We start from the raw sequence: 72,089 nt of genomic DNA, 5'->3' as shown, positions 1-72,089 counted from the left end.
AAAAGAAAATAGAATTTTATTCAATTACATTCCACCACTTCCACCTGTAATATTAAAAGAAAGTGTGCTTACATGAATAAACTTCTGCATTCAAACCTACGCATTGACTCGGGCAGCAATTCTCTCCCACGCCAATTATCACGCCTTTGCCGATGCAGGTGGGCATTGAACCAAACACCTTTTTGTTGCGAGGCGACAGCGCTACCCGCTGCGTCACCGCTACCTGCTGCGTCATCGTGCCGCCCCAAATTGTGCTCATACTCGCCATAAACACGTATCAGAATTTCTAATTGCAGCGGGGTGAAGTAAAGCGACTTTTGTTTTCGCCGGTTGCCATGGTGAATCGTAGTATCGGAGCTCCATTGATGATGGCTTTTTATAATTGTCATGCACGCGCTTAACTCGGAGTTAACATACTCAGAGTTGATCGAACCAACTCAGATCAGCTTTTCTGGAACCGAAAACTCAGAGTTTCCCATCTCAGGGTTCTTCAACTCAGAGTTCAGAATTAAACTCAGAGTTTGTTAAACCCGCTTCCTGAAATACCCCCCAGGTATCAGCAGATAAAGACAATGAGATCATTTAACAATTTGCTTAACAAATGTAGCAGTACGTGTTTAAATTATTCCACATTTATCCCCAAACCAAAACAAATAGTTATGTTAACATTGTATTAAAAAGCTGTTGATTGTGCCTCAGTGAAGCATAAACAATGTGGATCATTTCAGTGGTCTAACTAGTCTATAAACACTTGGTTTTACATACATACAAAACTGTAAGCGTAGGCCAATAAATTACCATATATTACATCCAGCTGGAAACACCAAATCAACCGACCTTGTGTCCCTAGCAGCCAGATGTCTAACCAACAGAAATGAAAGTTTTACTTATTTAATGAGACAGAATTTTCCATCCTCATTAGATATTTTCAATAATCAGTCAAGTGAAACAATAGACAGTAGACCCATTGCCCTGGCAGACCTTAATTACCCAGGTCAGTTTAAAGGGTAAATAATAAGGTAACTCTTACCATTTTGATGTAGGAGAAATACATCAGTGGCAGTATGCAAATACCAGACCCTAAGATGAATGAGTAATGGTTAAACACTAGTATAATTTTGTTTACCGTATACTGGCACAATTTTGTCTACCATGATAAGATTTGAGTAATTTCGCCCTCACTTTGTTGTTGTTGTTGTTGTTGTTGTTGTTGTTGTTGTTGTTGTTGTTGTTGTTGTTGCTGTTGTTGTTGTTGTTGGTGGTGGTGGTGGTAGTAGCAGTAGTAGTTAAATTTGAAATATATTTAGTTGAACACAAAGAGGAAGGACAGACAGCATGAAAAGAAATGTCAAGGGGAGCCACTGTAATTTAAAGGGCAGAAAAAAAAGCAGCAGTACAAATGGTGAATTTGGGAAATTTGCTCTCAGAGGAGTCTGTATATACAGAATTGCTCTAATCTTCCTGTAAATTTCATATGTTTCTTATTTCAGTGGTAAATAAGCTATTTAAAAGACATAATTAAAATGTGGTGCATTGCAAGATTCTCTTCACTCTTACTTTTTCTTGTTCTTGCATTCCATTTTGTAGGAATCACTGCTGTGAAAACTACACAAACACACGCACACAGTGACACACACACACACACACACACACTGATGTACCAAAGGCATCAGAGTTCTCTTGTGACGTAACAAAGAGAGCAGCAGTACATGACCTTTGACCTCAAGGTAAAATGCAGAAGGTGACGTGTGACCTTTCACTCAAGTGATGAAAGAACATGAGGCACAAAGCTGCGAAACAAAACATGAGACAACTGGTTCAATGTTTCAGTTATTACATGAACCTAAGATAGCAGGACCCTCATCTTATGGAAAAAGGAATGTTTAAGGTTTTCCAGATATCAACAAAATGCAAAGTGTGTAATTTGCAGTGCAAATCTGTTTTAATCATATTAATTACACAAGTAAATATTTTGGCCTTAAAACTAAATGATGATTCCTTTGCTGTTTATTCCTTGTTCTTTTGTCATTAAGTCATATTTATATTATGACCGAATATCAAATTTTCATCCCAAATTTAAATTTAATTTACTTTTAAAAAATAGTTAAAAATGTTAACCTGCTTAATGGGGAGTCAGCACGGTTACATGGTTAAATTGTATGTGAGGCTTTGTCCTTACTTCCCCAATTTACTGGTCTTTTAGTGTTCTGCTTGCCTTGGTTCAACCACTTAATCATTCAGTCAGTTTTTTTCACCTGTCTCTGTTCATTAAGCCTAGATTTCTGTTTGTTTAAATACCCCTGGTTTTTCATTAGTGCTTTGAGAATTCGTATGTTCACCAAGTGCAACTCTGTCTCTGGATCTTGTTGTACAGAGCTCTGTTCCTAGAAGCTCTGTACTTATTTGTTAGTCTGTGTAACGCAGTCAGTCTGTAGCCCTGTTTTCTTTTATCTGTTTTCTGAGCCTGTTTATTCTGTGCTCAGCCTTCCTGCCATTGTATTCCTGTGTATGTTCAACAGTGAAGAACTCTGATTAGCACAGACATTTCCCCTCCCCTCCCTCAGGATGCATGGCTGAAGTGTCCTTCAGCAAGGCACCTAAAGCCAGGTTCAGACTACACGATTTTAACTCTGATTTGGGACAAAAATTTGGGACAAAAAGACCCAGTCAGAGCCAAATAGCTGCTTGTGCCCACCAGCGAAGTCTGAGCAGTTCAGAGACATGTTCTGACCCAGTCTTTGAGCCATCACAGACGCCCTGATATTTTCAAACGTTTGAAATTATCGGCAGTAAATCAGAGCTGGTCTTGTGGTTTTAAGTGGTCTATGACAAGATCCTACAACAGTGATGAGCAACAGCCAATCAGAGCGTGAGAGGAATCCAGTATAGCTACCGGTATAGCTTGCTAGCTTAATGGCAGAATATCACAAACAGGCTACTTAATGGTTAAAGTTCCAGATGGCGGCCACTATCACATCCTATTCAAAATATTGTGTGTGCCTCAATTTTAGAATTTTTAAGTTATGTAGTCTGAACCTTACTTAATCCCCAAGTGTTCCCGGGGCACTGCGGCTATGCGGATGCCCACTGCTCCGGGTATGTGTGCTCAGTCTCTCCTAGGGTGTGTGTGTGTGTTTGCTAATTGCTCACAGTGTGTGTGTGTGAGTGTGTGTGTGTGTGTGTGTGTTCACTGGCCCAGATGGGTTAAAATCTAGAGACCTGATTTCCCTTCAGGAATTAATGAAGTATCTAAAATAAAAAATAGAAAAATAAAGCTGAATAAAATTTTTTAAATATGTACACATCACATGTAGACATGAGGGACTCTTGGCTGTGCTGTGCTGTGCTCTCTGAGTGTCTTTCTGTCCCATGGTCAGTGTATTGTATAGTCTGCCCACAGAGTGTTTGTAGAGTATATGTGACAATTCATGAGCATACCTACATCATATTCTCAGAATAATTTAGTTGAACATGAACTACACTTAGGGTTAGGGTTAGGGTTAGAGTCAACCTTTACTAGACAAATGTTCAATGAGTTTATACATATATTCATGAGTGTGTGTGTGTGTGTGTGTGTGTGTGTGTACAGATTCAACAAATAATTAGTACACCATTTCATTAATCTTGTTGAACATTCTAAAGTTCAACTAATGTTTTATATATATTTGTATATACAAATGGTTGAATCACATCTTATAAGCTGTTTAACTGTTACAAATACCCTGTAAACCCTGTGTGGGCAGACTGCTATTACAATAAAGTAAAGGTGAGACACAGCTGGTTACAAGGTGAAATTATGCTTTATAGGGAGACATATGTTTATCCATGAATAAGTATTTGGATGTCTCAGTGAGTGAACATGAAGAATACAAGTGTGCAGTAATGAAAAAATAAAAGCTTGTGTTTACTAATTTGTGGCTTATGTATTTGAATCTTGACATGTCTTTACAATCAGAATACTGATCACATGACAGCCTAATTTTAGTTTCACTGATCAGTTCTGAGGTGCTGGGAGAAAACTAATTTGAGAGGAGCTGTCAAACACAAACTGTCCATCACAGAGTCTGTGGCTGTGTTTTCTGTGTGTCTGTGAGTAGCCAGCTGTGAGTATCAGAATCAGCTGTTCAACATCGGGGAGAGCTGGGTGACAGAAGACTGTTTCCAGTGTGTGTGTCTAGAGCCCTTCGGAGTGGGCTGCTGTGAAAAGTAAGTTTCAATGGCAAGCAGCATGCAAGCATACCAGCTTGATTACACACACACACACACACACACACACACACACACACACACACACAACTACCTTACAGTCATCTCTCTTTCTGCTCTGTAGTGGTCCACAGCCTGTATGGTGTGACGCCATACGTAAACCGGACTCCTGTACCGTTGCCGTGGTGATGAAGGCCAATCATAAACTGCCATGCCCATTTGGAAAGCAGAACCAGCTGAGACTTGGGAAAGGGCCCATATGGAAATCTGAAAACAACCCTCTCTATTAAAGCTCCAGAATACAAGTGCAAATATATATATATTTTTTTAACACAAACAGTTAATGTCACATTCACACAGTTCTGTTACATGTCACAGTCAAACACTTGCTGCACTTCAAACACTGTCTGAAATACATGCCCACATTTTATGCACCGTATCCACTTAGTGTGGATGCATATAAGAAAACACACACACACACACACACAGAATTTATAAATAGGTTTGCTGGTGCTCACTCGCTTATTTTTATTAAACTGTTACTTTTCATAGGTACTGTATTCTTTCGTTCTTGTCGTCGTTTTGTGGTCATTCATGTTGTCGAACCTATGCCTCACATCATGTCAAAGGCATTTCTGATCTGTTTTCTTTGACTTTACCTGTCGTCTCTGAATAAATATTACAGTTTGAAGTTTATAGACAGTTGTCAGTGCTTTTCTTTATGTACTCACAATGTCTAATGAAATTTCAAAAGTTGTAGTCACTTTCATCAATGTTTGATTGCGCTGTAAATAACTGACCATAATTCAGTCTCAAAATGTCAGCATGTAACAGTCTGCATTCAGTCCTTTTTCAATTTGATACCTTATCATTGTAAGAGTGGCTAAGACATTGAAGTAAAATTTGAAAACAGAAGTGTAGGTGCATATTTCCCATGGTGAGTCTATAGAAGGTGACAATTACATGTTTACAATTTGAAAATTTAATTCTGATGGAGAAAATTGAAAACATCTGTATGTAAGGAATATAATATACCTGTGCCACTACCATCTTTGTCTGACAACAAAATGCTTTCTTGATACATCCTAACTATTCTGAAATCTGAAAGCTATCTCCTTGCCAGCATTGATCCCAGGATGACTAAGAAAATTACTCCCTAGCAGTAACTTCTGCTAAAAGTAAAAAGAAGAGAAAATTTGGGTCAAGCAGCTCTAGCAGACAGTGAAATTAAGGTTTTTGAGATTATTTATAAGGTAGCAGCACTGGGGAGAGCAGGGCATTTCCCAGCATGCATTGCGACTGTGTGTGTAGTAGTAAGTTCTTGTGTTACTGTCATTGCCTTTACCTGACACAGTAATATGTATCTCTCGGTGCTGTGTGATCTGCAAGCTGTGCTCTCAACAAAGTATTCTGTTGAATATTGCCCTTGTCGTGGTTAGGTTAGCAAGCTACCCTAGAAGAAGAAGCTTCTTCCATTTTTTCTGCACTTTGTGCTGGATTCTGGTGGCAGCTTACAAAACAATAATTCTGAACCTTTTGTTAAATTTTTACCCAAAAATCTGTTTCATCTTGTGTCAAATGGAAGTCACCTGAAGATAACCACAAGGGGGGAAAAAAAGCAAAAACAAAGTAAAACAAAACAAAACAAAAGAAAAGTGAGTGTGCAGTGCAATCTCCTGTGAGACACGGGTCACTATGGTATGGAACAGTTTAGCAAGAGCAGAATGATGACAAAACAACTGGGGAATGATGACAGGTAGTTTCTACAGTTAACTGAGTGTTATTGTGATAATGTTGTTCAGCTGCAAAAGTCTGGTAGGTAAATGCAGTGGAATGAGCTCACATCTATTTTCAAAACCTTTTTGTTCAGGGAGTAATAAGGTTTTACTTGATTACAGTATAATAAAATCAGTATATTATACTCACTATTATACTCAGAGTATAATCAGTCTTCACAACACAGGCTACATAGAACTGTACATGCAAAAAGGTTGGTTTTCAAAGTCAATATTTCACTTCCAGTCATAAATGTACACTCTTCTTACGTCATCTCAGATAAGATCACAAAGCGTGAAACAGAAGTGAGCCAACACATTTACCTGCAGGAAGACACCAGCTGCATCTGTTTGTTCACATTTGTATATAAGCAGTATGAAAAATAACATACATGTCAGCCATGAAACTTAAGGATATATCAGCAATAAAATGCAAGGAAAGGCTTGGAGGATAAGTGGAGGATAAATGAGGTAAAAAGTAATCTTATCCTTGCTAATAATTATTTTTACTATTAATCCATTTTTTTTAAATCTTTTTTTTTTGTCATGGATGTAATCCTGCTGTTAATGTTTAGTGTTTCACCCCCTCCTTATTCCTCTTCCACAAATAAATGCACAAATAAACATTTTTCTTTTCTTGTCTCATTGCACTGAATTGTACATAAATGGTATTATCAGTGTGAAAAAGGGTGTATAAGGAATTGTGATTGGATAATCATTTTATTATGTAATGATGGAACTGGTGTGTGATTAGTCTTAGGGAAAACAGCGATCCATTATCATTCTGCAGTAAGATGATACTAAACAAAGTCAACAGGGGGTCAACAAATTTTCAACATCAAAAATAATGATGCTGATTTATTGTGTGAGTCCCAGCTGATGGAATACACTACATGTGATTTTCTGGTACTGAAGACACACAAACCCATCATCATCAATGTCCACCAGTGACTGCCAGTATACTTGTCTGTCCTGTGGGGTCTCATCACACTGTGCCAAAAAGCCATGGAGGGTCTCTGGCTAACATTCACCAGTTTCTTTGTGGAACATCATCGTAGTGGCGTCTGGTGAGCCGGAAACAGGGGAAGCCCAAACCTCACCTTTAAATCTATCATTAGTTTTCACCTGTTCCCGCTAATTTGCCTTGATTAACAACAAAATTAACAATTCACAGAATAATCAACACCAGTTGCCTAAATAGGGTATATGATTATCAGTGTCATTTCGTTATAGTATTATTTCTCTTTACTGAACTGTACCATTTGTTATACCCACACGATGTTCTAATTTGTGGATAATTGAACTTTTCGCTCTCTGCCTTTCTGGGCTGCTGTGAGTCATCACTGAATGTATGCAGCTGTGGTCCGTCCAGCAGTTGATCATGACACGTGATGTGAATATCTTTGTAATCTGTCCTACTTACAATCACATAGTCAAAGAGGTGTCATTTGCATGAGCAGGACTGGCACCAGGATGATAGTGTGTTATGATGGGGTGTTAGTTGATTGACAGATTATGCATGGATGAGGTTGTGAGAAGCAAGTGATTGATGGAGTTTGACTTAGCAGCTCCTTCTGTCCAGAGGACACTGTGTTGTATGGCTCGTTGGTCTAGGGGTATGATTCTCGCTTAGGGTGCGAGAGGTCCCGGGTTCAAATCCCGGACGAGCCCGCTTGTTTTACGGTGTGTTAGTATAATTCAGCTGGGTGCATTTGTAATGCTAGAAATGCAAGCAGATACACCATCTGGAGAATCATGGCTGAATAGCTTCTGAATATTCAGAACTGAAATTAATAACCTCTTCCAACTTCTCCAGTTGATTAATGATGAAGAATTTATGGTTACTGTCATAATAAAACCATGGTGATTGTGTTTCTCTCCTCCCATTTCTGTCTAACTCTAGAGCAGGCTGTCTTTAACCAGATTAATCGTTTGCTGATACTGAATAATCTGCTGGATCTCATGCACTCTGGCTTCAAGAGAAGTCATTCCACTGAGACTGCTCCGCTGATGGTTATGCACAACCTGCAGGAGGCAAGGACAGCCTCCAAGTTGTCAGTACTAATTTTACTTGTCCTGTCCGCAGCCTTCGACACAATCACCAGAGTCTCCTGCCCACCCCCTCTGACCTCAGCATCAGGGGGACGGTATTTAGATGATTTGAGCCCTAGTTCTCAGGAAGATCCTACAGGATATCGTGGAGAGGTGCAGTATCCAAAGCACACCTGCCAAAAACTGGAGTTCCTCAAGGAAAGTGCTATCTCAGCAATCTGCATGTCTCACTGACATTGCAGCCTGGATGAAAGAATGACACCTCCAACTCAGCCTGTCCAAATGGAACTCTTTATCATCCCTGCCAGTCCTTCCATTCATCACAACATCTCCATTCAGCTGATCTTGACTATTACCATGGAAGTTCACCAGAAACCTAGGGGTGATGATACATGACCAGCTGACCCTAACTGACCACATTGCAGCAATCTCCCAATGCAGATTCCCTCTGTACAACTTCACACCCAACTGCTTAACTCAACTGGTAGAGCATTTGACTCTTATTCCCAAAATTATGAGTTTAAGCTCTGCAGAGGGTGAACAGCGAATGTTTTATATTATGTAATATCAAATTTGCAAACCTTCTATGTGTGTGTGTTTATGAGACACCACAAGTAACAACATACAAAGTTGTTAGAAGTGATAATCAATGAAAATACAACAAAAAGAAATAAAACAAAAAAAAAAAACCTTAAAAAATATCCATTATATAATAATGCACTAATAATGGCACATTTCTTACTTTAACATTTCACTGGGGTTTCTGCTTAGGTAACTTGGAAAAGACGGAACTCTCCATATGTCACATCCTATATATATATATATATATATATATATATATATATATATATATATATATATATATATATATATTTATTTTTTACATTATTATTGCATTACATGTAGTTGCCCACTTGACACCTATTGGACACCTGAGTGGCCAAGAAGGGGTCTCCTCTCTCTGTGGTCCTTCTCAAGATTTCTCCCATTTTTTTCCTGTTACACCTGGGTTTTTGGGGAGTTTTTTCTTGCCCGTTATGAGGATTAACTGAGGGGGTGGCATCCTGTTTTGTTTGTTGTGGGCAGGTAAAGCCCTTTGAGACTTTAAACAGTGATGCTGGGATCTAAATGAACTTAAAACTTGAAACTTGAAAGACAAACAAGCACATACTGCCCATGGTTCACCAAGAATTCAGTTGTTATAGTGAAAATCATTTCAGTTTTCCATGTATTAGACATTCACAGTAAAGCATTTAACAGCTGGAAAAGAGAGGCACAAATTCAGATATCTGCTGGAGATTACCCTGTGAGAAATGTATAATCCTAATTTAAATATTTTTGAACCATATGTAGGACATGAAAGAACTAAATCAATGACTCAGTGATCCCAGATATTTCCTTAAAGTGATTCTGGAAATTGCTTGCCTCTGAGCATTTTCTGAGCTATCAGTTTGATTAGTTCATTATTTGTATTTGAGGACTGTATTGGTTTATTATTCATGTCTTCTTTGTGATACCTTGTAACACTAATTCCATACTGTTATGTGCGGCGCACTGTGTGTTTTGTTTGTGTGCGTCTCTCTCTCTCTCTCTCTCTCTCTCTCTCTCTCTCTCTCTCTCTCTCTCTCTCTCTCTCTCTCTCTCTCTCTCTCTCTCTCCACAGGTGCCCAGCGGTGGCGGGCTGGCAATACCATCTGGCCTGATGTTGTGCCCCTCTCTCTCCCGTTCGACCAACCAGGGAGGGAGTGCCTCTCGTGTTGTAGCCAACCAGACGCGGAGCGCCAACATTTAAACGACACTGGATGCGCTGTGCTGTAGATTTCGATCTCGTCGTTGCATTTTGCCTTTCGTGTGTTTTTTTGCCATTATTGTTACAAACTTGCCATTCTGTGTTCGACCCTGTATTCTCTTTAAGTGACTTTGTTTGTGGATTGCGCTCTGGATATGGTGTTTTGGTTATCGCGGGGAGCAGGACAGGTAAGGAAGGGGATCCCCGCGGTAGTGTTCACGCTGTTTAAGGATAGGTTAGAGGCGGGTGCCACTTTTGTATTTCGGTTACTAGTTAGTGTAGTCAGGTTTCCTTTGGCTCTGCCAGCTTTTTGTTTTGTAGCTCAGTGTGTGTTTTCCGGTGTAGTTCAGGGTGGTTTTTGTTTTACTAGTTTCGTTTCTTTGGCACCGTCTACGTCCTCTCCCACCTTTGTTTGTGTTTGTAAATACTTTTGTAAATATCACTTCCTTAATATTCCAAATATATCGTGCACTTTCATTTGTACTATTCCCCATGTCCGTGTTTTTCCTCCCTCATCACACCGTCCCGAAACCAGCACAGGTGGTGGGTCCGTTATGCTACGTTCCCCTACATACCCCTAGACACCACACTCCACCGGGGACGTAACACATACTTACAGCTGTGATTTGATTATGTTTGTTGTTGTATCACCTTTAAATGTTTCAAGCTGGGCATCCAAGATGAGTACATGATTTTCTTTTTAATTTGTAACTTTCCTTTTAAATCAAAAAGCTGCAAATTCTTGTATTAATTCCCTTAGAAAAAAAAGACATAGTAGGTGCATACATTTAACTGAAATTTCTGCCTTGAATTTTAAGTAATTAACCAACAATGCACATAAGAAATGACAGCTGAAATTCTAAAATAAATCATTCCCAGGAACATCCGATGGCTTATTACTGGAACACTCTTTTAAAGAAACACCTGATGCTAGCACAGCATTGACTACCAGTGAGTAAAATATCAGTTCAGCATACAGATTCCATTCCCAAGTTTTGAAAACCACAAGTTGCCAAGATTATGTATTTATGATTAAATGAAAAGTAGGTGTACCATGTAAATCAGGTATATTGGTATTAAACAAGAAAATGGACATAATGTACCAACAAACTGATTATAATTAATATTCCCAAAAGTGGCAAAATAATTAAAAATCTAGGAACTAACTTTATGGAAGAAAATATGACGTGGCATCAATGATTTTCATGAATTACTGCAGTGTGCACACTATTTAAGCCTATAATAAACTATAAGAGAGCTTCACTCTAGTGCATTTTGGCTTCCTTTTGCTCAACAAGCTTCACAATCTGTTTCAGTATTTTTTCCTTGGTGTTTAGCACATTCTCGCCCGCTTTCTTAATCAGGTCGATGGTCATGTCATGGGTGTAGGGCCCTTGAAAAGTTTTAAATCTTTCTGCCCACTCCTTTATTTGACCTGAAAAAGAGGGATGCAAGAAATGTTTTTTGTAAGGAGAAAAGATAGTTGTGGATATTTATTTGTGTTCTTATTTGTATATTGAATCATGTTTTCGACATGATCAGCAGGTAAACAGGATGTTGGTAGTCACACTTTTAGAGGAGCATTATGGAAACTGTAGTGGAACATAATACATTCAACTGTGTACTGCGTTGTAAAGATAAAACACAAAAATCTTAGTACTTCAGAAAAGATACTAGCCAACCACTGCAGAATCCCGCATTTAATTTGAGATCTCTGTTGTGCTGTCAGCTTGGCTGAGTGTCCATATAAACACATTTGGTGGTGTTCACAACTAGGAAGCCAGTGGGGGATCAAATCCCTGTCACTTTAGTGGCTCCTGTTGATTAATTTGGGGACCTGATTGGCAGTGATCGCATACCAGATCTGGGAAGCATAACATGAACCTCAATACACACTACAGCCTCCTAGAGAAGCCCTTTGCAGTCTTGTGAAGAAGAAGTGGTCAGTGACTCCACATGTATCAGTGGAGACATGTGGTAGTCTGTGACCCACACAGCACATGACAGGGAGAGAGGTGTAAGTAATTATGTAAATTTAAAATGGATTCAGCTTATTACCATCACAGTTGACTTTGTTGAAAAGGGGGATGTGGATCACAGTTGGAGCTTTTGTGTGACCTTCAAAAACGTAAAAGTCGTCTGGCTCAGAAGTATCATCCGGCAGTTTCACCTCTGGAAAAGGGATCTTCAAGGCCTTGCTCATATCAGCAGTTCTTAGCACTGTCTATAGATAAACAGAACATGTGTTTACATTCATGACAAACGGAAGAGAGTTAAAGCAAAGTTCTATGCAAAAAATAAAGAAAATAAATAACATCCAGTTGTGGGAGTGAGCAGAGAAAAGATACTTGGTATTTGCAACACCTTTTTTTATACACTGTAACAAAATGCTGTAAGAAAACAGCCAAATTCTGACAGTAACATACTGTTTCCCATTGAAACGGTACCATACTGTAGAAAACAATGCATTCTGGGCAATATTTATGGGCAGCTTGCCTTTTCTCACAAAATACTGCATCATACTATGAATAGCATTGCAATCTGGGGGTAATGTCAAAACCAACAGCAGAGGCCCCACAAATACAGAATGCTACTGTATTTCTAGAGGAGTCACGCTGAACACAAAGTCGTGAAGCCAACTCTGGACTTTTTCTTTTTGCGAATTATCCATCTGAATCCTTCACTTTAAGAGCAAATCATACGAAGTTGAAATACATTTTATCTGTCTGGCGATGTTTGCTTCCTGTTGTCATCTTTAAACGAACTCTGACTGACCCGGGAACATAACTAAGCTAGCTTGCAGCGCTCTCATGCTGTCCTCTTGCCATGCTGTGACTGGAGAGTGCAGCAGTAACGTTAAACTTTTTTATTGTTATTTTGTAGGTAAGGCCGATTTTAGCGACATTCACAGTGGCAAGATGTATCATTGCCCCAGGTTAATTTAAAAATTGATTAGTGTTATCACGTTTGATGACAGAATGGATAACTGCCATGTTCTGCTATACATACCTGAAATTTCCAACTGTAATGGAAAAAACCTGTTTCTATCAACAATTTAAGTATTTTAGTTGGTGCTGCCTTTTTTAAATAAATGTTGGGTTACATAATTGATTTTATATTTTCTAAGTCTCTTGTTTTCCATAGAATGTTTTCCATGATTTAGTTAACTAAAATGCAGCAATAAAAAATGTTGTATAGAATATCACGTTAAAATTGCTAGTAAAGGTTACAGTAAAGGCAGTGCTTAATTCAGAGTACTTGGCTGTCATCAATATGTCACAGCCTGCACCTCATTTTGGACTTTTAGTTTGACATGTCTTTGTGCTCCTGTTCTGTGTCTGTCTCTGCCCCTCACCTGTTCCTGTTTGTCTCATTTATTAACCTTGTTAATTTGTACCAATCATGTTTTGCCCTGTTTAGTTCTCCCTCTGTATTTAAGCCTTAGTGTTTGCCTTGTCCTTTGTCTATCGTTGTTTGTGTTAGTTTGCACACTGTTAGGCTGCACCTTTGTGTTATTGGTTTTGTTCCAGTTTGCACCTTTATTTTGATCTTCATTTTGTAAAGTCCTCCTTTTGTCACCACAACCTTCGTGTCTTGCGCTTTGGTCCAGCACCACTCCACCAGCGTGACACAATACTGCCAGTAATATGCTTAATTTACAAAAATGACTACATGGTACAGTATTTGGGATTATAGTAAAATTCCATTGTTAATGTAAAACAAACAAACAAAACAATATTATACTGGCTACCCTGCTGCCAGTAGTATACTGTAAATTCAGTAAAACACAACACTATACTGTGTTTTAGTACAGGGTATTGTAACAGTAATAAACTGTAAATTAACTTTACAGTGTGGAAACTGAACAAAAAACGGTTATGTACTGGCAACCCTGCTGCCAGTAGTCTACTGTTAAACCAAGCACATCTGAAATCACAGCGATGCACTGTAATTCAGTACATAGTACATTCAGTACATAGTACAGTACATTATTACCTTGACATACTGTAAAGTAGATCCCAGTAGGAGAACTGCAAATTTAACAGTAAACTACTGGCAACCTTGCTGTTGGTATTTTACTGTTGATCTACGTGACATTTTTTTACAGTGTAGGCAAACTGAAGGTAAAAATAATGAGAATAAAAAGTCATCACAGTAAAACTATATATTTCTTTAAAGTCCATATTCCAACACGTGAGATATACAGTATTACTTTCTATGACTGCATCCATCACAACTCTCTCACTACCTCGCTGTCTCGTGGTCAATCAGAGCCCAGTATCACCTGATCAGACAATCACCTTGTGATCTAATTATTGTTTTAACGCCTGTGTTTTCATGAGCCTCTGCGGAAGTCTTTCACTGATTGATAGTACTAAACTAGGCCTTGTTTACCTTGCTAGCCTTGTTGGCCTTGTTAGACTTTTGCTCTGGTTTAGCCTCCCTACTTTCTGTTTGCCTTTCTGTGTATCAATCTTTGGTTATAAATGTTGAGTGATGCTGTTGCTTTCTAATCTTGGGCTCCTTTGTTTTGTTTTAGTGAAGTATAGGTGTCTGAAGGGCTTTCGATAACAACTGATTTGCTAAGATTACTTACATGGAGCCTAATCTGTTAAAGATACTAAGAAAATGCAGAAATCAACTGGAGATTGGCTCTGTGTGGTAACAGGGAGAGAGAGACTGAAAGCTTGATACACCCTGAGACCATGACAAGTTTGATAGTGTCGTTTAAACCTCTCTGCTCCATTACCCCAGGAGTTCAGTCAGATTAGTGTAAATCTTATTTATATACTTAGGCCTGACAGCACACCGACAGCAGAGCATATAGCTAATAGCTACAAGAGACCCATCACCAGGGGGCTATTCCAGAAAGTGAAAGTCTATTCCAGGTTTAGTGAAAAGTCTGAGTTAGTTAACTCAGAGAGAGTTAACTAATAGAGGAGTCCTATGGCTTCATTCTCCTAGCAAAACAAAGCCATGAGGCTCTTCTATTAGGAGGTTTACTACTTGTTCTGAGTTAACTAACTCAGAGTTTTCACTAAATGCGCTTTCTGGAACACCCCCCAGGACAGGGATCTAGTCTGTGTTCCTGCTTACAGACTTCATTAGGTGTCTTGTCACTGCATCCAAATTTTGAATGGTATGTTTCACCTCTCACCGCAGTAAACAGAACAGCAGACCTATGATTTGGAAATATACCTAGCATCTATGTCTAGATTGACAAGAGGTCTTAAAATCTCCAATGCTAAGGAGTTGTGCTGTGGAAGGAGAAATGTCTGACTCCTCCAGCCTCTCTCTGAAGCCCTCGTTCTAAAGGGGCAGGTGCAGCTCTCTGTCTTTTTCTCACCATGCTGATGCAGTTTATGAAAAGGAGGCACAGTGCAGCTGACAGGTTATTCATTCCCACCACAATAGCCATTAAAAAAAGTGCCCCATGTACATGTAAATAAAGTTTTCTGAAGACTGAGATAGACTTTAATAAGTTCTATCAGAACTAACAATGTTTGTATTACAAATTAAGACAAACTTATTGGGACAACTATTATAGTAAAAATATACTACTGTGTCATTAAACATAACTTTATTTTTTTTAAAGACCACTTTGTTCATGTTCACCAGGGGTGTCCCTGATATTTGACTTGACTGTATACTTGGCCACTTTTGTGAACCATAAAAATATGTGTTCATATGTATTCTCATATCCTCATCTCTATGTGTCTTACCTCCATGGGGTCTCCAGCACTGAAGTCAAGGGAGATGATTAGATCGATGTCTCTCTCCTTTCTCAGCATTGGGAAATAGGGAGAGTTGATCAGCAGTCCAGCGTCTATATAATATCTCTCCTTCTCATTCAGAACAGAGGGGTGCACCTCTTCCACTGACATTAATAATCACATGAAATAAAAAGTAAAATCTTCACATGGCCAAGGCACAACGGGCACATCTTCAACATACTACAGTTACCACAATTTATGGTCTTACTTACTTTGTCAAGGGGATCTGAAATGACAGGTTAATCATTTTCCTACCTGTCAAACCATGGAGGAAGTTGTATGTTGTTCCCCAGGTCCATTGCAGAACATCTTCAGTAGCCTGGACAACAGACATCCATATCTCTGTGCATGTAGACATATAAAGTTAACACTAAATGAACCATAACCTTTGCACTTGCACAGGCAATAACATGGGAACAAGGTCTGTGTGTAAAGCTTAAGGATATCTTACCCATGACTGCAAGCATACACCTTTCTAAATGTGATTTTCACTGCCTTAAATAGAGGCCATGCATAGTAGATGAGAATTTTGTCACTTTCCAGAGATGGAATCTTAGTGGTTACAGTGCTGAATCACAGGCTAGAGTGAAATGTTTAGTTATTTTTCCATTTATAACAGGGGCTTTGGAAGAAAAAATTGTGAATGAGAGTGATTAAACATAGGATTTCAGTTATGGGGCCTACAGACAAATTACTGCCCAGTTAAGCTACTGTAACTACATACAGGTTTAAGAATCAGGTTACCAATCAAAGACCGCTTAAAACGAAATTCAGGTTTTATTAACATTCTAACCTACACTGCAACAAGTTGTGTATCCCAAACAAACAGACTAAGGCTGCGTTTTCACTGCAGGTCTTGATGCCCAGTTCTGGTTTTTTGCCTATATCTGATTTTTTTGACTGCCTGTTTACATCTACTTTTAAAAATGCTTACACTTGCTTAACACGTGAAACGACCCACATGCGTACAAGAGGGTTCGGTTACCGAAATGGAAGTAAACAAGTAACGTTATACGTCATTAAAATCCGAAAAAGTCGCATTTTCAATGATGTGCAATTACAGGGAATATCCAGTTTGTCTGTTTAGATGACAGTCACACTGGCAGACATCAGATTGATATTGGATTTATTTCCACATATGAATGAAGCCTGAAACGGACCTGAGAATATCCAATCTCATGTGCTTTTTTCCTCTTTACATAAAATGTATCCGATCTGTGCCACATGGAAACAAAAAAATCGGAATTGCGTCACTTTTATCAGGCAGTGTAAATGCAGTCCAAAAGTTCTAGGTAGATTGAATATTAAACATTTTGTTGCGATTTTTAAAAATGCAGCGACATAAGAGGGACATCTGTATTGGAACAATTAAAAGATAACACAACAGATGGAGGAAGATGCAAGACAAATTGTAAACAGAATACACACTGTTGTTTGGATAGTTGTCTGAAAAACTCACTGTCACGCATTTCTCCAAACCAATTCCAGAACAAGTGGCATATGGTCAGGGTGTAATCCTTGACTTTCTCCCTGGACAGTTTCTCTTCTGCTGGCAGCATGATAAAGATCTCCTTCCCATGTTTATCCAGCCTCCCTGAGGAGGAGACAACAGCTTCAATGTTGGATTTGTTACTCTCAGAATGTGGCTTTTCACATGAATACATTATTTGAAGTATAAAAGATTTTGAAGAGTGAACTGTACCCTTCAGCAGTTCATTCAATGTTGCAATCAGACTTGTGGGGTCTTCATCTCTCAGAACACAAATGTTCAGCTCCAGTAGGGTTAAGAGAACTTGGCAGCCAGGGGAGGAGTACTGCTCATAGCTAATGAAGTCTGTGTGTGGAGTGGTGAGGGGGGGATGGGGGGGGGGGTGTTGTAAAAGAGAGGTAAGAGAGAGAGAGAGAGAGGGAGAGAGAGAGAGAGAGATGTCTCTAGAACAGCCAATTCATTTTTGAATATATACTGAGAGGAAATAATCCTGAGGACAGAACAGTATGAGTTATTTAGGAAGCTATGAAACCCAAAATTAGACTGAATTAATGAATGACAAAAATAAGACATTAATACGTTTGGTCCACTCCCGGATTTGCTTTAGTATCTCTTCCATGTCAGCTAGGGCACTTCCACAGAGTCCTATGGAAAATACCACAAAAACTCAAGTTAAATTTGCCATATTTTTAGTAACACATAGACTAGGTAAAAAAAAAACAACAAAAACAAACAAACAAACAAAAAAACGGACGAGAAAAACAAAGAGATAGCCATGCTACATGGCAGTCACGTTTGTCATGTAAGTAGTATGTACATAGTTTCAATGAAATTACAATAGAATAATAAGAAATTTTACTTGTCTCACAGTGACATATACCTTGCAGATACAGCATGTCAATCTCAGGCTGCTCTTTTATTATTTTTCCGTTTTCAAACTGATTTCCAAAGCAGACTGAGTCCACAAAAGCACCAGTTAGGGAGTATCCAGCTTCATGAGGTGTAATCTCAAACCAGGCATCTGCACAGAAAACACTGTCAGAATTTTACCCTTATACGTCAAACACAGACACACAAACACATAAGACATGTCAATGTAAAACACAGAGAGAGATATAAAGTACTGAGGTATATATGCACAGAAACAGGCCCATAAAATATAACATGCAAACAGACATCATACCTTTGGATAGTCTGTCATATTTGCACTGTTTGTCGATCACAGTGTAGACAGGATATGGGTCTTTGCCGTGATTGTCTCTGTGATCTGTTATGGTGTCTTCATTAATCTGTGGAGATAATTCATAAAGGTTTGGACACAGTTTCATCTATAACACCAGTTTCAGGAACATACATGAGAAACACTTGATCCTGTGATACTTCCAACATGCTATGAAAGAAATACTGGAAGATTTCAGTTATGTGTTATCAAATACACAGGAAAAACTACAGGTTGATATTTATTTTGTTGATATGTATAGAAGAAAAACATGTGAGCAGATGATAATACAGTGTTAGGTTTGTTTATGCAAACATCAGTTAACCTTGGTAACCAAATCATTAGTTGTCCCCGTTTGTGATTAATCTGACGTTGTTCTGTTTGTGTAAATTAAATTATAAATTATTACATTATAAATTATTAAAGTTTAAAATACATGCTTTTTGATTGTTTAGCTGTGTGGAATTGTGTTGTCAGTGTGGTCTTCATCAGAAGTGTGTGCCAGTAATCTTGAACCCTGTAAGTTCTAAGAAGTCTTTTGTTCATCATGTTTTGTTCAAATAAACTGAGCTAATCCCCACATGCGTCGGCACTGCATCACGTTTGTGACAGTATGCTTCGAAGTACCTTGCTTTTGGAAGGTTCATGGACATAATGACTGACAGGACCAGCGTGTGTAGTTAACACATTCTGAAAATTATTCTTTGTCCTCTGTATGGTTCTGTCATGTTTTTAATAGACCAGGATGTGTAGGATGTTCCATTCTGTTCATATGCACATTAGCAGTGTATTTTTTTTAACTTGCCTGTACATTTCACAGAGTATGTTTTTACATTGAGTTGTGTGTGGAACAGAAATTTGGCTGCACTCTGAATGATTGGAATCTCTCTGAATTCTGTTTACTTTTTTACTTATTTTGGTTGAAGTCTGAGAGAGAGAGAGAGAGAGAGTGAGAGAGAGAGAGAGAGAGAGAGAGAGAGAGAGAGAGAGAGAGAGAGAGAGAGATAGTGTATCTTCTTGTCAGCATAGTTATTTTTATTTCTTAGTATTTCAAGTCAGGAAATACTTTTTCCTATTCCTGTTCCTATCCCCCTCATACTATGGTGTCACTTTTGTGTCTGTCCTGCTTCTTTCTAATAGTTATCTTGCACCAAAGTTTATGTTACACGCTCATATGAATTACACCGCTGTAAGTCGGTTTGAGAGAGAAGTCACTTGCATGCTACCTGATGTTAGGTTTGATTCTCCCTGATTTATTTTTGTAACCAGTGCTCTATTTATTATTATATACCTCATTTATTACCTCACGCACTTCATGCCTCTGTATGGTTCACAGGGTTTTTGGTTTTGTCTGTGTGTCTGTGTTTTTTTTGCAGTGATGGTTTTACTTTTGAGACTGTGCTTGCTTTTTAGATTCATATAACTGATTGTTTGGTTTGATTATTACATGCCAATGGTAATGCTTCTGAATGACTTAAAGATATTTAAGCCATTTAAGATAAAATTGACGTTTTATATTATCCAGTATTTATGCAGCCTGAATCCTCTAATTTGTATTTAGAAACTTTAAGAGTGGGCACATAATATTGTATTATATATATAATCCAGGTTGTGTGATGACATTACCAGGTCACATGGCTAGTGCATTCCTGTTTGGTGGTGCCACTTATTTTTATTCTTATTCTTATTCTCTTTCTTATTCTTATTGCTGTTGTTGTTGCTGATATTAGCATCATTATTATTGATCATATTATTACCATTATTATTATTGATCATATTATTACAGCTGCAAAAAAGAGAAAAAGCAGAAATACACTAGCTGGAACTAATAATACCGACTATAGCAACTGTTGTTAAGGACAGCTTATGGCTTCTATCTGGTTTATGTATACAGACTGAAAAACACATGTTGTCTATCAGCTTTTCTTACAGTTGACGAATAACAGGAAGAGCTCTAGGCTTGACAGGCTCACCTCTCTCATAACGTTCGAGACAATGATTGCGGCCCAGGTGTCAGTTGCCGAGCAGTTGTCCTTTTTGAAGTATTCCAGTAACTTAAATACCTGCCCCCACAGGCTGACGCCACTTCTATCCAGCCTTTTAATGAAGGCATTCTGTATAGCCTCCAGTTTACGGGACCAGTTTGATTCTTTGTATAAAGAAGTCATGCACCTATACACCATATCCATACCAAAAAGAGCTCAGTAAGCCACATACAAAATTATTCTTATGGTGCCATACTATAAATAAGTTGCTTCAATACATTTGGCATAGTTGCTCAGTATATGTGTGTGTGTGGACAGTACCATGTGGATCCTGAGACTCCACTCAGATACAGCATGCAGTCCAGTAGATCACATTTCTCCAGCTGAACCAGTGATCCCAGTAATCCCACCATGGCCCGTTCACCTCCCCCAGAGCCCAGCAGTGCAATTTTGGGTACCGTGCTCTTCAAGGGGTCACATGCAACAAAAAGATGCACAATTCCTGTAAGTCAACTTAGTCTGTGTCCTTTAATGGAAGGACAACTGTCAAATGCAAACACCCTCATTACGTTTGTGTGTCCACTCACTTGGTTAAAATCTACTCATCGTGATGAGGTTTTAGACTGTGTGAGTATATACCAGGATAAAAATCATTCTCGTTTGGGAAAAACAAGAATCATCTGCCATCAGCTTGGACAAATTATAAAATCAGTGGGATTCACTTTGGGACACTCCTTCTCTGTAGCAGCTGAGTGATTAAGTTAATGAAGCAGTGAAGTAACCAAAGCGTGTGTGCTATGTAATATACACACATACATACTACCTTGAGCCACCCCTCTTCATGCTTTAATGCTTGTCACATGGGTTATATATCATATGACATATGGGTTCCATTGTTGTTAAGCCTCATGACATCATCTTACCATTTAGAACTAAAGGAAAAACCAGAAGGTTCCTACCGGACTGCAGTAGATGCCTTGTCTCTTTAAGCATTTTAAAACAGTCTCTTTCCTGCTGGTAATATGCTGCTTCTCTCCATCATTCAGAGAGTGACCAATCCTGACTTCACTGCTGTGGAGGCACACACACATTACAGATCCAAAAATTCTTTCTTTCTTACACACACTGAAAAAAACACATATGTTCTGTGACTCGTAGAGAAAAAAGGAGGAAAAAAGTATCAGTTTGTAACTCTTAAAAACAAAACAAAACAAAACAAAAAACCCCCCAAAAAAACCAAATGGAAAAAAAATACTCTCATGACTTATTCAGTTACCATAAATTCTTGTTGATGAAGTTTTACCTTTGGCCAAGTTTGCTCTGAGACATCTGTAGAAGAAACAAATATATAAATAATAGATATGATTGCTCAGAATCGTAGATACATAAATCTGAAGCAGCCTCAGTAATATAGTTACTACTACTGTGATATTCAAATGGCCACAATATGTCTCTTAGTCTTTCACCTGTGTTCAGAGCACATAGGCTCACAAACTGTGTCTCTGTTATGTGTGGCCCATAACATAATGCATCACTTTTTTTCTGTTTTCTGTTTCTCTGTGTGTGTGTGTGTGTAAAAATGTGGAACAACAGAACATTAAAGTAAAGAAAGCAGAGTCACAGTAGCTGTCTATAAAGTTGAAAAAAAAGTTTAAAAACATAATCAATATTTACCTTTGTTTTGAAGGCTGAAATACACCCATGAACATGCAAGTTTGATTTCATGCATGGAGGCTTTTATACACACTGTGTGTGTGTGTGTGTGTGTGTGTGTGTGTGTGTGTGTGTGTGTGTGTGTGTGTGTGTGTGCATGCGCGCCCGCATGTGTGTGTGCGTGCGTGCGTGCATGTGTGTGTGCGTGTGCGTGTGTGAGATCTTAATCAAAATATTCTCAGGGTTGTTAAAGAGGAAGTACTCCCTGTTTTACATATGGGCTCTTTTTCTTTGTCATGATATAAATGTTAAATGATGTATAGTTATTTTAGAAGAATGATTTTTACTGATACTCTTTGCTGCCCATATCTTCAACCACAGTAATTATGCTAACATTGGCTTGTAGTATTCAATGCAAATGGATAGCATTTATATAAAAACTAAACTGGAGCCTTTAACCAAAAACACAGATTTGATTGTCTATTTGTAGTTACCAGATGATTGACTTTAGCATTCAAATCTGTATTTGCAGTCATCCCTAATGATACTGTAACTGCACAATATGAAAAACTGATAAAATCAACAGCCTCTTTGTTACACGTAATCAAGTGTTCTCTTTTCTTTACTTCTGTTTTTCCCCTTATCTTCACTAGACTAGGGTTTCATCAGTGTAGTGGTTTTACTTATAGAAAATCTTTCATCTGATCATATTGCAACAATAATCCTTTCTTTCTCTTGCCATTAAATGAAACTTCCCATTGTCTTCTGAGATGCAGAGAACCTACAGATTGTTATAGTTTGTAGATGTACAGATACAGTCTTCATTTAAGACACTATTCACCACTGTGATCTGTAAGGGCTGGTTGACATATGTACTTGTTTTAACCCTCCTATGCTGTTCTGGTTGAAACTGGCCAATTTACAAGTTCTCTCTCTGATAAATGTAGTTCCTCAATCTGATTGTCATGAGGTTCCATAACTTTGACCACGCAGGGCATCTGAACACACAAAATAAATGTTGATAATTTTCATTAAATTTTGGATGTTTTGTTTAACTTTTGTACAGCTGTGCTGTTCCTGGTCCAAAATGTCCAGTCATTAGAAATGACTGGGTCAGACTAAAATAAGTGTATAAAATTGATTTCAAATCCAAAACCAAAACCCAAGTGTACAACAGTCCCGAAACTGGCCACTACAGGGGGTTGGGTGGGCTGACAAATTAATTATACCCATCAATAGCAACAGCAGCATTGCATCTGAGAGACCAAATTACAGCAACGACACCATAGACCTTGTTATAGCAAGTGCTGTACCACAATACTATAGAGAAGTACTTTAATGTTCTTTAATGTGCTCAGACATTAACTTTGCAATATGCAAGTTTTCATGTGTAATTTTGGGCCTATATCCTTTCTTTACTAATAAAATAATACCACTCAGTTTTGACCAGGTACAGAAATGATGTTATTTTGTGCCACTATTAAAAAATTTGAAATGGTTTCAAAACAAATGTCCTTGCTAAACTTTGACACAAAATTAGTCTGTGATGACTGGCACAACATGTTTCATCTGACTATTTGATATACTCAAAATAATCCATACATTATACTTTTTTTACTCAAAAACGAGTTGTAAGAGGTCGGGTCAGTTAGGCCTACAGGCCATAAATAGTAAATAAAAGTTCAAAACTTGTAATTTTCACAAGAACTTAAATTGATAAAAAGATCTATCACAACATTGGGTGATAATATATTTATTATTATGGATGTAGAACTAGCTACAGGAACAGCAAACCATTTAACATCTAATGAACACAATAGGTGGGTTAAACTGGTTTACTCTGTAGCACCTAAAACAGGTGCTGCAAAGTAAAACAAATGAAAATGGTCAAATTCGCTCTAACTCAGGCAAATCATAAAAAAACAAGAACTATAAAAGACTGAAAGTTAACTTGTCAAACTGCTGAAAACTGAACACACATGCAATTTATATAGTGTACGTATGAGTGATTGGAGCTGTGAGTGAAGTGAGATATGAAAATACTTAAATTATAGATAGATAAATACAACACCACCTGAAAATATTAGGAATTTTATATCCTTATAGCTCTCCAGTTTAAAACAGTTGATAATTTACATTTTAAAAATAAAATTTCATATTTTAAAAGACCAAAGGACTGTATTATTCCAGTGGTCACCAGTTTTCATTAGTTTCCTGCCCTTTAACTTCTGACACCAACGTCTTTCGCTACTTACTTTAACCAAATACCATTATTCCTTAGAAATGATATGAACAGTATTTGCTTCCAAGTAACTGGTGTACATGTTACACAGTTCTGATGAAATGATGCTGTGGCTGGAGTCTTACCATGTGGTTCCTCTTATTTCACCTTTATCTGCTGTTTATCATAAACAGCAGTACAGTCAGCATAACCATGTCCCCATTTCGTACACACACCACTGTACAGACACTTGTGCAACCTCTAATCAGATAGGGTTAGGGTTAGGAATGAAGGAATATCAGTGCTGGGATACTGGATGTTTACTCTGAGTAACACTAACACAGGCCATATGAGTGCAGTTGACTCATGTGCTGTAAGTTTCTGTAGTTTCAGGAGAACATTTGGATGCTAAAGTGTATGAAAGTGACAATACATAAAAACTGTGTAAAACAGTAGGCCAATGTTAGAGCCAGTGTGGTTTAGTGCATTTCTAAGTTTATGGGGAAAGCTTGGGGAAGAGACTCACTCATCGAGTTTTTATTATTATTATTATTACTATTATTATTATTATTGTTATTGTTGTTGTTGTTGTTTATATAGGTGGATTGCTTTAGTATTGTAGATGTGATGAAAGTGTTAAGAAGCAAGGGCTCTGTAAGAGACTGTATTAGTGAATTAATACTCATCATGTTATTTAGCTTAAGGCTCAGAGAAACATTATTGTAACAGTACACATCTATAGCAATGCTTTGTGTGAGGCATGAATGCCCAGAAAAAAATGAGTAATTCATTTCATGGTCTGCTTTTACACACTCAGATAATGCATTAGTAATGGAAGAGAAAGTCCAGTTTTCATGTTTTTCCAGTTTTCTTCATTTCCATGGGACTACTGTAGCGAAGGAGAAAGGTTTGAAAAATGGCAGCTTGTATCCAGCAGGTTTAGAGCAGTCAGTTCTTTGGAAGTGTCAGGAAGTACCACGGCGCTGGACACAAGTGCAGATAACTGAGAGATTTTAATGATAAATCAAACAAACAAAAGAAGCTCAACACAAACAGGCTTTTCCTATATCAATTATGAAACAAATATGTAACCTTTGGAGCCTATTGACAGTTACTTGACCATATGATGCGCTGGTGTGTCTTAGAAATTGTTTTGTAATTTTTAAAGTCCCATAGACCATAGAAATAAGGGAAAAGACAGATTTGGGGGGGGGGGGGGGGGTTGTGCTTTTGGTTTGTTTTTTAGATAGATTTTTTTTTTTGGGGGGGGGGGGGGTGGCAGCTTGCAGGATAAAGACCTGCTGACAGAGGGATGACAGGAAAGTAGAGGGAACAAGAAAACACAAAGGATGATGTATAGTTATTTTAGAAGACCAATTTTTACTAGTGCTCTTTATTGCTCATATCTTCAACCAAAGTAATTATGCTAGAGCCATTCCACCAAATCCGTGCCTTTTCCGTCCCCTGCAAGGTGAGTGAAACAATAAGAAAGGAGGGAGAGAATGCGGATTAGGCTTGAACAAATATAATTTATTTAATCAACGCAAAAGAAAACGGATGCGAGCCACCAGGGCTTCCAAAAAGGTTCAATGAATGTAAACACAACGTCGGTCCGAGCGGCCGCCTCCAAAATTAACATCGTCCACGCCGGCAACCTAAAGCAGACAAACAAAAAAAAGAAAAGAGAGGAGGGGAGGGGAGAGGTGGAGGGGCAGAGCTTTTAAACTCAGGTATAACGGCACGCCGGTGTACCCAACTGGGCTGGTTGCCTCCTGCCACACCACCAGCATGCCTACCAGGGAACACACAAAAGAAAAACAAAGCTATGGGCCGTGACACCCAGGGCATGAAAACTATCTGTACGATACATTATATTATCAAGCAATCCACCCTTTGTCCTAACTGCAATTTGAAGACACATCACGTAAAACACTGAATAAATGGGATTTTAGCCCACTCTCTAACACTACAATTCTCCACGAAATATAACAATTAGAGTCCTTCAGAAATCAAATTTTTTTTGTAGTATTGTATGACTCTATTTAATACACTTTCTCATCGGCAATTTGTAACATGTTTTCACTTAGTCCTGTTACCCTGACGCATTCCCCCTATAAAAATTTGGGACATTACACAAATAACATGATCAACAGGACGTAGCATCATTTGAGTCTCCTGAAGGCCATGGGAAGACCAAAAGTATGTTCTCTAACTCTGTTTCCTGTATCTTTGATCATATTGTAAGTATGACTGAGAATGTCAATCTCAACATTCAGTCCTGTTACCTAAATTATTTCTTAGTTATTAATTTTCTTTTTTAAAAATAGTTTTGGTGAACCACTTGAAGGTGCTAAGTGTTGTCATGGTAATAGCACTGATGCCATGTGGCTACATTTCATGTATTTGCTAATGATATGCTAAAAACCCAGTCCTGTTACTTTCAGTCCTGTTACTCAAATGAAGGGTAACAGGACTGAATAAGAGTGAGAAGTTTGAATGAAATAGCCATTTTAAATGTGTATCTGGTATATACATTGATTAATTATAATACTATTCACTTGATTTTAAGTTCAAAAGCTGGAATTACTGAAACCTGGGGGGGGGGGGGGGGGGGGGGGGGGTGATTTGCTTGTCACTAAATAGAAAATGAGGCACTTGGCTACCTAAAGAGGGTCATGGTAACTCCTACTTGTTGAATTTCTCCACTTTGACATTCAGAGCACTGGGCAGAAATCACATCGTGTCAACACTGTTTGCTTTGTTTTAATTAAACAATCGGACTCCCCTTGTCCATGCTAGTTCTAAGTCGACTGCTTGCCACGCGGCCAATGTGATTGCCACCGGGATTGCTCCTCCCAGCCCAGAGGGCAGCAGTGACCCGCTGAAGGCATCTACCAGCAGGGCTCAGCACGTGTTCTGCCGCGCTGCGCGCCCATGCCTGCTTTGCCTGACAGCTCAGCCAGCCCAGCCCTTAGAGCCAATCCTTATTCTGAAGTTATGTATCCGACTTGCCGACTTCCCTTACCCACCTCACTGCAACATGCCAGAGGCTGTTCACCGTGGAAACCTGATGCGGATATGGGTACAGTCTGGCACAAGAATTACACCCTCTCCCCTGGATTTTCAAGGGCTGACGAGAGCTCACCCGACACTGCCAAAAAATGGGACGTTTTCCAGGGCGCAGGTCCCCGTCACAGGGCAAACCCATTCCAGGACACCCTGCCCTCTATAAAAAGGAGAACTCTCCCCAGGGTCCCCGCTTGCGTCTCTGGACTCGCTGTGTGACCACACTGGCAGCCTTTGCACCTCTGGGTTCTGGAATCTCACCCAAACTCCCTTTTGATCGCAGAGACAGAGGCCATCGCCCTGTTTTTTCTGAACAGCGTTCACCTATCTCTTAGGATTCACTAACCCATGTCCAAGTGTCTGCATGGAACCCTTCTCCACTTCGGCCTTCAAAGCTCCCATTTGAATATTTGCTACTACCATCAAGATCTACACCTGTGGGGGCTTAGGTACTGGTGGTCAATGTAGAGATCTGAGGACCTGCTTAAAATGGTCAGCTTTTTGTACTTGTTGTCTTTCTTGCCTTTTGTAGAGGAATATGGAGAACCCGTACTGGGCAGAGGAAGGAGCCAGACACACATGTGCAGGGAGAGGAGTGATACTCACATACTCTCTCACTCTCTCTGCACCACCCATCCCACCGTGTACGCACACACACAAGTTTAATTTTGAAAAGTTACAACATGCAAATGGCACCGATTCGGCAGAATGGCCCGCTAACATTGGCTAGTCATATTCAATGAAAGTGGATAGCATCAAAATAAAAACTGGAGTCTTAAACACAGATTTCATTGTCTGCTTGTACTCACCAGATAACTGACTTTAGCATACATTGCAAGAATGTAGCTGGATATTATGAAAAACTGGTTAAATCAACAGCCTTTTTGTTACATGTCATCAAATGTTTTCTTTGCTTTTTTCCCCTTTCTTCTCTGACACAGGGTTTCATCAGAGTAAATGCAGCTCTGGTTATACTGAGAAAACATCTTTCATCTGATCATATTGCAACAATAATCCTTTCTTTCTCTTGCCATTAAATAAAATTTCCCATTGTTTTCTGAGATGCAGAGAACTTACAGATTGTTGTAGTTTGTAAATGTACAGATACAGTCTTCATTTAAGACACTGTTTAGCTCTGAGATCTGTAAGGGTGTCATGGTTTGCAAGAAGATCTGGATGCATGCCCAGCGTTTTCTCTGTTTTACTGGGACAAAACATGAAACAAAAGACAATTCCAGACAACTAAAAACGGCAAAACTATGAATATGTATACTGAACAGAACAAGACTAGACTAACCAAACACAGGTGGAACTAGTGGTTCAATCAACAATGTGAACTAGGGAACCAGGGAGTAACACAAACTTAATATAACCTGGCTGGTAGAGGGGTAAAGAGAGAATTCAGTAATTTTGTGTGACAGTAACCCCACCCCCCACCCCCAGTGTGCAGCTCTTGCCTCAGGACACAGCATATTGGGCCTCGAAAAGGTGCTACAAAATAAAACAAGTTAAAATGGACAAATTGACACTTACCCAGACAAATCTTAAGAAAAACAAAAACTAAAAAAGACTAAAAGGTAATTATTGAAAACTGAACATACATGCAATCTAAATAAAGTGAGTGAAGTGAGATATAGAAATACTTAAATGAATAACAGAATAATACCTGGAAATATGGGGAAATTCACATCCTTACAGTTTTCCAACTCAAAACAGTTGATAATTCAAGAGGGGTACTGCTGGGCTACCAGTGTCTGGCAGTGTACCTCCCCACTGCACTAAATCTCATATTTTAAAAGACCCAAGCACTGTATTATTGTACAAGTCGCCACAGTTTGCACCAACAGAAAACCTTTTACCACTTACTTTGAACATTTACCGTTATTAATTAGAAATGATACGGACATTTGGCAATGTTATAGAGCAGAAAAGATAAGTAGTAGAACATTTGCTTCCAAGTAACTGCTGTATGTGTTACACAATTCTGATGAGGTGATGTTGTGACTAGAGTCTGTCATAGTCTTACCATGTGGTTCCTCTTATTTCACTTTTATCTGCTGTTTATCATAAACAGCAGTACAGTCAGCATAACCATGTCCCCTTTTCTCATGTGCTCTTCAGTGCAGACTCTTCTGCTAGATATGGATAAGTATTGAAGTGGGAATATCAGTGCTGGGATATTGGATGGTTACTCTGAGTAATGCTCACACAGGCACTATGAGTGCAGGTGACTCAAATGCTGTGTGTTTTTGCTGTTTTGGGGGAATATTTGAATGGTAATGTGTATGAAAGTGACAATGTGATTGTGTAAAATGATGATGCCTGTGTTTGAGCCAGTGTGGTTTTGTGCACTTATTAATTACAGGGGAAATATCACCAGTGAATTACAACTCACCCATTGTGTTGACTAGCTGAGGGCACAGAGAAACATATTCCAGCAGTGGACAGCTGTAGTAATGCTCTGTGAGAGGTGTGAAAGTCTTGAAAAATACACTGTAAAAATTAATTGATATCCTAACTCATAAAACAAAGTTAATTTAACTCATCCCTACAAATTAAGTTCACCTTAGAATAATTTAGTGATGGCAACTTTTTGGCATTTGAAATGGATAAACTCTTGTCTGTTCAGTAATCCCTGTTTAAACACCAGAGTAGGGAGAGCAGCTATGTTTCATCAGGTGCAGTTTTCCACCTACATGTCACTCGGCAAAGGACAGAACAACGCGGGAAGAAACCAATGAGTCAGTTGGTAAAGACCTGCTTACATTATAGTTCATTAACTTGATGAAATAACGACATAAATAAATGCATTCGATTTTAGCGCACATATGAAATACGAGGTGCTCGAAAAACAAGAAGTATCACATACAGTGCAAACTGGCAGAAGGATTGCGCCGATAGACTTTAGGTCAGGGGTCATCAACCTTTTTGAAACTGAGAGCTACTTCAAGGGTACTGAGTAATGCAAAGGGCTACCAGTTTGATAACACACTTCTGAAAGAACAAAGTTGCACGGTTTACCTCTAATTTTATATTATTATTAATGATATTCTACGTGAAGACACTGATCACGTTAATGATTCATTACAATAACTATTCAGAATGATTCAAGAAGGTAGGAAACAGATACATTTCAACATGCAATATTTTATTTCTATTAACCTTTGCAGTTGGGTGGGTAGTTAACACGGTAGCTTTTGTGACATGTATTGAAGTGTCTCTCCACGCTGTGCCGCTTTGCTGTCGCCGCAAATGAAACACACATTAGTAAAAAAGAATTTTTCCTCCCATTCACTGTGACAATGATAAGTTTTCTTCCTTTTTTCTGCCATGAAGAAACCGCATTCATTCATTCAGCGCTCACGAACTCATCTCAGCAAAGCTGTGGTTTGTCATGTGCACTAGACTGAACCAGTTTTAAGTTTCAGTGATTGCAACGCCTGGTTCACCCACTCGGCCATGATTTCATGTATATTGAACTTTTTTTATGATAATTTTTTTTACGTTTTTATATATTCGTTTTTAAATCTACGTCACTGTAAATGTAATTAAAAAAGAATAGCAACACAGTTACATAAAAGTTTAGACTGAGCTCGTTGGTGATTAGTGCCATTTTTAGAACTGGCCTGCGGGCGACTGATGTGGTCCATGCGGGCCACATCGGTCCACGTTGGTGACCCCTGCTCTAGGTGATCGTGTCTTTCTGGTTGACATGCTTTTCACAATTTCTGAATTTTTGTCGATAAGCCTCCACTAACACATAAGAGTGTAAGACAGTAGCCTTAACAATATCATATGTAACCCACGTGAATTAATTCCATACTCTATAAACTAGTTATAGATAGTTCCTTTAGAGGGCGCACTTCCGAAAAGAAAAAAAACCCGGCAGCACAGTATACATGCACGAGTTGAACTGATCTCGCGCAGACACGAGCGAACATTCCAGAAGAAAGCCTGCTGTCATACAGGAGCCAGTGAATTGATTCAGTCAGTTTTTTATTTGATAATTCACGTTGACACTGTGTTAGAGCAACGTGTAGAGTAACTTTTCCCGCGTCTGCATTTGTTGAGCGAAACTCCGGTGAGTTGTTTCTTTTCTTGCGCCATGCTAGCAAATTCGCTAGTCCTGTTAGCACGGTATTAGTATATATAGTTAAGTGAATGATTGACCTGGGACTAAATTCGTTGCGTACAAAGGAGTACGAGTTTTTTGAAAAAAAAACAAACAATCGGAGTAGTGTTGTATGATTGTCGATCGTATGATTGTATGAACTTGTAATTGTATGGCTGGTAATCTATATGCGTGTGTGCTAGTGCGTCGTGATCGGATGTAGGCCTATGCCACTGTAACAGACCCCTTTGAATGCGCAGTTCGATACCCTGCTCTCTTATTGTTACACTGTATTTGAATTTTTATTTTGTTATGAAAAAATGCATATTTTCTAAGTGTACGTTGCAAATGTGAATTTATGTATTTCATAAATTAACAGTTAAGTTTTCTGCATTTTGTTCTTTCTAAGTGCATCCTTGTTCAGTTAAAGAACTAGCGAGAGAGAGTTTTTGTAACTAGGTTGTAAGGTTGCAGAATTGACCATAATGAACGTATTCTGTACCATGCAGATTTTTTTTTTTTTTTTTTTTTTTAGAAGACCTTTACCACCACTAGACGGTATATTAGATGGCGAACCAGACATAGCGGTGAGCACATGCCGAGATAGTGTGAGGAGTTCTTGTTGTCAGGCTAAGCTAAGAGACTCAGACAGTGCACTGCTACTTTTTTTTTTTCACACACGATCACATATACATTTCCACATACACCTGGACTTGTGTCTAAAGCAAAGAAGCCTACCCGGGTAGCAACTGTGGCACAGAAATTCTTTTGTATTGTCATTCTTTTGTATTTATTTATTTTTTTGTTTTTGTTCCCTGAGGCCTCATTGTAAGTATTGTAACCTGTTATACAATTCATGTTTAGAAGTGAATATATTTCTTTTTCTTTAATACATACTTACCTGTTTTCTACCAAATCATATTCTTGTTGTGCTTTTCTGCCCGCTTACTATCCTCCTCCCCGAACCTAGAGACGTGGTGTTAACGGTGCTGTGCCCGTTAGTGATCAATTAGAGAATCACAGAATCACTTACACATAATTCAAACTTTGTTCAACAGAAAGAGTGGCACACACCTCTTGGGCTCTCCCCACTAACTTATATTGGAGCAGTAATGACCAAACCTCCTTTGGCCAATTCAAAGTAGCTGCAATATGCTCGAATGCATTAAAATAGGAATCCACCTCAGATTCTCTAAATGGTGGCATCAGAGCAATATGTCTACTGACATCAAAACTTTCGTATGGAGAATTCAGGCTTTGCAGTATGGTAGGTGAATGGGGAGCTAGACTTGGCTGGCGTTCTAGTTCTAACGCTCTCACCCTAAGGTGCATTGCCTCCACCTCCAACTCGCGATTCCCCACCTCCATCTCCTTGATTTTTAATGTGAGCTGGAGCACCTCAACGGTTTTCTGTGACGTAGTGGATGGATCTTGGGAGGGGCATAGGACAGACGACACGGGATCTCGACGCTCAACATCAGCTTTTCCCGCTGCCTGTGCAGTGGTAAGCCCCCAAGACAAACCCTTTTCCCTCAGCTTCTCAACCAGACGCTGTTTCAGATCCTCCTTTTTAATATTTAATGGGGCTTGAACATTAAACAAATCAGCAATAAACCGCAAATCTGCCTTCTTATGCTTATATAAGACAATGTAGGATTCCTCGTGAACGAGTCTAAATCAAACTCCATCATGCCACCTGAAAAAAAAAAAAAAATAACCCAGAGTGTCAACCAAGAATTCTGATTTTTTTTATTTTTTTAAATATCCCGGACGAGCCCCCGCTTGTTATCCCCTTCTCATCCCTACAACTACCCAGACTGTTCACACGAAAAATTATCTACAATATATACATCGAACATTAGTCAGACACTACACACAATGAACGTCAACTAAACACACAGATTTACAACATATACAACAAATATCTATCAGAACATTTTTACACGAATTGTCACTCAAAACCACAGCAATTGCTTCACAGCACGGTCAGATTGGGCCAGGAAAAGAGGGCAACTGGCAGGCGGAGGCAGCATCTTTTTAAAAGTGCCGCTGTCAGGCTGTGCACCAATCCTCAGCTACTACATACAATTAAAGACACAGAGACACACGGGGAAAACACACCAGTCAGGGGGAGAAAAGCAGCACACACAAACAATAACACACTAGATTGAAACAGCACACAAGAACAATAATACACGCTTATGACTCAGGGTCATAACAACGTATGTAAGAACTTTGAGGATTTGTTTAAGGTCCCAAATAATGGTGCATTTCTCAAACTCCCTACTTGTCCATTATTCATCATATGTGCTTTGTGAATTGTCATAACATGATTTATGGTCATATCTACAGATTAATCTCTTTTTATTATACCTTTTTAATGATGAGATTGATGGTTAAAAATATTCTACTGAAGATATTTTGTTACAAAGAGGATCTGAATCTGACTGTGGTGCTGATCTGTGCAGAAGTGATAAAAATTTCAAACAAAATACTGAACCCATGCAGAATTAATAGATTCTTTTTGGAATACAGGACTTGTGCCAGCGTCCAATAGAGTGGTAATAAAAGCAGCATTGCTTTGAATAGAGGCCTCGTTAATGCTTGTCTGCTGCGTTTGTGTGTGTGTGTTTTTTTATAGAATAAATGTTTTAAATCGTGCTAAATGAACGAAAAAATGTGTAACACGAATTAAATTCGTCTCAGTTGTCTAGTTTATTATTTTAAATCTATCATCAGTGAACACATCTGTATTTTTTATGAACATATCAAATACAATCACATAATATGAGAAGAGAGCTAATACATCTTATTGTTTATATCTTATCTCCCCATTACCTCTGAACACAGTCTTCTTGATGTGCGATTGTAGAAAATAGCACAGAAGGTAATATTACATAAGGTGTGCTGCTAGGACATTTAGTGTAATTAACGTGACATTGGCTGTAATAATTTTTTGTTATTTGCTCTTGATGAAACTTGTTTTCTGAGAGTAAATGTAAATGTAAATAAGCAGGGTCATTTTGGGTCATCGCGGCTGTGGTGAAGCATCTTGGTCTGTGGATGTGGGGATAAACATACAACGTCTTCTATGATGTGACAGGTAGGAACAGTCGTATAACTCTTCGAAAGGATCCCATTCCTAGACTAGAAATCCCATTCCTAGAAATCATATTGGTTCAAGTTTATCTGGGACTTAAGATTCACAAAAGTTGTTTTGATGTTCAGCAGGCTTTCATGAACATTTTAGCATGCTGTGTTTTTTCTAGTGAACAGTTGCTCCCAGAAGGCTTCGACTGAAACAACGTGTCAGAAGTCTCTCTTTTAGACAGAGGCGAGTCAGTCAATTGGGGATGCCATGGGTAAATCTTTTACCCTGAGCCATGTCGACCACCCTGGTAACTCAGGCCTTTACCACACTAGCTTTTGTATCTGCCTGTCTGAGGTGTGGTGGAGGTTTGGGTCTGTCTGGTGTGGAGTTCTCACTCATACATACCCAAGGGATTTACAGGGCAGAAAAAAAAGCAGCAGTACAAATGGTGAATGTAGGAAATTTCCTCTCAGAGGAGTCTGTGTATACAGCATTGCTCTCATCTTCCTGTAAATTTCATATGTTTCTTATTTCAATAGTAAGTAAGCTATTTGAAAGACATAATTAAAATGTGGTGCATTGAAATATTCTCTTCATTCTTATTTTGTCTTGCTCTTGCATTTCATTTAGTAGGGATCACCCCTGTGACAACTACACAAACACATAGTGACACACACACACACACACACACAAAGTGTGCGTCAGTTCTCCTGTGATGTAACAATGGGACACAGCAGCAGCACATGACCTTTGACCTCAAGGTAAATGCAAAAGGTAACGTGTGACCTTTCACTCAAGTGATGAAAGAACATGAGGCGACTAATCCAGTGTTTCAGTTATTACATAAACCCAAGATAGCAAGAACTTCATCTTATGGAAATAGTAATGTTTATGTTTTTCCAGATATTAACAAAGTGTGTGGGTGATTCGCACAGTGCAAATCCTTTATGTATACACACACACATCTGTTTTACTCATATCAATTACAAATTTAAATATTTTTTTAAAAAATATGTTTTCTTTTTCTTTTATATTTATTCATTTTTCCTTTGTTATTTGGTCATATTTCTATTGTGGCCATATGGTTATATGGTTAACTTGTATGTGAGGCTTTGTCCTTACTTCCCCAATTTACTGGTCTTTTGGTGTTCTGTTTGCCTTGGTTCAGTGTCCTGTTGCCTTGGTTCAACCACTTAATCATTCAATCAGTTGTTTCACCAGTTTGTATTCATTAAGCCTAGATTTCTGTTTGTTTAAATACCCCTGCTTTTGCCTTAGATCTTTGTGAATTCTTGTCCTTACCATTTGCAACTCTATGTGTTGTTCCTGTCTAGGTGCAGCAGTGAAGATCAGCACATACATCCAGCTTCTTAAGTTCTCCCTGACATGTAAGTATTTGGTCGGCATTGGCCTGCTCCAGGGTGAACGGTGGTGCAGTGGGTAGCGCTGTCGCCTTACAGCAAGAAGGTCCTTGGTCCGATTCCTGTCTCAGCGGCCAGGGTCCTTTCAGTGTGGAGTTTGCATGTTCACCCTGTGTCTCCGTGGGTTTCCTTCAGGAGCTCCGGTTTCCTCCCAAAGCCATGTAAGTCAGGTGAATTGGAGACACTAAAAATTGCCCCTATGTGTGAACGTGCTTGCCTGTGTGTCTGCCCTGTGATGGACTGGCAACCTGTCCAGGGTGTTACCCCACCTTTCGCAGAATGAATGCTGGGATAGCATTCCCTAATTAGGATGCGACCCTAATTAGCATAAGCAGCTTAGAAAATGAACGAATGCCCTGCTTCACTCTTGTCTATTGTGTGGGATAATTATTTCTGTCAAATACAAAATCTCATGTTAAAAAAAGAGGGTGTCACTTACTGCTGAACAGGTATTGGTATTAAAACATATTCAATGCTCAATATTGTTACTACAGTCCTGTATTATGGACATAAACTATTGGTATAACTGATTACGATTTGCGATTTTTTTTCATGAAATGAACAGCTCATACCAGTACCTGTATTGGTCCCTCAGTCTGCACAGTATCTGAGAGAAAGTGACAGAGAGAAGGAGAGCAAGAGACAAAGGGAACTGAATAATGCACTGAAGATAAATATTTGTGACAGAAAAGGTAAAAGGTGGATGGAGGAGAGTACAGAAATAAAGGTATAAAAAGCTGCAACACAGTGTCTCAGACCTTACACAGCTACACATTCACATCAGGAGGGGAGTTTACGACAGGAGGCAAGAAAACCACAGAGAGAAACAGGAACGAGAAGAAAACTTATCACAGGTAAGAGAATTTGGACAGGCTGAAAATTCTTATACACAATGTTAATTTTTCTCACCTTTTCCAAAAACAGTGGTATATTCTAGTTTGTATATCCAAATGCCTTGGCAAATTTACTGGCAACTGAAGTAAGAGTTTTATGGAAACGCTCTGGAATATTGCATATCAAATGTAGTTTTGATGTAACAGAAATCAATAACATTTACATAAGAAAATTATAACCTGAAAATGGGAGCTGAAGCTTACACAAGATTTTTTTTTTCTCATAAAATTTGAAAATGTCAGTAAATTCACAGTTTTAAAATCCATAGAAATAGCGTCATCTGTTTAAAACACACATACATGCACACATCATAAACTTCAGTGATTTAAATTTAATGACCAATCAGTTTTATATAAACCGTTATTATGTGAATGAAATAAAAAATATCTTATCAAAGCAGAACACACTTGTGTATGTCCTCAAATCTTCAGAATCTGGAGAAAAATAATCCTCTCTGAGAGAACATCTGTGAGAGAATTTTTGATAAAAATGCAGTGGCCGAGGAATGTAAACTTAAGCAGCTCTGTACACCCTAATTTAATGTGAAGAGACAAAAACAATTAAGACTGAAATTGGCCAGGTCTGGACAAATAGCATTTCAGGTGATTTGATAAACTTCTGATGATCGTGAAATTTATTTGAAATCTCAAATGACTTTCTCTGTTATACTGAATAAATGAATTCATAGATGTTGGTAAGTTAAATCATGTTCATAGATGTAGGAACTGAACTGTAAATGGTGAACTGTTTTCACAGATAGAGATATGTACACATCACATGTAGACATGAGGGGACTCTTGGCTGTGCTGTGCTCAATGAGTGTCTTTCTGCCCTATGGTCGATGTATCTATGGCAGGGGAGAATGCTATTTCAACGGCAAAGGTGAGATACAGCTGGTTACAATGTGAAATTATGCTTTTGTGTGTGTTTCCCCGTGAAAATGTATTTGAATGTCCCATTGAGTGAACATGAAGCATATAAGTGTGCAGTTTTGAAAAAAGAGGAGTTTGTTTTTATTAATGTATGGCTTATATGTGTAAATTGGAATCTTTACATCTAAATACGCAGTATAAGTGTCTGTTTATGAATGATATCCAATCAGAATAATGATTACATGAGAGCCTAACTTTAGCTTCACTGACCAATTCTGAGGTGCTGGGAGAAAAGTGATTTGAGAGGAGCTGTCAAACACAAACTGTCCATCACAGAGTCTGTGGCTGTGTTTTCTGTGTGTCTGTGAGTAGCCAGCTGTGAGTATCAGAATCAGCTGTTCAACATCGGGGAGAGCTGGGTGACAGAAGACTGTTTCCAGTGTGTGTGTCTAGAGCCCTTTGGAGTGGGCTGCTGTGAAAAGTAAGTTTCAATGGCGAACAGCATGCATACAAGCTAGATTATCCATAGATACACACACACACACACACATACACAGCTACCTTACAGTCATCTCTCTTTCTGCTCTTTAGTGGTCCACAGCTTGTGGATTACCCAGACTGGTGTGAAGCCATACGTAAACCGGACTCCTGTACTGTTGCCGTGGTGATGAAGGCCAATCATAAACTGCCATGCCTGTTTGGAAGGCAGAACCAGCTGAGACTTGGGAAAGGGCCCATATGGAAATCTGAAAACGACCCTCTCTATTAAAGCTCCAGAATACAAGTGGAAATATATATATATATATTTCAAACACTGCCTGATATATATGCCCAAATTTTATGGACCAGATCCACCAAATGGGGACGCATATAAGAACACGCACACAGACATCTTTACAAACAGGCTTGCTGTAATTCACTCACTTTGCTATTTTTATTATACTTACTGTTACTTTTGACAGGTGCTGCATTATTTAATTCTTGTGATCGTTCTTGTTAATTTTGAGTAAAACAATAACTCTATGCATCACATCGAAGGCATTTCTAATCTGTCCTCTAACATATATATCCATCATCAATATCATCTTTGTCTGAAGGAACAACAACATGTTTTCTTAATACACCTTTACCTGTCCTCTCTGAATAAATGTGACAGTTTTGAAGTTTATAAGTTGTCAGTACTTTGCTTTATGTATTCACAATGTCTAATGAAATTTCATAAGTTGTAGTCACTTTCTTTGATGTTTGATTGTATTGTTCATGTCAATAATTGACCATAATTCATTTTCAAAATCTCAGCATGTAACAGTCTCTGATTAGCACTTTTTCAGTATCATTGTGAAAGTGGCTAAGAGATAAACCTGATGTAAAATATGAAAATTGTAGTGTAGCTGCACACTTCCCATGTTGCGTCTATAGAATACGAAAATGATACCATTACAATTTGAAAAATCAAATCTGCTGTAGAAAGTCCCAAAGTTTAATCCAGAAGAGATACAAAGCAGCTATAAACAGGACTTAAAAAACAAAACAAAACAAAACTGACTTCAGTTATGCCAGTAGTTCTTGACAGCATGTAAACAAAATGTTTTCTTGATACACCTTCAGATTTTCTGAAGTAAACTATTTTCTAGTCAACATTACAATTCCCAAGATGGCTAAAAGAGGGAATCCCTAACAGTAATTTGTACTAAAAGTGAAAAGAAGAGAAACCTTGTTGCAGGGTTAAGCAGCTCTGGCAGATTAGCATGAAATTAAGGTTCTGGAGATTATTAGTAATGTAGCAGCACTGGGGAGAGCAGAGCATTTCCCAGCATGCACTGTGACTGTGTGGGTAGTGGTAAGTTCTCGAGCTACTGTCATTGCGTTTACCTGACATGGTAATATGTGCCTCTCAGTGCTGTGTGACGTGTTTGTTCTGAACAAAGTGTTCAGTTGAAGACTGCCCATGGCAAGGTTAGGTTACCAAACTACTCTAGAAGAAAAAGCAACCTCCTTTGTTGTTCTTTTGTGCTGAAGCAGCTTATACTACAATAGCACTGAATCTACTGGTTTGATTTTTAACAGACAATCTTCATTATCTTGTGTGAAATGGAAGTAAACTGAAGGCCATCACAAGGCAAAAACAAAACAAAAGTGAGTGTACAGTGTAACCTCCCATGAGACACAGGTCAGTATGGTATGAGACAGTTTAGCAGGAGCAAAATGATGACAGTGAAAGTGGAGAATGATGACAAGTACCTTCTACAGTTTAGTGCTATTGTGATAAGATTGTTCAGCTGCAGAAGTCTTCTAGTTAAATACACTGGAATGACCTCGCATCTGTTTTCAAAACCTTTCTCCTTTCCACATGATTTCTTCAGAGAGAAACATTTTGAATATGATAACATGTTCTTTTTTTCTTGGTACTTTCCTTCATTTCAGTTAAATTTTCTAAATCTGGTCAGTTCAATATTTAGTGAAATAATGAAACTTCTGCTTTATTACAGAGTATGATCATTCTTTACAACACAAGCTACACAGAACTGTACTTGGTTTTCAAAATCAGTATTTCATTTCCAGTGATAAATGTACACTGTTCTCATGACAGCTCAAGTAAGATCACAAAGTGTGAAGCAGAGGTGAGTCAACACATTTACCCGCAGGGAGAGATCAACTGTATCTGGTTGTCCTTATTTGCATATAAGCATATGTTAGTATGACAAATAACATATGACATATGTCAGCAGTTAAACTCAAGGAAAGGTTTTGAGGATAAATAAGGTGAAAAGTAAGCTTATCCCTGCAAATAGTCTTTAACTCTTTCTTGATTTTATTTATTTATTTGTTTGTTTGTTTATTTTTATTACGTTTTTTAGGGAATGAATCCTGCTGTTCGCTTTTATTGTTTTACCTTCTGCATTCCTCTTCCAAAAATAAGGCACAGTATACACCCTTCTGTTTTCCGAAGTGATTTTTTTTTTTAAATAATCAAATACGTAGATATTCATTGATATCCAAGCATGAACTGTATTCTCTGTCTCCTCTGTACCTGTCAAAAACATGCCATTAATACACAAATACTCATTTTCCTTTTCTTGTCTGACTCCACTGAATGGTAAATAAAAGCTTTATTAATGTGAAAAAGGAATTGTGAGTTGCACAATCATTTTATTATGTAATGATAGAACTGATGTGTAATTAACCCCAGGGAACACAGTGATCAATTATCATTCTGCAGTATGACGATACTACACCAAAGCCGTTCTCACACATGCACTACGGACTATGTCTGCAGAATCAGGTTTGCATTTTGTCCAGAGTTGCCCTTTCACCTATTTGGGGCAGATGTTTTAAAGAACTTTGACGATGTGCAATGAAGACTTCATTTTTGCATGTCCCAGTGTGCTTCTTGTCAAACCCGCCCTAACGCGAAAGGTTACACGATGGCGAAAACAACTTGAACCGTGTCAGAGACTGGCCATTGTTCTTTGGTGGCATGCCACGCAGAGCGAGTATAGGACAATAAGTTGTCTTTTTGGTGTAGGAATGTCCACTGTATGTGGCCTAGTGTACCAGGTTACATCTGCTCTAAAGGAAACCTACTCAAGCGTTTCATTTGCCTGTCAAAGGGGAACAATCCAAGAAGACCCTAGATAGATTTGCTGAGCAAGGTTATCCTATGTGTGCCGGTGCCATCGACGTAAGCCACATTCCCGTTATTGCACAGAGGGATCCATCTCATCGGAGATGCAGCTTACCCTCTGAGGAAGTGGCTAATGAAAGGGTTCACCCATCACCATCGCCTGACTGTGCCTTGCTAAGCCGTTGGAGGTGCCTTGCTAAGCACAACGATGTGGACATTTCTATACTGCCTGACACTGTTGTTGCTTGCTGCATACTGCGTAATGTTTGGGAGTTACATAAAGAGAATTTTTTGCCTGAGTGGAACATGGATGCTGCTGCGGACCACCCACAAGAGCCTGACAGAATAGTCTTTCATGCACCCCAGACAGGTAGCACACAACGGATACGAGAGGCAATGATGAGCATCCTTCTGATTTTTCAATAAAGTTCTAAAGTTCTGTTGAATGGTGTTCTAGCTCAGTGTTTCTCGATTCCGGTCACCTTCTGCCCTTTTAGACGTTTCCCTGTTCTGACACCTCTGATTCAAATGAACATGTAAGCTTACAAGTCTCATTTTGCAATATGTATGGCCACACATGATTTAGACACACAAACTACTGATCAGTCACAATAACACTATTGTTTATTTCTTGGTGTAATACTTAGAGAAGAACAACATTTTAATACCACATATGTTGTGTTGCGATGATGAGATCTACAAGGTAATAGATAGCTCTCACCCTACCTGGCTGGGAATCAACCCCGAGACCTTTTTGCTGTGAGGCAACAGTGCTACCCACCATGTCTAATAGGTGGATAGCTGACACCTATAATTTGTCTGTTCAGTAGCCTGTTCAGTATTCACTTCAAAGAAAGGGGGATGTGATGATTATGATATTTTACACCTGATCACTTGGTGTCAGTAGTGCAAGTTAACTGAAGGACCAACACAAGTACTGGTATGAGCTGTTCGTTCCGTGAAAAATTTGCAGATATTATGCCAATTGTTTCCTCATGAGGCCTGGGGCTCTAAATTTGAAAAATGAAAAGGATTCATTTGCCTGATTTCTTCCTTGAATTTCAGTCCACTTCTGTACCCACACAGAAACAGCTGATTCACACATTCATTTATTCCCAATTTAAGCAATCCGAAAAATTCACAAAATCCTTCACTTTAAGATCCTCATAAAACTCGAGGCATGTTAACTGAAACTCTTTTTATTATTATTATTATTATTACACACATCTCATTACATTATTTTTTTATTTTATTTTATTATTGTTATTATTATTATTGTTGTTGTTATTATTATTATTATTATTATTATTATTATTATTATTATTATTATTAATAGAAACCAGAGAAAGTACTATGGAAGTGGTGAGATTTAAATCCTTCATTTAAAGATTCCCATAAAATCAAGGCATATTAATTGAAACACTCTCTCTCTCTCTCTCTCTCTCTCTCTTTAATTAATACAGACCTGAGAGAATAATTATTGGCTTCAGTGTTTTTCATTTGTGTGGTGTGCTGGTCAGGATTTACTACTGATATCTCTGCAAACCGTACCAGGAGAGAGGACAGAGGTGATGTTTATCATTTTCAGCTCAGAATTACTAATGTCTGTGAGAGTCTCTGAAATGAACAGTGCACTTTTTTCAAATACAGTTATTTTTGTCCAGGTTCTCTCCCTTTCTCCCCACCTCCTCTATTTTTTAAACTCTAGTGTGGTCTATGATAATGAAAAATATACTCATCCAAGACTCTCAGGGAAAAAAGCCAGAGTATTGTGTAACTACTTAACCTGTTATGTGGAAACCAAATGACTTAACAGTAAACCACAAATGAACGGAAACAGGTATTTTGACAAAGAATTGAGTGGCAGTCACACACATTTTAGGATACACACATTTCACAACCAATTCAATAATACTTAGAACCCCACCTAGCCAACCACAAACCCACACCCACACACACACACACACACGCAGAGGGAGAGTGAGGGAGAGAGACAGGCATGTTCTTGGTTAAGCTTGGGCACGTTTGAGCAAATGATAGGAAACGTGTGTCATGTGCTTTACACATATTCTATCTAAATCAGGCTATCAGATATTTTCTCATTGAGAAAGTCTAATTAACTTTTAAACTTAGAATTTACCCCCGCACCTAACAGAAAATGAGCTCCCCCCTGCGGAGTCTTGGTTCCTCCCAAAGTTTCCTCCTCCTATTCAAATCATTTTAGAGAATTTTTCCTTGCCACTGTCACCTTAAGCTTGGTCAGTGGGGGTTTAGGCACTGATCTCTGTACAGCTGTTCTGTGAAGTGGGTTATGAGGGAGACTTCTGCTCCTACGTCCAGGAGGGCTTCCGCTTCCATGGCATCGTTTCACTTTACCTTTGCACACAGTCTATGGGCAAATCTCAGTTAATCCACTTCCCTATTTCCCTGATTACTGAATCTTAACATCATCCTGGTGCTATCCTGCAGAATTATAATAATTACAGTGCTGAAAGTCCTTAGAGAATGAAAGAAAATATGTCAGCAGAGGAATCTCATTAGGAACTTTCAGGGAAATAATATGTTCCCTGAAGATAATCATTGTAACAATCATGATAAGCACTGTAACAATTATTTACTCATTATTATAAGGGTGAATCAATGTAATCATTTGTACATGATATGTCTTATTCCACTAATGATAGGGGTAGTAAATATTGGTGACAACTTATGCTTGTTGTAAAGGGAGAATATGAAGTAATGACGTATTGCAGAGTGGATGGGGAATCTACAAGGCTGGGCTGGCAGGGGCACCCAACCGAAAAGAGATGTGGCAATGAACATCCTTTTTTGAGGAATTGATAAGAATATGTATAAGAATCTGCGCTTTGTGGGGATTGCTTCAGCCACTCCTGGGACCGGCTCCGTTTGTTGTATCCTGCATCAGACTCTGAAGACTTAGATTATTTATTTTGACAGTAAGTGAACAGTCTGGTTAGAATCTTAGCCATATCTGGCCCAGGCTGAGAATTCTCTCCCACAGAACTCCAACTATTTTGTTCCAGTAGTAAAATAATGTGGAAAGGAGAAAGAAACTTTGGGAGGAACCAAGACTCCACAGGGGGAACTCATTCTCTGTGAGATTATGATGTGGGGTTAAATTTTAAGTTTAAAAGTTAGATACACTTTCTTAATGTGAAAAGTATCTCATGCACATTATTTATTTCAAAAGATAACCTGATTTAGATAGAATATGTGTAAAACACATGACACACATAACACACATGCAGGAATCGTTTCTTTCCTTTGCTCAAACGTGCTCAAACTTAACCATGAACCTGCTCATTGGCTGCTCTGCGTGTGTGTGTGTGTGTGTGTGTTTCTAAGTATTATTGAATTGGTTGTGAAATGTGTGTATCCTAAAATGTGTGTGACTGACACTCAATTCTTTGTCAAAATACCTGTTTCCGTTCATTTGTGGTTTACTGTTAACTCATTTGGTTTCCACATAACAGGTTAGGTAGTTACACAATACTCTGGCTTTTTTCCCTGAGAGTCTTGGATGAGTATATTTTTCATTATCATAGACCACACTAGAGTTTAAAAAATAGAGGAGGTGGGAAGAAAGGGAGAGAACCTGGACAAAAATAACTGTATTTGAAAAAAGTGTTTCTTTTTCATGATTCTGCTCTGTTCATTTCAGAGAGTCTTCTGAGCTGAAAACAAACACCTTGGTCCTCTCCTCTGGCACGGTTTGCAGAAATATCAGGGTAAATCCCGACCAGCACACCACACAAACAGAAAACACAGAAGACAATAATTACTTTCTATAGTCTATATTAATAAAAAAAAAGCTTTAATTAACATGCCTTGATTTTATGAGAGTCTCAAAATGAAAGATTTTGCTCATTTTAATTTTATGGACTGTTCAAATAGGAAACCAATGGATGGTCAAACAAACAAGTATGCCAAACAAAAACAAGGCATCCTCATAGGAGGCCATGTAGACATGGTGCTTGACTGCCAATTATGCAAAGGTTAATTCTAGGTGACCCCTTAGGCAGTGATGACCGTGTCCTACCAAAGGCTGTAAAGTTCTGGCTTGAAGCTGCAGATGTCCAGTCCCATTTTCCGGTCCGCCTCCAGAGCCCCTGGACAGCCCAGCACATCAGAGGAACGGTGCCGTCACACCCTGGTTCTCTCTCTCTCTCTCCCACTCTTCCGGTCATTTGTCTTACTTCCTGCTTTCCTTTGCTTCCCTTTGGTAAATGAATCATTCGTTGTACCTGTTTTTGGTTAGTCTAGTCTTGTTCTGTTCTGTGTAAATACTTCTTGTGTTCCCCTCTTTGATTGTGTGGAATTGTATTGTTGTCAATGTGTTCTAAACCTTATGTCAAGAAATAGTAAAAGCAGAAATCTCAATAAGCGTCCATAATGACCCTCAGTCTGTGATACATGGCTGTAGAAATCTGACATTTTATTTCAAGGGCCTGCTCCTGTTAAGGACTTTTTAGCTCATCTGTGATTGTTTTTCACTTAATCATTGTTAGGTGTCAATGTATGTTTGGCTGTTACTGTTTATTATGTTCAAAATGAGGAAAACTGAGACCTTGACCTTTAAAAAATGAAGAATACATGCTCATACTTGTCCCCACATTCCTTACTTTCAGAACTCCTCCCATGTGAAACATTGTATAAAATCTTGCATTCACAAATCACATTAACAAACTTATGAGTGGACTTCAGCCAACAGGGAGAACGGTAAGTATCAATCATTTGCTTCATGTTTAAAGACAATTACTGAGCCATTCCGTTTATTTCTTACACACAAGCAATGCAACAACCACCGGCTAAGTAGTAAACAAACTGTTAACATATTCTAAAGTTTTGTATGCACAACAGTGACATTAATTTATTTTCATTTATTAACCTTTATTTTACCATGAATTATCCCACTGTGATTCACCAGTGTCCTGAAAAAGAGGCTGTCCATAAGTCATTGCATTAGGTATTATAGAGCTGAATAAATCTGCATAGACTAGATTTGGAACATCTGTGTCTGATTCATAATGTGTCCATGTATACCCATCCTGGACCATACACAATTAAAGCTACTTTAGATATATATTTTTGTATGTCCAGTATACATCATTTATGGCTGTATTTTTGTTCCTTCACAGATGTCTCAGAGCAAACCTAGCCAAAGGTAAAACATTATGAACACTAACTTTAATTACTCATAGATGAGATTGTACGCCAATAGTACAGCTAAAAGTGTAATCAGGTGTGTGTGTGTGTGTGTGCAGGTGTGGGTTTTTGGTTTTGTGTTTGAGCGTGGGAGGGGGTGAGCGAAAGTTTGTTTTATTATTAACTGTCCATCTTTACACTGTGTCTACAGCAGTAAAGTCAGAATTGGTCATTCTCTGAATGAAGGAGAGAAGCAGCATGTTACCCACAGGAGAGAGACTGTTCTACAGTGTTTACAGAGACACAAGATCCCCTGCAGTCTGGTATGGACCTCCAAGCTTTTCCCTTTAGTTGTTAAAATGTTTCATTATTTAGACAGATATTATATATAACAACCTTACTAGTGCCACACTTCATCATTTCATCATCACCTTCACACAGATAGAGGGAGAGGGAGTGACAATGTGTGAAGCATAAATTTATAATATGCACACAGTGTTGACTATATCTATGATCACTTCAACCACCCTGTTTAGCAAGAAATCACAAACTTACGATTTTTTATATTTGAGTGTCATTCTACTAATAACATTCACTAAGATTTGACTCAATGGCATCTTTGTATGTCACATATGTTTCCTTATAGGATACAATGCCCAACATTGCACTGCTGGGCTCTGGAGGAGGTGAACGAGCCATGGTGGGATTACTGGGATCACTGGTTCAGCTGGAGAAATGTGATCTACTGGACTGCATGCTGTATCTGAGTGGAGTCTCAGGATCCACATGGTACTGTCCACACACACATGAACATTCACCATATAAACTGGTGGCCATGAACATAATTCTGTCTTAGATCTGTAAATCGGTGACATGCATACAGTATACTGTATAACTATGTTAAATGTACTTTACAGTTTGTGTACTGGTGCACTCTGTATAGCACAACAGTACAAAAACTGTGGATCTCTGACAAGTATAAATGAGTTGATATGTGAATGACACAAATGAGTTACGATTTGACTTCTAATAATAACATTTGACTGATACTATTAGAAATAGATAAATGGATCTATGACTTATATAAATGAAGTGATATGTGACTTATAATGACTGCGATGGACTGGCGACCTGTCCAGAGTGTTTCCCTGCCTTTCACCCAGTGAGCACTGGGATAGGCTCCAGCACCCCCTGTGACCCTAATCAGGAAATGACTTAGAAAATGAATAAAATAAATGAATAAATGAACTTATATGAATGAGTTATGATTTGATTTCTAATAATAATATTTGACTGATATTTGACTCATTTTTGGTGTGGATATGGTGCACAGGTGCATGGCGTCCTTATACAAAGAGCCAGACTGGTCCACCAAACTGGATGCTGTGCAGGAGAAAATCATTAAAAGGCTTGATGGGTCTGAAGTCAGCTGGTCAGATGCTTGGGAAAAACTGAAAAATTACTATAACCAGAGAGACAACTTCTCCCTGACAGACCTCTGGGCTGTAATGTTTGTCACAATGATCGTGAAAGAGGTCAGTGTATTCATGTGGTAAGAGAGTACAGCACACAGACTGAAGAAACCATAATCTGTCTGCCATGGTTGTTGTGGTGGTTACTTATTGTCTGTATTTGGCCATACAGACAAATAAGCATTATCCTGCAGCTCTCTGAAATGAACTGAGAGGTAAAATCAGATGTCACAGAAAACTGAACTGTAAAAAAGCATAAAGCAGATAATCCATGAAAAATTCCAGTCTGAACTTTTGACGAGCACATATTTTACACTTTATGGCATTGTTTTGAAACACAGTGGAAATGTCACTGTATACAGATCAAATTGTGTGGTGTTTTTATGTATAGATTGATGAGAACACTATAAGCAGTCAGAATGAGAATCACAGCAGTGACCCATATCCCATCTACACTGTGACAGACAAACAGTGCAAACAGGAGGAACTGAACCGAGGTTTGTTCCGTGTCCATGTGTGTATTTACGGGTATTGTAAGGCCCGTTTGTGTGTGCACCTGAATCTGTGTGTGTGTATGTGTGTGTGTGTGTATGTGTGTGTGAGCATGCATGCATGTGTGTGTATGTGCGCATGTGTTGACATGTAAACTATGGTACGGCATATGTGCTTATTGCTGTGTTCACATATCTCAGTGCATGTGTTTATGTGTGTGTGTGTGTGTGTGTGTGTGTGCTGACATGTAAACTATAGCACTGTGTCTCTTACTGTGCTTGTTCTTGTGTTCACACTATGTATAAGGGTCAAATTCTGACAGTGTTTTCTGTACAGATGCCTGGTTTGAGATTACACCTCATGAAGCTGGATACTCCCTAACTGGGGCTTTTGTGGATGCAGCCTGTTTTGGGAGTCAGTTTACAAATGGAACTGCAGTTAAAAAGCAGCTTGAGACTGACATGCTGTATCTGCAAGGTATCTTTCACTGACAGCCAACAGAGATTCCAATAAGTCACAACAAAGACTCCCGTGGGTCTAAAAATATGTGTATTACATATGGGTATTACAACACTATCACTTCAGAATTAAGGTTTTTTACAGTAGTAATTTGACCTCTAACACTGTAAAATCTCAAGCAGACTTCCCCCCCTCCCTTTTTTTTATGTAACTCTAAAATACATTTCACTGGTTTAATACGATGAAATGTATTTTAGAGTCACAGAAGAGGAGTTGTAAATTAACATAAGTTAACACACCTACAGCAACAGGATATAAGTGACACATTCAAAAAACCTTGCTTCACATTTGCAGAAGTTATGACTTTCTGAATCTGCTCAGAACTACAGATAATGGTATAAACATAATTTTTTTTTGTTTTTTGAAAACTTTTTGCCAGTGTTTCTCTCTGTGTATTTGGAACATACTTAACTGTGACGCGAAGGCACACATACAATATGTTAAAAATACCCAATGAGAAAAATTGCTTATTTGAGTAAATTACAAAACCATGTTAATGATATTCCCTCTTTCCCCCAGTTGTCTTTTACTCACACTAATACTCATAAATAGACTGTAGACCTTCAAAATATTCCCCTGTTCAGCTTTTCCAAACCGAACAGAGAGCCAACAGTACAAACATATTGACATAAACATGCACAGAATGTAAAGAGAGAATTTCAGGGGAAAAAGAAATTTCTTTTATTATTTTGTCAGTAAAACCATTAGTTTACAGCTGTTAATGCATGCAGTTAGAAGCATCAAGCAATATGGATAATATGAAGAATTACACATGAATGTTTCATTACTAACCAGAGACCACTAACTGTTAGCCCTTCTGTTAATTTCCACAGGACTCTGTGGCAGTGCCCTCGCTGATGAAGAAGAAATAAAGGAGTGGTTATGGAAAAAGATCAAAGGTATTCATGTCTTTTAATGATTCATTGATCTTTTTCATTTATTTGTGCTTTTAACGAGTTATTCTGGACAACTAGACATTTTCAGTCTTCAATTCAAAATGAACTGCAATGAATACATATGTTTTGAAATTCTCTCTCTCTCTCTCTCCCCCTCTCTTTCATACACACACACACACACACACACACACACACACACACGCACACAGACTTACTTCCATTTGAGCAATACTCACCGCAGGGCCAAAAGGTGCTCTTAACTGTAATGGAGCTGAACATTTGTGTACTGAACAAAGAGGACCCCACAAATCTAATCACAGAAATGACTGTGCTGTTGAAAGGTACTTTCCTCAGATATCTTCCACACTAGATTTCTGTTCTCTGGAAGAGGTATGCAATTAAAACTATATATATATAAAAAATTAAAGTCATGAATGAGTGGTATCTAAGAACAGTCCGTATTTTTATCATAATTCATGATAAATCGTGAATTCAATGACAGTGAAATCAAGACTCATGATTCTTTACTGAGATATGAACCTGTCATGTTTACCACCACAGGAAAGCAGGACAAACATATGAGGGCGATGTTTATCTCTGCACAGGAGTTACTCCATGAGCACAGACATTACATACTGGAGCAGTACACACTGACCATATGTGAAAACTACGAAGATTGGTTTGAGACCTCAGAGAGAAGTGAGTTTACCAAAATCCTTAGCTCTCCAATATTCAGTACATTAATTTTGTGAATTGTCATAAGACATATCTGTTGTCTTATCTCCAGATACATGTTTTATTTATAATACTTTCTTAATGACAACACTTTTTTTGTTAGAAATATTTCCTTTTTTGTTGAGAGTTAAATACCATGATGCTGGCCTGTGTTGAGGTGATAAAGAATAATTAATCCAAACATATTTAGTGGAATCAGATTTTGGAACTCAGGACTTGTGCCAGTGGCAGTTGGTGAAAGATAATAAAATCAGAATGAATTTGACTGAAGGCAGCCAGAGATGTCAGTGTGACTGGAGCTGAGTGGTCCACAGTAAGGTTAGCACAGGGCAGAAAGGAGCTGTGAGGGGAGAGGGGGTTGGGGGTCCTGGACGTGCAGCACGCAGGCAGGTTTTCTGACACTTTGCAGACCAAGACATAGGAACATTAAGGTCCAGGGCTTCTATTTATGGGAGTGCGTTTAGAAATGCCTCCTGCTAGGTCTGTGCTAAGGGTAATTAGACCACAGGGTTTGACAGGAAATCATAAGGTAATGTCACATGCAAGGATCAGAATATACTAGTCAAATACCGACAGAAAGGAGTTAAACAGCATAGACCACAAAGTGGTAACAGGACACTTCACAAAGATGTGAGAGAACAACAATATATTGATATGTCGGTGTATAAGACGAGTTGATGAAAAAGCAATAGGTGTGAACAATAATCAGTCAGTGTGAGTCAGTGGTTCGTGAGCCAGTGAAGGCAAGTAATGATCAGCTGAATCAGAGGAAGGTGGAGAGAAGAGCACCACACAGTGAAACCCATATATTTAGAAACCCTCTGTTGGCATTTGTAGTCAGGCAGTGGTTCACTGAACATTTTTTTCTTTTTATGTTACTGTCTCAGTGTGTCGAAAGTTGATGTCTTTTGTATTTTGTTCATTTTAAACATTTATTAAATGTATGTTTAATTTTAAAGAAGCAAGGATCTCGTGGATTATCCCAAAGATCATACAGCTTCTTTGCAACTGGACATGGGGAACGACATACAATTTCCTCCACAAAATGAAAGGTAGAAACAAAGACTTAACTGTTATTATAGATCCCATTCACAGGGTAGGTGTAGAGGACAAATTAGTTTAATGTAACTGTTGTATGTTGAAGGTGTCTGCTTTGCCATGGTCATGTAAAGATATTTTTTATTTCTTTTGATTCTTAATCTCAGTGGAAGATGTGCACGCCTCTGTTCTGAGTGAGGAGAAGAGATATTATGAAGATGCTGGACTGCTGAACAACTCTCCCTATTTCCCAATGCTGAGAGAGGAGAGAGACATCGATCTCATCATCTCCCTTGACTTCAGTGCTGGAGACCCCATGGAGGTGATGCACAGAGAGATGAGGATACAAGCACACATATGAACACACATAGGCCTGTAACAATTATTTCATAATTGCATAACCACGATTTTTTGACTTGATCACAGTTTCTTTGTTAAAAGTAATTATTATCTATCTATCTATCTATCTATCTATCTATCTATCTATTAATTAACTAATTAATTAATTAATGTTTTAACGAGATGGGTAAAAGCATGGGCACACGTTTGTATGCATCCATCAAACACGTTTCCAATGCCTGTGTGCACCCTGTAGCGTGACAGAACAGTAGCTATCCTATCAGAGGACGCCCCACCTGCACTGATTTACAGTTTCGAAGTCTAGTCGGCTTTCGAACATTAAAAATCCGGAATTGGGCAGTTTTGTGAGAAGCAGTGTTGTACCTCTGAGAAATGCCGACAACATTAACCAGATACACCTTTGGTTTTCACTGGAGTTTTCATTTAGTGTTGGTAAAAAGATTTGCTTGATACTGTCCTGTTGGTCCTGTCAAAATGTGGAGAGTCTGCAAGCACAATTGAGTTGAGCTAAACTACGATTGGACAATCGGTCATTTGGGGCGGGATCAGACTCACTTGCTGTCAGCTACAGCATCTGTTGCAACAAATGGAGCGGACTCAAACGCAGAACACAGACACAAAGTGGAGTTTTGACGAAGGTTTATTGTAGATTTGAATTATGGAAGGATAGGAGAGCAGGCTGAGACACACAGGGATAGCAGCGGATGAGGACAGAGATGGCAAGTGAAACCGGTTGGGAAATGGGTGACGAACTCTGACCAGTGAACGTGGCAGAGAAAGAGGAATGCAGGCAGGCAGGAGAAAATGGACCGGACTGGCTAGGACAACGAACTGGCGGTAAGTGGATGAACAACCAGGGTATAAATACAAAAGAGTTGATAAAGTGCAGGTGTGAAGGCTGATCAGTGAATCGGGAGTGCCACGCCCACACGCAGACACACACGCACACAGAAAAACAACAGGGGGAGCGAAGGAGACACAAGGGAATGGAAATACTAGAAACAGAAGGAAAAAACAAAAACAAAACTGAGAACACGACCGAAGCTGTGACAGCAGCAGTTTGACACTAGTGATGGGAAGTTCGGATCTTTTTGCTGACTCAGATCTTTTAATTTCGTTCAGTAAACTGAACGAATCTTTATTCAAGTCATTCGTTCATTTCCTTCTTTGGACTAGAGTCACTGTGGCTGTCATCTGAGTGATGACAGAAAGACGGTCCTCAAACACTATGAGCAGCATGGTTTGCTTCACTTGGTAAAGTATAATAGCTACACAAGTTCACTTTTGTTAAGCTCTTAAGCAATCTTTTGGACCATAGCCTACTGAGTTATTCAGTTGAAACCTCCAGTTCACTAGCTACCCAGCTAACGTCAGATGCCTCTCCTCACCAGTAATATTAGCATTGGTCATGTTACTGCTGTAACCACCTGAATAATGAACGAAAGACCAGAAGACCCATAGTTATGATTCGTAGGCAAATCAGTCATTACTACACTGAGCTTGTGCAGTGGCCATGTGACAAGTGAACGGAAGACACAGACCCGAAAGACCTGATCGTAAACGAACCTGAGTGATGTGCATGCGTGGCTGATGGTGGACTAATTGTGCTCCTTTAGTATCCTGTCCTTGAGTATGTCCTGCTCAGAGGCTCTCTCGAGACCGGTTTTCTAGATTTTTGTTTATAATTCAGAAGCAGACATATTATGGTCCAGACTACTTTGTTGAGGGTAGTACCGTGAGACACAGATGCCCCATATATATTTCCAGATCAGACTTCCAATGCTCTGTCTTGTCTGGTCCATCTCGTGTGGTGGGAGATGAAACATACTCTACCGGATTTGGAAGTAGCCCACTGACATCACTTATGTATAAGTTCACAAGCAGGAACACACATGGGTGCCCTCTGCTGCTCTGCTGTGAGTGTGCTGTCAGGCCCACGCTCATGAACCGGATTCACAATAATCTAGCTAAGCTCATGGGTTAAGCAGAAGTTAACAGTCATAAACTGTCAAAACCGTCAAAGACCTGTCAGTTTGTCTCACTGTCCCCATACAGAGCTCCACCACAATTGATTTCTGCATTTTCCTTGTGTCTCATTCAAAATGTATGATTGGACCAATGGGAGTTTGCTCATCAAATTCGTCATCAGCAGTGCCTCACAACACTGATAAATACCAGTTATCTTTAACCTCATGGACTGTGCTCATGGACTGTTGATGGCAGTCCATGAGATTAAACCTTACGACATGAGGGATCTGGAAACACTCTATGTGGAAAAACTGTTCAGAATCCCTACTAATCTGTTCTCAGACCTTCATAAACATGTACAAAGGCTCAGTGCTGTCATCCAAAATTTGACCAAGAATTAAAAACAGGGGCACCAGTAAGGTTGAATTTCTCCTTTTAAATAAATGTAGAATTTGAGAAAGTATGTTATTTTGTTTGATTGCATTGAAACATCAATAGAAAAGAACACTTTATACCACCATTGTCAGAACATGAACATATTTTCATATCTTTTTTTTCCCCCATAAGTTCTGTGTCTGCTCTGACTCAACTGTATCCCATTTGTCATGGATGCAATGACTCAACAAATGTTCTCTTCATCAACAGACTGTGATCAATACCTCTGAAATGTGCAGCGACTTGAAGATTCCTTTCCCTGAGGTGAAATTGCCAAGAGGTGTTTCTGAGCCAGATGACTTCTATCTGTTTGAGGGGGAGAACGGAGCTCCCACTGTGATCCACATTCCCCTTTTCAACAAAGTCAACTGTGATGGTAACTGATCCTATTTCAATTCACATATGATTTTGTATTTCATATCTTTAAACGGCAGTGTTCGGTGGAGTGGATTGTGTTTCGGTGTAGTATCTGTAACTCTGACTACTGACAGAGTGTTTGCCTGTTGATCACATCTAAAACATAATTCAATATACAAAAATAAACACAGATAAATACCCATGATTTTCTGTTCTCCTTGGAAAACCTTCTCTGCCTTTTCAATCTGCTTTTAGGTCATATTAAGGAGTGGGCAGACAGATACACTACGTTTCAGATGGCCTACAGCCATGACATGATCATCGATCTGATTGAAAAAGCAGGCGAGAATGTGAAAAACAACAAGGCAAGACTAGTGACAGCGATTCGGCGGGTCATTGAGAAAAAGGAGGCCAAAGCACACTAGGGAAAAACTGGCCTTAAATTATGAAAGTGGGTGGTGCACAAATTGTACTAATTCATGCCAGTGCTTCACGTCAAATTACATTTGTTTTTTTATAAATTTGATCTTGAGATTGCGATTGATTTTTTGTGGAAGTATTGATTGATCAACCTGTTGGTATGTTTTGTTATTGTTCTTGTTTAATGTCCAAATACCTGATCTAAATTTTTTCATCTGCTTTAGGATATGCTGTTTTTCATAAATACATATTCATAGAAATATGCAGTCCTCAAAACCTATAAAATCTTTATTTTGAATTTAGATTTCACTGATGCGCCGTCATCATCTTGCTGGCATCAGACACTGCTTAAGAGAATGGCATATTATTTCAATATCAGTGACCACAGATTCTTGGGAAAACTATTTTGTATAAGAGATTACTAATTTGTATTTTAAAAATCACTGACAAGTCAAAAATAAAATCATGTAACAAACTTGAATGGCCAACTTTAAATGAACAACCACAAACATATGTGAAGGCTCTAGGAAAGGTATCTGTCAGGAAGTACAACGGCGCTGGACACAAGTGCGGACAACTGAAGTATTTTAATGATAAACGAAACAAACAAAAGTAGCTCAACACAAACAGGCTTAACAGGAGGCTAACAGAGAGAGTACAAACGGGTTAACAGGAGGCTAACAGAAAGAGTACAAACAGGGTTAACAGAGACTAGGAACTTTGGTACATGAACCACAAGACGGCTCAGACGACACTGGGAAAGTGTAGACTTCACACTGACTGATCCGATGGAGGGGTCTAAATAGGGAGATGTGTAATCAGACTAAAGTTAGGGCAGGTGTGCAGGAGGAGAGTGATCAGACCGGTGATTAGTAGACCGGCGATGCTGAGTGTGGAATGGCTGAGACTGGCGAGGGAGGAGGTGAGGTTACAAATACGATTTTCCTACTTAAAATCAGTTAATCAAGCTGATAGATACAGAGAACAGTTTTAAACAGAAATCTATATATAATACTATAACGTAAGCAGATATTAGCAGACACGTCCAGCCTCTGTCTCTTCCTTCATATATCCTAGCCAGTCAGAGCCCAATTATAACTAACTGCCTAATCAGTTTGTCACCTAATTGTTGAGTGCACCTGTTCTCAGTTTGTTTCCTCTGTGTCTAAATATACACGTCCAGCATGCTAGGTGAGATGATTTAACATCCGTGTTGTCGTCCTACATGATACCCATCTGGCTGATGACAGGCAACTTACTGAAATTAGTGTGGGCTACACCTTCCTTTGAAGGGAAAACCAACACATGAACTGCAGCCCCATGGTGTTGGCTTCTCAATAAAGAACAACATTGCTCACAATCAAACAGAATTTCCAGTCAGTGTCAACAAGCATTTCTCTGTTTGAGTCTTAGAAAATACCAACATTTTACCATAACCAACACCTAGGTGACGATGCCAAGAAGGCCTGTTATGGCCAACTCAACAGCATTCTCCAGTTACATCAAAAACAAATAACAAGATAAACCCCCTCAGGGACTTTCAAGCAACACTTAGAAATATGCATTAGTGGAAAAGCGTCGTTGGGGACATTGGTAGGTCAAAGTTAGTTGCACTTGGGTGGAGATAAAGGCATCCTCGACATCAGGTTTGATCAGTTCAGTGTGGTAAGAAGGTCATGCTGAAGGCCATGCTACAAAGCGTGGTTGGTGTAGGCTCTCTCCTCACAGCCACAGCAGGGTCCAGTGTCTGTTCAGAGCTGGAAAAGGACACTATGGGGAGAGAATGAACACCTTGTACATCCTTGGCTTCCCATGCTGTGGGTGTTTGCATGAGTGTACATTATAGGCCAAGGGTTAGGGCACCTCAGAATCAGAACAAACCACCCAGACCAGTCTGTTGAGAGGTAAAATCAGATCTGCTTCGGTCCGTTTTGTTACTTCTTGCTTTGCACACAATGGTGGCCTGACAGAGCCGTGGGAATCTGGAGACCCCAGTCTTCACCAAGATGTCACACCCATAAGGCAGATAAAGCTGGACTTTCACTGCTCTACTGTTCTATTTGTCCTATAACTCCATCCTCCTATTACACTTTGCTTTGTAACACCTACCCTTTCCAACAGTCTTATTATTTGGTCCCTCTGTGCCATGTTTAAAGATTTGCTTGCCTCCTTTTTTCTACACATCTCCACATTTCTTTTCATGATTGCAGAATGATGGATGCACCATTTGTAACACAGAAGGTGATTGGGAGCCTGCATACTGTTATCATTAAAAAACAAACAAACAAACAAAAAAAACAACAATAACAACAACAACAACAACAAATCTGTTATCATTAATATCAGTTTTGGTTTTGCGGCAAACAGGCGGCCTCGCAGACAGCAAACACTAGGCGGTCATCTTCAAACTAAGAGAAATGACTGGCCCTTAGGAGTTGTCACTGAAACCTTTCCCAGTGAAGATGGGAAGGTAAGGAAAACTGAGGTGAGAATTGTAAGGGGCAGTACAACAAAACTTTTCCTCAGACCTGTCTTGAATGTTCACTTCACTGTATAGCTGCGTACGTAGACACACAGTGTGTGTGCGTGTGTGTGTGTGTGTGTGTGTGTGTGTGTATGTGTGTGTGAGAGAGAGAGTGTTCAAAATATATACATTCAACCGAACAATCATAACAGTTCATTTTGGAATGTTGCAGACTGAAGGTGTCTGATTTTCCAGAATGACTCATTAAATGGAGAAATAAGTAAAAAAAAGGAAGTGAAAAAGTAATTAAAAGACATTAATGCTTTTAATCTGTTCCCAGAACTATTTCTTTACGTCTTCTTCATCAGACAGAGTCCTGTGGAAAACAGCAGAAGGGGTAACACTTAGTGGTCTCTGGTTAATTACGATCATTTATTTACTTGTCTATATATAACATTCCTGTGTTTTTAGCATGTTTATATTATGCACATTGCTTAATCCTTCTGTCTACAAATATTAACACTCATAAACAGTGTTGTGATTTTTTTTATATAAACTTACAAAATGTGAAAAGAAATTTCTTTTCCCCTTAAATTCTCTCCTTTCCCTGTGTATATGTTTATATTAGCCTCTCTGTGCTGTTGGCCCTCCGTTAGATTTGGGGAAAATGGAAATAGGAATATTTTGAGAATTTACAGTCCACTTATGAATACTAATGTGAGTAAAAGACAACTGCGGGAAGAGGGAAACTCAATAACATGGCTCTGTAGTTTCCTCAAGTAATCAGTTTTTCTCATATGGTATTTTTAACACGTGTATGTGTTTTCCTCTCGCAGGTGGTGGGCCCATGAGAGAGTGGCCCCACATGTCTCGTTTGGGCTGAGCCCGGCCGGACCCCCCAGCAGGTCATTATTACTAATTACTAATGATATTTCAATTGAAATAATTAGTGATTTAAGTTAACTTCAGTTAAATATAAGTTGAGAGAAATTTATATATATTAAAAAAGAAACAAAAAGAATGAGTTCACTGAAAATATATATTTTAAACTGAAGTTTAATTAAAAAAAATGTTACAGGTACTTAATTTTTCTTTGGTATTAAGTTACAACCAAAGTTTTGAGTACTCTGAACTTGTTCGATTTTACAGTGTTGTCTGATACAGAATAACCTGCTGGATCTCATGCAGTCTAGCTTCAAGAATAGTCATTCCACAGAGACTGCCCTGCTAATGGTTGCAGACAACCTGCAGACAGCAAGGACAGCCTCCAAGTTGTCAGTACTAATTCTGCTTGACCTGTCAGGTATCTTCCACACTGTTAATCACCAGATTCTCCTGCTCATTTCTTGCTTTAACATTTCACTAGGGGTTTCTCCTTAGGTAACTTAGAAAAGGCAGGGGTATAAGTTCCGTCTTTTCCTTGTTTTCTTGTGTACCTGAGTAAGTCTGAGAGTGAATCTTGAATCCTGTGTTTATTGAGCTTTGGTACTGGTTTGTGTTCTTGTGTCTCGGTTTCCTGGATCACCCTGTGTTAAATAAAAGCTGGTCACTTGCACATGTATCCAGTCACCTCAAACAGTTTGTGACACAAAGATTAACATGGGGGGCTTTAATCCCTAGGAGGAAAAGATCAAACTCCATACTACGATCAATAGACCAAATAGAACAATCAATATATTAGATATTAATATATCTTTCACATTCTATAAATAATATACAATCTTACATATATGTATATGTATATGTACTATTTTATATTTCAAATGCTTGATCATTAAATATAAACAACCCACAACTCCTTTCCTCTCTACACTGGACATTCTTGATTTATTCACATTTCTGACGGCATATCAGAAAACCATAATTACCTGATGAATATGGCACTGGGTTTTTTTCACCATGTGATTACCCACCAGCAAGATGGATACATCCATTCCAGAAATATTTTCTGTCTGGCACTAATTTATTGTAGGTTGATGTTATGTGATGACATGGTGAAGCACATAATTTTCTCCATGCTCAGCTAGCCATCCTGAATGCATGAGAAATCCTTTATTACTCAGTTTGTGCTTCACTTTGCAGATGCTCATAAAGTATATCCCTATAGAATGCATCTTCTATTTATCAGATAGTTTGTTACAAGGTTTATATCATATCCCAGAAGAACAGGAGTAATTCTGCACTTATCTTATGTCAGGTCACAGTTTTGTAGATGGAAGATGCCATTCCAGCGTTTGGTCACTTGATTATTGAGAGCGAGAAGTCCAACAGCTTGTTACACTGGGACTGTACAGAGATTCCCTCTTGCTAGCAAGTGGCATCGAAAATAAGTTATCCCATACACTTCATGAGCCACTGTGTAAAAAGTCAATCAATTGTGGGTGCTGACCCTGTGTTCACCGATGATTGTTGGGGAAATCCCTGAAAATAGTAGGTGCTGGCATTCTGAGGGGAAGAGGCAATGCCTTGTTACTCCCAGATCTCCCATTTTTTTCCAGCAATCCACTGAAATGACTGAAAACGTCAGTAATTTTATTCATTACTATACACATTCATTTAGAATGTGCCACATTTTCTTTTCCATGGTCAATGAACCTTGAAAAAACAGCAGTAACATACCACTGTACTGAACATATATATCAGTCACAAAACAACTCTCAGCATCTAGGCATAAACCATGGTAGGAAAACAGAGGGGATGAAGTTGAACAATAGTTTATAGGGCTCTGTTGCTGTCCTTAATTTAGCTTTTTATAGTTTATTAAATTCAAACGGTGAAAGACAAACAGGCTCATACTGCCCATTACATGGAATGGTTCACCAAGAATTCAGTTGCTATAGTGAAAATCATTTCAGTTTTCAATTTATTAGACATTCACAGTAAAAGATTTAAGAGTTGGAAAAGAGAGACACAAATTGAGATATCTGCTGGAGATTACCTTGTGAGAAGTGTATAATCCTCACCTAAAACATTATTTGAACCACATGCAGTGCATGTGTGAGGACTGATGGACAAAAAAAACAGGTCAAGTTAAAGATTTCAGAATCACAGAAGGCAAAAACTAATAGAGACAGGCACAGAGAACAGACAGGCACAATCTGACAAAGAACAGGTACAAACACAGAACTTAAATGCACAGAACAATTAACACCAGAGACAGACTATTGGAGGAAACAAACCAGGTAATAATAGGGATCGGGTCAGGGGCGTGGACAGGAGTACACAGGAACAAAGAGAAGCACATGGCAAAACCAAAACACAAACTAAAGCACAAGGCATGAAATTGCATAGAATGGCCAGCAGGGCCGCCAAACTTCACAGTCCTGATAGCATGACAGAGTTAAATCAATGACTTAGTGATCTGAAATACCTCCTTAAAGTGGTTTTGGAAATTGCTTGCCACTTCTGTTCATTTTCCGAGCTGTTTGATTTGTTATTTGTATTTGAGGACTGTATTGGTTTATTATTCATGTCTTCTTCGTGTTGCCTTGTAACACTAACACCATTCTTACCGCTGTAACTTGATTATGTTATCGCCATTTTAATGTTTAAATCTGGGCATCCACATTTTTTCCATTTTAGATTTTACCTTTCCTTTTGAAATAAAAGGAAAATTCTTGTATTAAATTCTCCTCACAAAAAAAAAAAAAAAAGGAAAAAAGTCGAGGCCTTTATGCCTTATTTTTCAGGTAATTAACCAACAATGCACATAAGAAATGAAACACCTGATGCTAGCACAGCATTGACTACCAGTGAGTAAAATATCAGTTCAGCATACAGATTCCATAAGTTTTGAAAACCACAAGTTGCCAAGATTATGTATTTATGATTAAATGAAAAGCAGGTAAAGCATGTAAATCAGGTATATTGGTATTAAGAAGACAATGAAAATAGTACACCAACAAGATGATTAATTAATATCCCCAAAAGTGGAAAAATAATTAAAAATCTAGGAACTAACTTTATGGAAGAAAATATGACGTGGCATCAGTGATTTTCATGAATTACTGCAGTTTGCACACTATTTAAACCTATAATAAACTATAAGAGAGCTCCACCCTAGTGCATTTTGGCTTCCTTTTGCTCAACAAGCTTCATAATCTGTTTCAGTATTTTTTCCTTGGTGTTTATCACATTCTCGCCTGCTTTCTTAATCAGGTCGATGGTCATGTCATGGGTGTAGGGCCCTTTAAAAGTGTGAAATCTTTTTGCCCACTCTTTAATTTGACCTGAAAAAGAAGGATGCAAGAAATGTTTTTTGTAAGGAGGAAAGATAGTTGTGGATATTTATTTGTGTTTTTATTTGTATATTGAATCATGTTTTTGACATGATCAAGAGGTAAACAGGATGTTGGTAGTCACACTTTTAGAAGAGCATTATGGAAACTGTAGTGGAACATAATACATTCAACTGAGCACTGCGTTGTAAAGATAAAACACAAAATCATAGTACTTGGGTTGCACATCAGAAAAGATGCTAGCCAACCACTGCAGAATCCCGCATTTAATTTGAGATCTCTGTTGTGGTGTCAGCTTGGCTGGGTGTCCATATAAACACATTTGGTGGTGTTCACAACTAGGAAGCCAGTGGAGACATGTGGTAGTCTGTGACCCACACAGCACATGACAGGGAGAGAGGTGTAAGTAATTATGTAAATTTAAAATGGATTCAGCTTATTACCATCACAGTTGACTTTGTTGAAAAGGGGGATGTGGATCACAGTTGGAGCTTTTTTGTGACCTTCAAAAACGTAAAAGTCGTCTGGCTCAGAAGTATCATCTGGCAGTTTCACCTCTGGAAAAGGGATCTTCAAGGCCTTGCTCATGTCAGCAGTTCTTAGCACTGTCTATAGATAAACAGAACATGTGTTGAGTGATTCTTCCATTTGTCATGAATGTAGAGTTAAACCAAAGTTCTATGCACAAAATAAAGAAAATAAATAACATCCAGTTGTGGGAGTGGGCAGAGAAAAGATGCTTGTTGCAAGGGTGCCCACAGGGCTGATGTTCTATCCCCCATCCTCTTCTCCATCTAAACCAGAGGTGCCCAGATTCAGTCCTGGAGAGCCAAAAGCCTGCTGCTTTTTATTCTTGCCTCTTAATTAGAGGCTCATTTTTACCTGAAAAACAGGTGATTGTGCAAACAAAAGCAGCGGGACTTTGGCCCTCCAAGTTAGGATTTGTGCTCCTCTGATTTAAACAAATTAAATAACATGCAATGGAAGTGGAGTGGCATGGCCCCAGTGTCCCACCTGAGTGACGAACATCTCTGTCTGCATAATTTAAGTATGTGGACACCCAGTCCTCCTGGATTGACAGGAGGTCTTAAAATCTCCAATGCTAAAGAGTTGTGCTGTGGAAGGAGAAATGTCTGACTTCTCCAGCCTCTCTCTGAAGCCCTCATTCTAAAGGGGCAAGTGCAGCTCACTGTCTTTTTCTCACCATGCTGATGCACTTTATGAAAAGGAGCCACAGTGCTGCTGAGATTACGGTACAGAAACTGACTTTTGGTACGTGGAATGTCACCTCTCTGGGGGGGAAGGAGCCGGAACCTGTGCGGGAGGTGGAGCGATACCAACTAGATATAGTTGGGCTCACTTCTACGCACAGCCTTGGCTCTGGAACCAAACTCCTGGATGAGGGCTGGACTTTATCCATCTCCAGAGTTGCCCAGGGTGAGAGGCAACGGGCAGGTGAGGGGTTACTTGTAAGTCCCCGAATGAGCACTGCTGTGTTGGAGTTTGTCCAGGGGAACGAAAGGGTCACCTCACTGCGCCTTCGGGTTGCAGGGGGGGAATCTCTGACTGTTGTGATGGCGTACACACCGAACGGCAGCTCAGAGTACCCAGCCTTCCTAGATACACTGGAAAGTGTCCTAGTGATGACACCATCTGGGGACTCTGTAGTTCTACTGGGAGACTTCAATGCTCACGTTGGCAATGATGGAGAGACTTGGAGGCGAGTGATTGGGAGGAACGGCCTACCCGATCTGAACCCGAGTGGTGCTTTGTTATTGGACTTCTGGGCGAGACATGGATTGTCCATAACGAACACCGTGTTCGAGCATAAGGCAGCTCATAAGTGTACCTGCTACCAGAGCTCCTTAGGCCAACGGTCGATGATCGACTTTGTAGTCGTCTCATCAGACCTGCGGCTGTATGTGCTGGACACTCGGGTAAAGAGAGGGGCAGAGCTGTCAACTGATCACCACCTGGTGGTGAGTTGGATCAGATGGCGGGGGAGGCTGCCGGACAGACCTGGTAAACCCAAGCGCATAGTGAGGGTGAACTGGGAATGGCTGGCTGAGGACCCTGTACGGAAGATCTTCAACTCACACCTCCGGAGGAGCTTCTCCCTGATCCTGAGGGAGGCTGGGGACATGGAGTCTGAATGGACCCTGTTCAGAGCCTCCATTGTTGAAGCGGCAGCTTTGAGCTGTGGCCAGACGGTCGTCGGTGCCTGTCGTGGCGGCAACCCAAGGACCCGGTGGTGGACGCCACCGGTGAGGGAAGCCGTCAGGCTGAAGGAGGCCTTCCGGGCTTGGCTAGCATGGGGGACTCCGGAATTGGCTGAGAGGTACTGGCATGCCAAAGGGGATGCAGCGACGGCTGTCATGGAAGCAAAAACTTGGGTATGGGAGGAGTTTGGGGAGGCCATGGAAAAGGACTTTCAGTTGGCCTCAAAGAGGTTCTGGCAAACCGTCAGCCGCCTCAGGAAGGGCAAGCAGGGCCTCGTCCAGGCTGTTCTCAGCAGGGATGGGGAGGTCCTGACCTCAACTGAGGATGTGGTCGGACGGTGGAAGGAACACTTTGAGGAGCTCCTAAACCCGACTGACATGCCCTCCATAGAAGAGGCAGGGCCAGAAGATTCAGGAGGGTCGTCACCCATCTCTCTGGCAGAGGTCACTGAGGCAGTTAGAAAACTCCGCAGTGGCAAGGTGCCAGGAGTGGATGAGATCCGCCCCGAAATGCCGAAGGCTTTGGATGTTGTTAAGCTGTCATGGCTGACACGCCTCTTCAACGTTGCGGGGGAATCAGGGACAGTGCCTGTGGAGTGGCAGACGGGGGTGGTGGTCCCCATTTTTAAAAAAAGGGGACCGGAGAGTGTGCTCCAATTATCGGGGTATCACACTGCTCAGCCTCCCTGGGAAAGCCTACTCCAGGGTACTGGAAAGGAGACTGTGGCTGATTGTTGAACCTCGGATCCAGGAGGAATAATGTGGATTCCGTCCTGTCCGTGGAACAGCAGACCAGCTGTTCACCCTTGCACGGATACTGGAGGGATCATGGGAATTTGCCAATCCAGTCTACATGTGTTTTGTGGACCTGGAGAAGGCTTACGATCATGTTCCCTGGGGTGTCCTGTGGGGGGTACTGCAGGAGTATGGTTTGCCAGGTTCGCTGCTGCAAGCCATTCGGTCCCTGTATAACCGTAGTGAGAGCTGTGTCCGTATTCTCGGCACAAAGTCAAACTCATTCCCAGTGAGTGTTGGACTCCGCCAGGGCTGTACTTTGTCTCTGATCTTGTTCTTAATTTTCATGGACAGGATCTCAAGGCGCAGTCGGGGTGAGGAGGGTGTCCAGTATGGTGGCCTCAGGATTTTGTCTCTGCTTTTTGCAGATGATGTGGTTCTGTTGGCCTAATCAAACTGTGACCTCCAGCACGCGTTGGGGCAGTTTGCAGCCGAGTGTGAAGCGGTTGGGATGAGGATCAGCACCTCCAAGTCCGAGGCCATGGTCCTATGCCGGAAAAAGGTGGCTTACCCCTTCCGAGTTGGGACTGAGTTTCTGCCTCAAGTGGAGAAGTTCAAGTATCTCGGGGTCTTGTTCACGAGTGAGGGTGAAATGGAGCGGGAGATCGACAGGCGGATCGGGGTGGCGACAGCAGTCATGCGGTCGTTGTACCGGACCGTCGTGGTGAAGAAGGAGCTGAGTCAGAAGGCAAGGCTAGGGTTAGGGTGAGGAGCTCGGACACCCGGGAGGAGCTTGGAGTAGAGCCGCTGCTCCTCCGCATTGAAAGGAGCCAGTTGAGGTGGTTCGGGCACCTAGTCAGGGTGCCTCCTGGGCGCCTCCCTATGGAGGTGTTCCGGGTGCGACCAACTGGGAGGAAGAAGTATATATCTCGGCTGGCCTGGGAACACCTTGGGATCCCCCAGGAGGAGCTGGTGGATGTAGCCGGGGAAAGGGATGTCTGGGCTACCCTCCTCAGCCTGCTGCCATCGCGACCCGGTCCCGGATAAGCCGGAGACAATGATGATGATGATGATGAGTGCTGCTGAGAGGTTATTCATTCCCACCACAATAGCCATTAAAAAAATGCCCCATGTACATGTGAACAATTTGAATATGAAGACTGAAGACTGAACTTTAGTGAGCATGATTTTGTCAGGGCTTGCAATGTTAGTATTACAAATTAAGACAAACCTACTGCGACAACTATTATAGTAAAAATATACTACTGTGTCATTAAACATAACTTTATTTTTTTTTAAAGACCACTTTGTGCATGTTCATCAGGAGTGTCCCTGATATTTGACTTGACTATATACTTGGCCACTTTTGTGAACCATAAAAATATGTGTTCATATGTATTCTCATATCCTCATCTCTATGTGTCTTACCTCCATGGGGTCTCCAGCACTGAAGTCAAGGGAGATGATGAGATCGATGTCTCTCTCCTCTCTCAGCATTGGGAAATAGGGTGAGTTGATCAGCAGCCCAGCATCCTCAAAATACCTCTTCTCCTCTCTGAGAACAAAGGGGTGCACATCTTTCACTGTAATTATCAAAGGAAATAACAAACAACATATTTTCATGACCAAGGCATAAGGGCATGATACATTACAGTTTAATCAGTGTAATTTGTCCTCTACACTTACTCTGTGAATGGTATCTGTGATCATGCTTTGATGTTGTTCCTACCTTCTGTATCATGGAGGAAATTGTATGTTGTTCCCCAGATCCAGTGCATGACATGCTCTATAGCCCTGACAATGGCAATCCATGTCTCTGTGGGTTTAGACATATACAAAAATGAGTTCAATATGTATTTTACCCATGTCTTCACACATACAAAAGTTTTCTAAAGATAAATACCAGTGCCATAAATGTCTTCAAATGGACTGGACCCTACTGCTCCAAAGATAAACGGCAGCTTGCATGAGACTGTAAAGACATTTTGTAATACCTTAATAATGATATGGTCCATGTGGAGGGAAATTTCATAGCCCCAGTGCAGTGAATTCAGAGAAGCAGAAAGTAGTATTTCTGATTTAGTCCAATTGATTTTACAGTCAGAAATATGGCCAAATGGAGGCAAAAATGGATTATGTATATACAAAAATGTTCTTTTTCAGCACTGAGGCTGACCATTGAGATTGCCTGTACTGGTTTGTATGTCACTGCTTTGGTTATTCTGTCTGATGGCACATTCCAGAGATGGAACCTTAGTGGTTGCAGTGGTGAATCACAGGCTAGAGTGAATGGTTCAGTTATTTTTCTATTTATAACAGAGGCTTCAGAAGTAGAATCTGTGAATGAGAGTGATTAAACATAGGACTTCAGTTATGTTGTCAGCAGACAAATTACTACCCAGTTGAGCTACTGTAACAGCATACAGGGTTAAGAAACAGGTTATCAATCAAAGACAGCTTAAAAGGAAACGCAGGTTTTATAAACATTCTAACCCACACTGGCACAAGTTGTGTATCCAAAACCAATGGGCCAAGAGTTCTAGTGTAAGAGCCAGATATTGTTATTGTTATTTGTTCATAATGTTTTGTTCGAATTAGGCCATTTTTTCTGTGCTGCCTGTAAATTGTGGATTCTGATTGGTTAATGGTGGATCCCCTGGTGCGCATGTGTGGGTTCAGATTCGTAAGAAAGTTTGGACACCGCTGCAGGGTGAATGCTTTCTTAGACATGTGCGCACATTATGACCGCTTTCTGTAAAATTACAACGACTCTGATTGATGAAACTGAAAATAAACTATGCCAACATTCACCCGGACTTGGTTGTGAGTAGCATGCTTCAAGGCTCTGGTGAATGATAAAAGTTACAAGTGGATACGGATGCGAGTCGAAATTACCTTTTGTGCCCATGTGAAAGAAGCGGTTTAATTATAATGAAAACAAAAATGAAATTTTGCCACTATATCTAGGTAGTTTGAATATTAAACTTTTTGGTGAGATTTTAACCATTTGCACACAGGGCAGCAACGTGATAGGGACATCTTTATTAGAACATGTTAAAGATCACATGACTGATATAGATTAAGGAAGATGTAAGACAAACTGTAAACAGAGAACACATTGTTTGAATAGTTGACTGAAAAACTGAAAAAACTCACTGTTACACATTTCCTCGAACCAATTCCAGAATGAGCAGCATATGTGCAGGGTGTAATCCTTGACTTTCTCCTTGGACAGTTTCTCTTCTGCTATCAGCATGATAAAGATCTCCTTCTCATGTTTATCCTGCCTCTCTGGTTTGGAAACAACAGCCTCAATTTTGGATTTGCTACTTTCGGAATGTGGCTTTTCACATGAATACAATATTTGAAGTATAAAAGATTTTGAAGAGTGAACTGTACCCTTCAGCAGTTTATTCAACTTTGCAGTCAGACTTGTGTGCTCTTTATCTCTCAGAACACAAATGTTCAGCTCCAGTAAGGTTAAGAGAACTTGGCAGCCGGGGGAGGAGTACTGCTCATGGCTAATGAAGCCTGTGTGTGGAGGAGTGAGGGGGGTTGTTGTAACAGAGAGAGAGAGAGAGAGAGAGAGAGAGAGAGAGAGAGAGAGAGAGAGAGAGAGAGAGAGAGAGAGGGATGTTTTCTAGGAAAGGCAGTTCATTTTTGAATATATAATGAGAGGAAATCCTGAGGACAGAACAATGTGAGTTATGTAAAATTTAGGAAGGTGTGAAACCCAGAATTAGACAGAATTAAAGAATGACAAAAATAAGACATTAATACGTTTGATCCACTTCTGGATTTGCTTTAGTATCTCCTCCCTGTCAGCTAGGGCACTGCCACAGAGTCCTATGGAAAATACCACAAAAACTCAAGTTAAATTTGCCATGTCTTTAGTAACACACAGTCTAGGTCAAACAAAAAAAAAAATAGAAGAGAAAAACAAACAGACAGCCATGTGACATAGCAGTCAAGTTTGTCATGCAATTATAACTAGGTAAGTGCACAGCTTCAATTAAATTTTAATAGAATTATAACAAACAGTTCTCTACTTGTTGTCCAATGCAGCATATACCTTGTAGATACAGCATGTCAATCTCAGGCTGCTCTTTCATCAATTTTCCATTTTCAAACCGATTTCCAAAGCAGACTGAGTCCACAAAAGCCCCAGTTAGGGAGTATCCAGCTTCATGAGGTGTAATCTCAAACCAGGCATCTGTACAGAAATCACTGTCAGAATTTCACCCTAATACATCAAACACACACTAAGATATATCAATGTAAAACATAGAGCGAGACATAAAGTATTGAGGTATACATGCACAGAAACAGGCCCATAAAATATAACATGCAAACAGACATCATACCTTTGAACAGTCTGTCATATTTGCATTCTTTGTCTATCACAGTGTAGATGGGATATGGGTCTTTGCTGTGATTTCCTCTCTGACTGCTTATAGTTTTCTCATCAACCTAAAAAATTACACCACAGTTTATACTGACTCAAAGATGGTTTTTGTGTGTGAACACTAAATGTCATTTCAAAGAAAATACAGACACAGTGATACTCCAATGTGCTTTCAAAACAATCTCAAAGTATAAAATATGTGTTCGTTAAAAGTTCAGGCTGGTATTTTCATGGATGATCTACTTTGTGCTTTCTTGCAGTGTAGTTTTCTAATGTAATATCACAATTTACCTCTCAGTTTATTTATGAAAGCTGCAGGATAATGCTTATTTGTCTTTATAAGGCCGAATACAGACAATAAGTAACTACCACACTAACCACGGCAGACAAATTATGGTTTCTTCAGTCTGTGTGCACTCCCTTGCCTCATTACTGAATACACTTACCTCTTTCATGATCGTAGTGACAATTATTGCAGCCCAGACATCTGTCGGGGAGAAGTTGTCCTTCTTTTCCCAGTATTTGTGCAGTTTTGTCAAAGCATCCAACCCGCTGACTCCAGGACCATCAAGCCTTTTAATGATTTTCTCCTGCACAGCATCCAGTTTGGTGGACCAGTCTGGCTCTTTGTATAAAGACGCCATGCACCTGCACACCATATCCAGAGTAAGAAAGAGCTACATATGGGCCCAATGTCAATTTTTTTAATTGCATTAATGAATAGTATTTATTTCCACCACAAAGCCATACTATTTGTTAAGTATGTTGCTTTGTCGTAGCCTGGTTTGCCTCTGCAGAGAACATCAGTATAAAAACTGTAATGTTTATTTAACATGAATGTACAGTAGACTGTATTTTGATAATGTCCAGATCTAAGACAGACTTCTATTCATGGCCACCAGTTTATATAGTGAATGAATGTATAATGTGTGTGTGGACAGTACCAAGTGGATCCTGAGACTCCACTCAGATACAGCATGCAGTCCAGTAGATCACACTTCCCAAGTTGAGCCAGTGATCCCAGTAACCCCAGCATGGCTCGCTCACCTCCTCCAGAGCCCAGCAGTGCAATTTTGGGTACTGTATCCTACAAGACAACACATGTGACATACAAATTTACATGTGCACACTAAGCTTCACCTCTACTTTATTCCTAGTGTGAATAGTGGGACAATAGGACCCAGAGGACATACACAGAAATTGACGCGTCTCATAAGACCGGGTGGTTTGATAGTGAATGATGCACCTGTTGATCAGGACACCAAACGTTTGGGTATGTGTGTCTTAAATTCTGAATATAATGGGCAGCGTGCAATTCACTTAGGTCAAAAATGTGTTTTAGTTGAGGCATGTGCAATCATTGAGTAGGTTTCTACTTGGGCAGCGATTGGTATGGGGGTGACAGGTTCAGTGGGCATAAATCTTGTTAGTTTACATTATATCTACTGTGCTATTTTATGTTTTGGTATTAATTGGGTATGTCAATGTTGTACAAATAAAAGGAAACAATCCATACACCGGATGCACAGTCTTAATCTGTCTTATTACGGCATCTGGAGTGGGGAACTCTGGCCTATAATGATGTTAGAGGACAGTGCCATCCGTAATGGGAATGGCATAGCTGATGACAAGTTACTTTTTGGGTAGTACAGGCCACTGTAGAATGACAGTCAAATGCAAAGATCACATATTAGTGTGTGTGTTTGTTTGTTTTTTTCTTTTGCAAAACAAAATCACAGCTACAAACCAAAAGTTGAGAGTTCCATACCTGACTGCAGTGGATCTTGTGTCTCTGTAAACACTGTAGAACAGTCTCTCTCCTGTGGCTAACATGCTGCTTCTCTCCCTCATTCAGAGAATGACCAATTCTGACTTTACTGCTACGGAGACAATGTAAACACAGACAAGAAATATTGAAACATACTTTTCACCCCCTCCCTTGCCCCACAAACAACGTGCGCATGCACACACACACGCACACACACACGCACACACACACACACACACACACACACACACACACACACACACACACACACACACACACACACACACACAATCAAGTAACAGTTTTAGTTGTAGTATTAGCTTTTAGCATACATTCTCTTCTACAAGCAAGTCAAATCTGTGTTCATGAAGTTTTACCTTTGGCTAGGTTTGCTCTGAGACATCTGTAAAAGTGAAAAATTGCCATAAATTATGAATACCGGGCATACAAACATGTAAATCTGAACCATGTTAAACTGTGTATGGTCAAGAATAAGTACACATGCACATATTAAGAATAGAGATTCTGATACAGATTCTCCTCCTACAAATAGGGTGGTCAAATCAAGTTGAATTATGCAGTTCCATGAAATTCTACCTTTTAACTCAAGGTATCTGCACAACTGGGGAATTCTGCATTGGTGAGTAGGATCCTGCTCAGGAAAACCCTGTTTTTCATCATTATCCAACAAGTAACTAGGCCACATGTTTATAAGCATGGTTATATGTACAAATATGAAAAACTGGACTGGACCAGGGCCTAACATGTTCCAGTACTGCTGGCTAAAAGAAACTAACAGCTCTGCATACCAGCCTAAAAGCTCAAATGAACCAGAACCAGCTGCTAGAAACAGGCAAGGTAGGACAGTGCCAGTCATAAAAGGCCCCAACAGCATCCAAAAATCAACCAGTAACCTACCTATCTACTACACAGAGACTCCTGTCAGGCATCATGGCCACCAAGATGAATGATCATCTGTGTTAGTGCATTAGCACTGACCAGAAAAGAACTGGAAACAACACTAGAGGTTCAAAGCACCAGCTCCTGAGAGGTAGCACCGTCCACCAAGGACCAGACAAACAGAGCAACTTGAGCATTGCCTGGATCAGTTACAAGCAGGGGTGGACAGTAACAAAGTACATTTACTTGAGTACTGTAC

General features: G+C 39.5%; 4 protein-coding genes and 1 non-coding gene across 5 annotated transcripts; 3 read left to right on the top strand and 2 right to left on the bottom strand.

The window, feature by feature from the left end:
• Positions 1-2,175: 2,175 nt before the first annotated feature.
• Positions 2,176-21,618, bottom strand: LOC115824891 (cytosolic phospholipase A2 gamma-like). The gene is made up of 14 exons (XM_030788614.1): positions 21,593-21,618; positions 21,249-21,357; positions 20,611-20,753; positions 20,278-20,476; positions 18,269-18,374; positions 17,966-18,106; positions 17,665-17,730; positions 17,299-17,430; positions 17,056-17,190; positions 15,852-15,938; positions 15,546-15,700; positions 11,881-12,046; positions 11,103-11,257; positions 2,176-2,196 (listed from the first exon to the last, which is right to left on the bottom strand). Exons 1-14 carry the CDS (start codon positions 21,616-21,618, stop codon positions 2,176-2,178), a joined length of 1,641 nt encoding a protein of 546 aa, XP_030644474.1.
• trnap-agg (transfer RNA proline (anticodon AGG)) lies at positions 7,581-7,652 on the top strand. The gene has a single exon. It is a non-coding gene; the product is annotated as a tRNA-Pro (tRNA).
• Positions 21,619-37,531: 15,913 nt separating the features above from the next.
• Positions 37,532-38,387, top strand: LOC115824890 (prostate-associated microseminoprotein-like). The gene is made up of 3 exons (XM_030788613.1): positions 37,532-37,628; positions 37,991-38,099; positions 38,210-38,387. The coding sequence occupies exons 1-3, from the start codon at positions 37,532-37,534 to the stop codon at positions 38,385-38,387; spliced, it is 384 nt and encodes a 127-aa protein (XP_030644473.1).
• Positions 38,388-40,337: 1,950 nt separating this feature from the next.
• LOC115824889 (cytosolic phospholipase A2 gamma-like) lies at positions 40,338-55,106 on the top strand. Its single transcript, XM_030788612.1, has 13 exons — positions 40,338-40,363; positions 46,624-46,732; positions 47,056-47,198; positions 47,743-47,944; positions 48,273-48,378; positions 48,710-48,850; positions 49,726-49,799; positions 50,030-50,129; positions 50,350-50,487; positions 51,483-51,575; positions 51,729-51,883; positions 54,535-54,700; positions 54,937-55,106. The coding sequence occupies exons 1-13, from the start codon at positions 40,338-40,340 to the stop codon at positions 55,104-55,106; spliced, it is 1,623 nt and encodes a 540-aa protein (XP_030644472.1).
• A 6,518-nt stretch (positions 55,107-61,624) lies between these two features.
• LOC115824888 (cytosolic phospholipase A2 gamma-like) lies at positions 61,625-71,044 on the bottom strand. Its single transcript, XM_030788611.1, has 12 exons — positions 70,931-71,044; positions 70,107-70,249; positions 69,609-69,810; positions 69,122-69,227; positions 68,830-68,970; positions 68,538-68,603; positions 68,157-68,288; positions 67,914-68,048; positions 66,487-66,573; positions 66,186-66,340; positions 62,247-62,412; positions 61,625-61,794 (listed from the first exon to the last, which is right to left on the bottom strand). The coding sequence occupies exons 2-12, from the start codon at positions 70,196-70,198 to the stop codon at positions 61,625-61,627; spliced, it is 1,452 nt and encodes a 483-aa protein (XP_030644471.1). The 5' UTR covers positions 70,199-70,249; positions 70,931-71,044.
• Positions 71,045-72,089: the final 1,045 nt, after the last annotated feature.

Source organism: Chanos chanos, chromosome 12 (assembly GCF_902362185.1).
Source record: "Chanos chanos chromosome 12, fChaCha1.1, whole genome shotgun sequence".
Lineage (NCBI taxonomy): Eukaryota > Metazoa > Chordata > Actinopteri > Gonorynchiformes > Chanidae > Chanos > Chanos chanos.
Note: the sequence above shows the minus strand (reverse complement) of the source record. Positions and strands in the feature narration are given on the sequence as shown.

Bases quoted from the DNA above. Each gene is read 5' to 3' on its own strand.
- LOC115824889 (XM_030788612.1), top strand. From the start codon at position 40,338: ATGTCAGCAGTTAAACTCAAGGAAAG. The intron at 47,199-47,742 runs GTACTGTCCACA...TATGGTGCACAG, and splicing joins GGAGTCTCAGGATCCACATG to GTGCATGGCGTCCTTATACA. The intron at 51,576-51,728 runs GTAGAAACAAAG...TCTTAATCTCAG, and splicing joins TTTCCTCCACAAAATGAAAG to TGGAAGATGTGCACGCCTCT.
- LOC115824890 (XM_030788613.1), top strand. From the start codon at position 37,532: ATGAGGGGACTCTTGGCTGTGCTGTGCTCAATGAGTGTCTTTCTGCCC. The intron at 37,629-37,990 runs GTGAGATACAGC...GTCTGTGAGTAG, and splicing joins ATGCTATTTCAACGGCAAAG to CCAGCTGTGAGTATCAGAAT. The intron at 38,100-38,209 runs GTAAGTTTCAAT...TCTGCTCTTTAG, and splicing joins GGAGTGGGCTGCTGTGAAAA to TGGTCCACAGCTTGTGGATT.
- LOC115824891 (XM_030788614.1), bottom strand. From the start codon at position 21,618: ATGTCTCAGAGCAAACTTGGCCAAAG. The intron at 21,358-21,592 runs GTAAAACTTCAT...CCTCCACAGCAG, and splicing joins CAGAGCAAACTTGGCCAAAG to TGAAGTCAGGATTGGTCACT. The intron at 20,754-21,248 runs GTAGGAACCTTC...GACCCCTTGAAG, and splicing joins AAGGCATCTACTGCAGTCCG to AGCACGGTACCCAAAATTGC.
- LOC115824888 (XM_030788611.1), bottom strand. From the start codon at position 70,198: ATGCTGGGGTTACTGGGATCACTGGCTCAACTTGGGAAGTGTGATCTA. The intron at 68,289-68,537 runs GTATTAATGTCT...CTCCACACACAG, and splicing joins AATCCAGAAGTGGATCAAAC to GCTTCATTAGCCATGAGCAG. The intron at 66,341-66,486 runs GTAGGAACAACA...TGATAATTACAG, and splicing joins TTTCCTCCATGATACAGAAG to TGAAAGATGTGCACCCCTTT.